Genomic DNA, 72,089 nt, shown 5'->3' with positions numbered 1-72,089 from the left:
TCACAGGAATAACAATTATATCATACCAATTCAACTTGCTGTCTTGTGTTTTCAGTCACATTTTGTTGTTGCAAGTTTTGAATCATATTATTTTGACCACTTTGTAGTTAAAGAAGAAAAAAATAAACAATGTTTTGGCTCAGTTATGTCTGTGTAACTCTAATAATTAAGTTTAATTCCTAAATTAAAAAGAATGCAAGCGGTTTGCCAGGAATGTGAACTGGAATGTTCTGCTTGTTATATTTTTGGAAGGCTGGTAATACCAAGTTAGTAACATTAGAAAAGGCCTCTGCATGGAAAGTAACAACTGTCCATCATATATTTAGCATGCACTGAATGTTATGGCACCTCAGTTATGACAATACACAATTTCCCTTTGATTTAATGAGTTTCTGAATATTCACTTAATGGCTTCATAATATACTGCTGCAAATATGGTTATAGCACTTTGACACTATACTTCTTAATGGCTCCTTCAGAGCCATTAGGGTTGGTATATCAATATCAGGGATCCAATGATTAAGGGTTGCCTAATAGCATGCATTGTCATGATATGGTGTATTGCATTAACTGTCTGCTAGTTAATAGGTCTATAGTATGCATTGACATGATATATTGTAACGGCTGTCCTGTGAAGAAGCTCTTAAAAGGCATCCTGTCAAAGAAAGACATGTTAATGATCCTATAGCATACATTGGCACAGTGCATCAGGAGAGCTTCAAAGCCCTACTTGTTAAGGGCTCCATAATAATTATTGACACAATATATAGTGTTGAATATCCATGTAATGACTCCATTTTATGCACTGGCATGGTACTCTATATACTGTCAAAGATCTAGAGTAGAAGAGCTGAGGTAATCCAAGCCATGATTTATTTCAGCACACTTTGAAAATGTTTCATTTAAACATTTTGACTATTTTGGATTTTTTTATCACACGAAATATGGCGAAATCAACACAAATTCATGAAATGTTTCAATGTTGCCAAATGTGCATTTTTTCCTCTCCAAAAAAAAGTTTCAGATGAAAAATTTTGCTCAGCTGTACTCCCCATAAACTTTCACAAAGCCACCTCTTCGTCCTCCTTCTAATCCTTCCTTTACCACAATGCCTACATCAAAGCTGAGAATGGTTAGGCAGCTGGTGTACTGAGACTACTGCTGATCATGTGGACCAACATTGTCTCATTGTTTCCTTGTTCTTCTCTGTCTGTCTGTCTCCACCTATTGTCTTTGTCTTATACTTGGACTGTAAGCTCTTTGAGTCAGGGATCATCTTTTTATTCTGTGTTTGTACAACACCTAGCACAATGGGGTACTTGTCTATGACTGGGGCTCCAAGGTGCTACCGCAATATAAATAATAATAGTCACAAGCAGAAATTATAGTTCTGCAATGGTTGAGCTTTTAGGGGGAGGGCATTTTTCTGTCAGTAAAAGTCAAGTTTCAAATTAAATGAGGTGATGTTGAAAGCAGTGTCCGGTCTCTGTGCTAGGAGTTTACTATTCCCCGTGTCACTGTAACCCCTGGGGTCTGCACTGCATCCTCTAATCACAAGACCCTTCCAGTCACCACAGGTCCACCACCGGGCAAGTTTTATTAGAATATGTTGTCCCTTATCATGGTCATCAGGTAAGAGTACTATTAGACATGGCCCATGGTGGCTTGTTTCAGTAAGTGCCTAGCTTAGGTAAAGCAGGTATAGGAAGTACTTATGCATTCTGTGACATCATGTCCCTGCCTGCAATTGGAAAGTGAAAAGCATAAAACTCTCTACTCAGCTGCTCACCACTCTCTTGGTTCCTCACTGGTATTTTGGGATGAAAAAATGATATCCAATATATTTTATTTGAAATCAAGATATAATAGTTCCCCTACATTATCAATACAATGGTTGGGTTCAAGAACAGCATATGGACGGGACCCGTCTCCTTCTTCTCTTCTGTGCAATAGCCCTTTCATAGTTACAAAATTCCACAGCACAGATAGAATCCTGTGATTTAAGAGGTCATGCTCAGAATTGGCTTAATGATAGCCAAGATAATTGAGGGATGACAGGGCCTTAGTCCGCCATAGCCATGTGGACATGGTAGGGGATGGGGTAGAACCCAGTTAGTTACTTGCTCGTAAATCCTGTTGTTTGCTGTTCAGATGACAGTCTAATCCAGTAGACTGCAGTCAGGCCAACATCCCATTAGCTTAAATTTGGAGATTGCCTGGCTTTAGACAGTGCTATTTTCTATTTAAGTGTTTCTTTTTCTTGTTTCCTTGTGAGGACCAGATGGACACATATAGGCGCTAGCAGTAGTAGATACCCCGGGGAGTGGCCTGTTGAACAACCGGTTTATGGCCAGTCCCCAGACTGGAAACATGTTTTACTAATACTATGTGGTAGAATCTTATAACCCTACAATGTTGCCACGCATATTTTACCAGGACAATAATGGTCAGCAAATTATGAGTTTTCAGATCGTACCTCACAAGTCATACTTTGTACAAAATTTATCATAATCCTTTAAAAGGGATGAACATGGGTACAGACCATCACAGGAACATATAAAGTTCTGCTTCTCCAAATGCAAGAAACCCAAAGGCAAAAGGTAGTTTCTTAGCTTACAAGCCCAAGGCTTCTTTTCAGCCGGCCCTTGACACAAAACCTCTCTCTATGTTTCTCTCAGGGTCACGTTGTTCTTAAGGCTTCTGCTTGGATTTTTTTCCTCTGCTCTCATCTCTCTCAGTCGTTTGTGTTCTGCACGCATGCGCGCACACACATCCCGTTACCCAAAACAATACTCAGCAAAAGCATCCACCTACATAGTCCATAACTCCTGGGTTCACATAGCCCTTTTGTCTGAGGTTAGGGATTTTGATTAACTTGCCTACAGTTATGGTAAGTGAAGGGTGGGTTCATACACAAACAAGGTTTTAACTCAACCCACAGCAAGGTTTCACCCAGCTCATAACACTGTGTTCCAGTTTCAATCACTGAACACAGCATCTTGGGGTAGCTGCCAGGCCCATATTAAGTAAATGTGATCTCTGCCTGTCTGGGTCTATATTTTCTACATATTTCTCCATATTTTATATGCTATTTACTTAGTAAGAAACTTATTCAGGTATTGTTTATTGTTTTTCTTACTGTGTTGTTTTTCTTATACTTGTTCCTACTGTTATTGTTAACATTTACTGGTAAAATTATCTTCCTCACTCTAGTTTGTGTGCATTCAAGGGCTGCACTTGTACACTGGTTTTACTTTCAGCAGTGCCGAGAGCCGTCTGCTAAATACGAGAACCTCTCGGGCCTCATGCAAGGGAGGAGGAGGTGAGCAAGAGGCTGTGAGCACAAAGCAACTGCTGGTTTACATGGCTGAGTGCTAACCACTGTTAAATATTTTCTCATTGTGGAGGACAGTTTAGAAGTACAAGTGTCTCCAATCAGAATACAAACTCAGACTACATTTGCACTACTTTGTGGTCCATGTCAAAACCTTAGGTCACTTTCATCAGCTGGTGTCACAGCTTTATGTGTGCACATGAAAATTAGAAGCACTCTAATGTTCTCATTATCATTCAGTCCTTAACCATTCCTATTTCTGCCTGCAATGACACTAGGGAATATTCTTACCCCCACATTTTCAAAAGCCAAGTCCATACAGGATACACAAGGCTTGAGCTGCTGAAGTGCAAAGTGGGCAACAAATGGTGCAAAATGACTGCCTATTTGTCTTTGGCTGCAATGCAAGCCAGTTGCGGCAGCATTTGTGTAGTACAAACATACCCATGTGCAAATTATTGTGCAAACGTTTCTCATTTGGCCCTTTGGTCTGGGGGCTCATTTTTCAGGCCATGCTCTCACTACACCTCTTATTATTAATAAGTATTATGTATTACATAATGGCTCCTCCTGGGTGCTGCTTTTGGAAACTTTTACCAAGCACAATTCTCTATATCCCAAGTTTGATCTCCATTGACAGTGATCATTAGGAGCAAACACCACGATTGCCTGTTGCTTCAGATACAAAAACTCTTTTTGAATGTGGCGCATTAAAAATGCAACCCCCTATACCAAACTTACAGAAAAGGGAATTAAAATAAGCAATGGTCTTGTGATTAAGGCTCTGGAATGGTACTCTGGAGATCTGGGTGTAAGTCAAGCTTCTTCAGTGACCTTGGGCAAGTCTCTGTGCCTCAATTCTCCATCTGTAAAATGGAGATAATAGTACTCCCTTTCCCTAATCTTTGTCTGTCTCATTAATTTCTTCCAGGCAGAGACTGTCCTTACTGTGTGTTTGTAAAGAGCCCCATCCAATGGGGCCCAAGGATAAAAGTAAGGGAATGGGTGGAGAAATGCAGTGCCCCCCTTCATTGCTGTTAACAGAGGGAGAGTTACTCTCTTCTCCCTGGCTAGGCAGTGCTCCTAGAACTCCCCTTACTTCTTGGCTGATGCAATGAGAGCTCCCCCTCCTTTTTCAATCCATTTTAACCACTGATAACCCCCAATCACAGATGGGGTCTTTAGGCATTACCATAAAACAATATCAAGCAGCCGGTGATGCAGGGTAAAGAAATATTGAGCTAGGTGCCTGGGGGGAGGGATAGCTCAGTGGTTTGAGCATTGGCTTGCTAAACCCAGGGTTGTGAGTTCAGTCCTTGAGGGAGCCACTTAGGGATCTGAGGCAAAATCAGTACTTGGTCCTGCTAGTGAAGGCAGGGGGCTGGACTTGATGACCTTTCAAGGTCCCTTCCAGTTCTAGGAGATGGGATATCTCCATTTTTTAAAAAAAATTCCATCCTTTAGGGGGTGCCTGCATTCCATCCTTAATTTTTATTCTTGTACCTGTGTACTGAGTGTATTTTGGAAAGGTGCCACCACCTTTCTGAGAATGCTACTTCTTAAAAGTAAATTAACTTGGGATTTTTAGAGTTAATTGACAGAAAAATGCAAACAGAGGGAGGGGGAAAACATGTCCATAGCAATGTTTTTGCAGGCTTGTACAATTTCATCAGCACATGTCAAAGTGAGAGGAAGAAAAGAAAACTGTGTACCATTCATGGAGTGAGTTAATCTGTCAGGAAGCCATATAAGGAAAATGATCATTAGCAAGTTATATGCTTAAGAAATTAATGAAAGTGACTGAAACAATCCCTTTATCCCTATGCAAAATATGTTGGAATATTTAGGAATGATTCATGGTTTAAGGTCTTTGTGAGATAGCAACTCAAAATGCCCTTTGTAAGATTATAATCATAGAGTTTAAGGCCAGAAGGGACCACCAGATCATCTAGTCTGACCTTCTGTATATCACCATTTGTATTCCCCTCGTATTATTTTAACATCCTTTTTATTTTAATGTTCCGCACTTTATTTATGTACTTTATATAACCTGAAGGAGTTTACTGTACTTTACCAATAAACCGCCTGTCCTGACATCTCAGTTTTTCAAACAGATGGTACTGTGATGAATTATCTAATATGTAGAAATGATGGCATGTTTCTGGGAAATTTGCACAGATGCTTATGATGAGATGTTCATGATCACACACTGCTTGCACATTCACAGAATGACGCTACCTTCTGTTACGAAAGGCTCTCATACTGCTTTTATGCTTTTATGCCTACATTATAACAGCCTCTATCATCAGAGGTCTGATAGGCTTTCGACTACATAAGTGTCTGATGTCAGTGGTTCAAAACATGAATGTAATTTTTCCCTATTTGTGGAAACTGGACAAAGAACAAATCAGCTCAGAGTAATCTCGTTTTTACAAAATGAAATCAATTTAATAAAATTTGGTGGAGGGGAAGGGCTGAATCAGTTTTGAATGATAGGAACTAAATAAAAAGAGACTATGGATTGAAGAACAGTTTTTAGTTTTGTCCTAGTGCAGCCAGTGTTCAAAGAACCTGCACTTGATGCTAACAATTTAATTTCATTGCAGCCTCCTATCTCTTGAGCAAGGTTACTGAGGAAATAATGACTAGCTATCATCAACAGCATCTTAGTTCTTCTAAGACCTTTTCTAGTTCAAGCTTCTGACTTGGTTGTACCAATAAGATTCTATCGGTTGATCTGATAATAGACCTCATGACTAGGAACAAACATCTGAACTAATGCTATTAGCAGTTTTCAGCATCATCACAAGGTATTGCTGCCCTGTTCACTGGACCTTACAGGAGTGGACTAAGTTGGATTGAATAGGTGTTACTTATTCCTCCAGAGAGATCCCAGAGGATCATGTATCTATTCTGCAAGCATTTAAAATTCAATTATTTTGATAAATTTACTCTTATCACTCCTCCTACTAAAAGCCTATGTCAAACCTTTGGGGGAGATGGGAAGATGCTATAAAAATGCAATGTCATTTAATTCTGAGGTCATCCAGCTGCACCTCTCTTTCCAACCAGATCTGAAAATTGCTGTTTCTTCACTGTTCCAGTGTCAGAAGAAACTCAGAATGTGGATAAAATATTGGATTAAATTGATTCCAGGTAGATAGAGGTGACTTATTAACATAGTGCTTTATATTTCAAAGTGCTGTACAAAAATTAACTACTTCAATCTTACAACAACCCTATGAAATAGGTCATTAAAAATTGTTATATCTCTTTTAGTGTTAGAGAAACTGAGATATGGAGAGGTTAATTAGCAAATTGGCTAAAACCACACAGAGAGAAGCAGAATTAGGTCTCAGGAGTTCCTGGCTTCAAGCCACATGCCTACTCTACTAGATCCAAACATACTCAGTTGTCTGTATCCCTGTCAGGGTCTTACCATTGACTACAGAGTCTGTTCAAGAGTCTCCGTTTGCTTGTAGTACTTATAAATTGTCAGAATATTGAACTAATTTGGGGCATCAATTATTTTCACAAGTGATCTTTGAACAAACACCTGGATCTTCTTTTGTGCCAAGTCAGAACAGCTTGGATACCTACCCAGTGGAGTGGTTGCTACCTGTTGGACACAAATCTATTTCCCAGATGGACAAAAAACTAACTAGTAGAAGTGTAAAACAGCACAGCTTTAACATCTATGCAAAGACTGAATCTCGTGCAGAATACACTGGAACCTAGACCATAATTTAATTAGCCTCAACACGTTAACATAACATTTCAACTGTGCTGACGCTTAATTTTGCTTGTTTTCTTATAAGCCAAAGATGGAAAATGTAAAAGTGTTTTGCAAACCATTTTGTGTATATATTAATCTTTTTTTAAATTCTGTTTATTGAAACAGGTCCCCATAAAAAGACAGAAAAAGTTAAATTATAGAACGATACCATTGGGAACTAAGTCTAAATAAACATACAAAATGAATAAAAATAATAAATATATCTTACAATTAGCAATATTTTTTTTTCATTTACACTGATTTCCCCAGAATTTTTGTAAAATAGCAGCCTATAATTGTATAACAAGTAGAAAATTATAGCAGCCTATAATTAGAGTAATAGGGAGAAAATTATAGCACCCTATAATTGTACCAATAATGAGAACAAATAAGAACAAATAAAAATGCAATGGTTTTTATAAAGGGCAGTGACTTCCATATACTTATTAGATGGGTGTCCATTTTCAAGATATTCACCATAGGTATCTTTTCTAATATTAGCCAATTTCTCCAAGGATAATGTGGTTCCATGTGACTTTTAAAACCATTTATTAATGGAAATATTATTGGGGAATTTCTATTTAGCACTTCTCACTGATTAATAGCTAATAGTAAATAATGTAGACCGGGCAAGAAGGATCAGTGTTAAGATTGTTATCACATTCCAAAAGTGCGAGACATGTTGTTAGGTTGATTTGAGATTCAAAAATATTTGAATAGTGGAATGGTATTTGTCTCTGGAAAATTTTCATTATGTGGTGGACACAGCCACATGATCAATGTCACCAATACACACCACATCCTCTTCAGTATAAGGCCTCAGTTCTGCATCTGATCTCACACTGAGAGATTTGCCGCATCCTCACCAAGCCTCATTGAAATCCATTTATAGAAATGATTCTATAGAGAACATTTTGAGCTGTAGTTTTTGAATCCTAGATTTACAATTGAGTAAGTTACTATGGTGAGTGTCACCTTGGTGAGTGTGTTGGCTAGTCCATCTATTTTCACACTGCTGACTGCCCTCTTAAATTTCATCATTCTTGGAATTACCACCATCAAAGGAATAGCTTTGGAATTGGACTAGGAGAGCTTTGGAACAGGAAAAAGGATAGCTTTGGAACAGGAATGAGCAAAATAATCACAGTGTTGCATGTTGGTCCAACCACTGGCCACCAATCACCTTTATAACTTTAAACTCTATTCAAGGAAAACTGTATCTACAGTGGCATTGGTTTACATTCATGGCAATGTGGAAGAGTTAAATTAATCATATGAGAGTCCTTACATGCAATACAACATGTTGAGAATTCCAAAAAATGTATGGCAGAAGAGGCAATAGAAGGGCTTCAGACCCGTGGCAACAATTCATACAAATCAGTCATAATTTACTGTGCATTTTTGTTCCTCACTGATGAAGTAAGATGAAGAGAGAGAACATAGGTTTTCTACTTTTTAACTACAGTATACATTTCTCCATAAATAAGGCACTTATTAAAATAACACTTTCTATATGGTTCTTTAAGAGTCCTTTTGAAGGGCCTTATCAAAAGCCTTTTGAAAAAAATTAAGTAAACATTATCCACCCTGTTACCTTTATCATATAATTTTCCAAAGAGCTGCAAAAGGTTGAAGTAGAACAATTTTTGCTTAAAGCTGTGCTGTTTACACCCTATGAGTAAGGACATATCTTGGACATGGAGGCACGTAAGTCAGATAAAATGTGTTTCCTTCTCTCCTCCACCCCCAAACTCTCTCTGTGTGATATTTCCATTGATGATGGTGGTGGCTATGACTGTGACTTGAAAAAATATGACCCCTATTGTTCTGTAGATCAGAGCAAGGCTTTTGTTATTGGGATTATGGATGGAATCCAGCAGTCAAAAAGCATTATCAAGTCAGGGATGGGATGGGATGAAAGGAGGAGGGTGTTTAAGTCCGAGAGTATCCTTAAAGTTCAGAGCAGCACCTGGTGAGTGAAATACTCTTACTGGTCTGATATAGTAAGAGCATCTCAGTCAAATCTTTTGTAAAACAATTAAGTCTATCACTTGTAATAACTTCCACTAGCATATTGGCCACTCTGGGCTATTTCCTGATTCATCCAGGTATTCAAGCATATGTATAATTTAAGGCTACTCACATGCTAAAAATTATACATATGCTTAGGTAATTTGCTGATCTGGGGCTTCAGTTATGAAATAATAATACATAATAATATTTTGCACTCCTGTAGTATCTACCTTTGAGGATCTCCAAGTCTTTGGCATACTTCAAGTAGTTCCTCTGAGTATTTTGGTATTAACATTAGAGACTCTCTAGATACAGAGGTAAGATCACTCAAACAACATTAATTCTGCCCTAATAGTGCCTGAGGTAACTTACCGACAGACAAGACTGGTCTTAAAATAAACTCCTTATTAGGAGGGAAACTGCACAGAAATAAGGTAAAAAACACTTCCTAATGTTCCTAACTTCCTAATGTTCTCTTGCAGCAGCCTGTGCTGTGCCCCTTCATTATTTCTATTACCCAGCAAACAGTGCCTCACCGAAAAAACAAATCACAGCATCTAGAGTCTACAGTAGGAGTGACATCTTTACACTTCCTGGAGGACTTACTCTATAGGACACACAGTGCCTCCTACTAAGAGAGAGTCTGAGACAACTTGATCTGTTAGTCACACAGGTTCACCTCTTTAGTGACCACAAAAACCTTATACCTTGAGTTTAATAAATCTCTGTGTTGGACAGAGTTGATAGTTGTTTTCAGGGTGGTCCCATAGTGGCACATTAAGGGTGTTTGATTGAGCTTAACGTTGTATACTTTATTTGTAAAGTGTAAATGTTACTGTTTTTCTGTGTCAGAGCCAGTGATAGGGCAGATCTAGGGGACAGATGTTTACGGGGTGGTGGTGACCCATCTTGCTGGGCCTCAGATCTATCAGTTACAAAGTAGCTGAAAGTGAAGTAACGCACAAATCCATCTTCTTGTTTCTTCCATCTACTTGTGGGAATCTCCATGGCAGGTGAAACCAGCAGAAAATGCAGCACTGAAGGGTACATTCTGGGGGAAAATATTTTAAGTTGAAGGAATTCAGCTATTTGTCCTAAGCATAAGATGAAGGCAACTCCTCTTTATAAGGGAAATTTAACAATAACTATTAGGCACAAGGATATGCATAATTCCTCAACTGATGTAATTAGAGGGCCAAATGTATGATTTCATGTGGCTTCACTTTCCTGTGTATAAAACTTCTTTGAAGTGTTCATAGATGCTGGGGTAAATCAAAAATGATTTTATTTAGAGAACATATCATTGTATCAGTATATTTGGAAGGAAATTGTTATTTCAGCATGTTCAAATAACAAGAGTCTAGGATCTGCTCTCCGTTACTCCAGTGTAAATCTATTGCAATACTTGGGATTTACCCTTGTGTAACTGAGCTCAGAATCTAGATCAAGAAGTTTTAATCCAAAATGAGTGTGCATGTTTGACACTTTCACACTAAAGTTCCAGGGATGTATAACTGAGATTTGGGTTCAGATTGATGATACATTATCACAAGGGCATGTCCCAAGGGTATGCCTAACAGACATGTGAACCTGAACGATACGTAGTAAATGCTCTTGGAGAGGTTAAGTGACTGTTGTTTCTTTGAGCTTCCTCACTATGAACAATCCCATTTATCATGGTAGCGTCTAGAATTTTCTCTGTCTTCATATTAAAGACTGTAAGTTTTATATTTTAACTTTTTATTTGTGCTTTCTATCTGTTCTGTAATTGCCACTATTGTATTTTTTTCTAATCAAAATAGAACTCTAGTTAGATCATTATATCTAGGGAAATGTATTGCCTTGAGCTCTCAAAGGCAACAAAGTTCTGTCCTGTCCAGGATGAAGCTGGCTGTCTTTGTAGTAGTTGAAGGCATGTAAAAGTCTGAGGTCTTCCTTCAGAGTAGTGCCAGAGAAAGTTGGGTGAGAGAGTAGTGTGGACACAGAGCAAAAGGATGGTGTTGTGGTTAAGGCACTTGAGTGGTACTCAGGAGATCTGGCTTTAATTTTTAGCCCTGCCATAGGTTTACTGTGTGACATTAGGTAAATCCCTTAATCGCTGTGTGCCTCAGTTTCCCATCTGTAACATGGGGTTAATAATGTATACTCCTTCCTTCTCTCCACCCCATGTTTGTCTTATTTATTTAGACTGAGATAGGGACTGTCTCTTATTATGTGTCTGTACAGTGCCTAGCACAAAAGGATCCTGAAACTCCTGATCTCAGTTGATGTTTCTAGGTGCCACCCATAATATAAATAATAATAAATTTAAAAGTGACAAACAAGCAAAAGACAGATGGCCCCACCATAAATAACACCCAGTCCTGTTAATGTCTTATTTCTCCAGTTGAAACAGTGATTCTGTGTAGCATAAGGCCATTCAAGTATACATTTTTTAAAACTAAAATTGGAATGAGAAGATACAGTATTGTACAATGGGCATTTGACAGCACAGCCAATCAAAACTCAGAATTTCCATTTCATAGGAAATTCCAGCATTTCAGAATTTGCTTGTATTCCAAATCAGAATGGAAACAATTTGGTCTACATTCATTTTTGTCAAAATAAACACAATTTTGTAAAATATTTTGGTTTTGATTAAACTACATTTTCTGATTGAAAACTGTTTTGTAGAAAATTTTATGACTAGCTCTATTAGGCAATCAACTTCAGTTAATATAATTGATTGTTGTTGCTTGATGGTATATCTGTATAAAATGTTCTCATTTTCTCTCCTTCCACTATTTGTAGTTGGAAATAGCCAATTGACCTGGGCTGGAAAGATATTTTAAATATTTTGCCAGATTGTTATAGAAATCTTGAACTTTTGCAAAAGAGAAAAATACAAGTAGGAATAGTTCTTCATGAAAGAAAAACAAAAAAGAAGCAAGATTTATACTTCTGCTGTTGTGTTTGTAGTCTGATTTGTTATAAAGTTGTAGCCTTGTATTAAGGATAATTTTATTTTTCCTTTTCCAATAAAATCTAATGCTTGATTTAATCAAAACTGGTATAATTCTGAAGCATTTCTACAACTATACCATTACCCTTTGAACAGACGTCAGATACTAAAGAACGGCTGCCTACAGATCAAGTTGCTGTCGCCAACTCTCGCGAGCTTTCTGACAGAAACAGTTGATTATAATGTCAGTACTGTCCAATTTACAGGCTTAAAGTAGCAGCCGCACACTGCTTTTCACTGAAGTATACAAAGACCTTGACTCTTTTAGAAACTTTGTAGTCTTTGTAATAGAAGCTGGGGTAAGTGGTTCTCTATTTACATGTTTCTATGCCAATATAAATTACAGTTAAACTCAATTTGTATGGGGATTGTGATCTTTTAAAATGTTATGCTCTGACCATTTGTTGCTCTGTTGGAGATACTCACTCTGCTCTGCAAATGGAACTGATGGAACAAGTAAGCAGGCATGTGTATCAGACCTTGGTATTATTCAAGGGATTCTGGGCTAAGTAAATTGAACTGAGCAATAAATCATTTATTAATTCAACCATCTTTTCTATTTAAATAGAGATTACGTAGCCTTGTGTATAGATTTTTTGGTTGGGTAAAGATTTGCAAGGAGAGAAAATAATCATTTAAATAAATTATATTCCCTCACTGAATAAGAATACAAAAGTATATTCTGTTTAATTTTTATTGGATAAAACAAATGCAGAAGCAACTTTTTAAAATATGCAAATATAGTAAATGACATACCTCTACTTGGTTAAGGTTGGCAGGCTAAAGCAATCCTCTGACTTCTTTTATTCTTGTAGTAATAATCAAGTCATATTTATTTAGCTCAGTGTGTTTTATGTTGCTGAATTTATTTTAACGCAGCATTAAAATTATTACAAAATGTAGTATTTCACCACCAAGTGCAGTAGCATACCTTTCAATTGCGTTTTGTCACTATTAGCAGGAAACATAACTTGAAACTACTATGCTTTCATTTAGCAGTGTAGAAGTTTTGTACTTTTTCCAAAGTTTGACGTATTTCATTTGCTCATTAAAAAGATCAGATAGTTCATTGGAGAGCTAATTATAAAATGTACAGTATTGATTTTTTTTTTTTTACTTTAAATATTTCTTTAATATTTGCATTAATAGCTGAAACATTTTAGGATTGTGGATCAAAAGTTCAGGATCTGTTTTATATTTGCGGATTTTTACTTTTGTCTCTCTCTCTCTCTCTCTCTCTCTATGTGTGTGTGTGTATATATATATATAAAATAACATAACTGTATGGAGACTAAAGGTTCTACATGAACCCCATACTCCTGATGTTCACATCCCCCCCTTTATTATTTATTATTATAATTTCACTTCTTATGCCTATAATATTACCATTAATTATTTCAATCTTTTACAGTTCCAGATAGCACTTTAAATGCTACATTAAATGCTTGCTTTCAGTGTCACATATTGGATGGTTTTAAAAATTACCCTCCTTATACAGTTTACTGTATATTGGGTAATTGCTGACTTCCTATGCTGCTAGGTCCTTAGCCCAATATTGATGCAATCTCCTGGTCACTTAATTCATGAATTAACTTAAAAGTAAAACAACCAGGATTTGACTCTTGCATAATCCTTAACCCCTATGGAATATTTTTCATTTATCACTCTTTAAAGAGCTTTACAAAGATAGGAACTCTCACTGTATCTCTTTAATGGGTGGGTAAACTGATGTACAAAGCAATAAGTGATTTCATTTTGCCTAAGGACTGCAGCTTGGTGCACTAAATCCCTGATTCTGCAAACACTTGGAGTAATTCTATTGATTTGAGGTTGCCCACACCAGTAAAGTTTAGCAAGGATGTGTTTGCAGGATTCTAGGTAAGTACATCTTAAGGTTTGGTTATTGTTAGATAAAGCTATTTAGCCCTTTTATCTTTATGAATCATATTGAGAAGCTTTTACATAAAAGATTCTATTGCTTTACATCTTTTTCCACAATAGATCATCTATGTACTATAGATTTTTATTTTCTAATGCTTTTAACAAAAATTTGAAATATTGTCTGTGATAATTTATCTCTCTGAGTTACTTTGATTCTATCTCATATTTAGGAATCACTTTAACCAGAAACTTCCCCATTTTTTCTATTCTCCCTCAGCTTTCCAACAATAAACAAACAAATTAAATGGTCTTAGATCAGGCATACAGCTGTACTTTCCACAGAAATTAGCCTCACTCCTTGTAAGGAGAGAAGTGCTGCTCATTAACAAAGAATGAACTATTTAAAGTGGCAGTGCTGAATACACTATGTACAACAGGAGGAGGAGGGGGTAGAACAGAAGAGAAGCTTCGTTGAATATTTTCACTGAAACAGACTGTAGGATTGGGCCAAATGAGAGTTTTCTTCTTTTTTGACATTTGGCTTTTGAGAGGAAGAGAATGTTTTTATAACAGAGTTAATAAGTCCAACTTTAAAAGACTAAGATCAATGGGACTACTCACATGCATTAACTTAAGCACGTGATTAAGTACTTTACCTAATCAGGGTCTAAATTCCTAGAATTACCAGCACCTAGAGGCCCCAATCAAGGACTGTACCAAGCACTGCAAAAATAAAGAAAAAATATAGTCCCTACCCAAATAAATGTACAATCTAAGCAATAACAATAACGTTAATTGTTATGGCAAACAATGTCTATAAAACATTTATTTGTTCATGATTTTGGCATAACTATGTATGTGATCGCATACAAGAACTGAAGTTATAGAATATTACAGACATACATATCAGTTGAAGTACAGACTTATGAAAAGCACCTCCAATTCCCAGACAGTACTCTTGGGTTTATAACAAAGTTATTTTCATGTTTTGCTATTGCATTTCAACCTACTTCGGTTCTGTATCATAAATACATGGTTCAATATCTACAGTTTCACGTGATAGAGATCTAACACCCCCAAACATGGGGAAAATTCTAATTCAAATGACAGAGGAGCTGCTTTTTCGGGGTTAATAATGTGTCTGTTTATTTGTGAAGAAATTGGTACATGGCCTGAATTTTGTCCCATAGTTCTAGTAGAAGTTTCCTTGATATCCTTAAGATTGTGCACATTGTTACTAGCTCTCTCTATTTACGGGATAGTATGAATTACAAAAGTAACCACTGACAGAATAATTTCTAATCATGCATGATGTTTTGCATGATGTTCTTCTCATGTATTAGCCTCCAAAGGACAATGGTCAGGGCACCAATTAACAAAAGTAAATATTATGAAAAGGCCTGAAGGGCATATTTTTGTGTGCTAAACCAGATGAAATAGTGTTTGTTCAGTGATTGTGTGTGGGAGGAAAACAGATACTCCTTAGCAAAGCCACCTACGTATGGTACTTCTGGTGACTTTTACTGTGATGCCATACAAGGCGCCTGCTGCACTGGGCATATGGCTAATGGTTCACATAGTCACAAACTCACTGGCCATATACTTTCCTCTCTTTGGCCCACCCCTACCTAGCCTTCAACCTCCCACCTCCTTCCATGTTGTAGTGGACAGAACCGTTGTGGAGCACTACTCTGTGATATTTAGGGGCAGCAAAGTCCCTGTGGATCCTATCCATGCCTGTCCCCTCTGTATTTAGGGACATCCATGCCAATGTGAGGAGAGAAAGCATTGCCTGACTCTAGACTATAAAATTTACCCATTGCTAGAAAATAATGTCAGAAGAGGGTAAAGTGGGATCGTTACTGAATATGATTCAGCAACAAGTGTAGCCAAGGACAAGCCATGGCTAAAATCTGCTCTGCTGCTCCATGCAGCAGAACCACCCCAGTTTCAGTGCCTTTGGGGCCTTTCACATTCCTTCTGCATGCGATAAGTTTTGGCCCTTGTACTGAAACATTAAAATGAAGGATCCTAAACTTATTTTTTATTTCAGGAATGATGACGTGCAGCAATGGGACAAGTGTCTGCACAAGATTTCTGATGTGGTTTCTTCTACTGTATATGTTTGTAAGGAAGGTGCTACCTGAAGACGACATTATAGTTACTACTAAGAAAGGAAAAGTAAGAGGGATTCACTTGCCCGTACTTGGGGGAACTGTGACGGCCTTTCTGGGAATTCCTTATGGCGAGCCACCACTTGGTAGACTACGATTCAAAAAACCAGAGCCCCGCAACAAGTGGACAGAGATTTGGGATGCCACAAAACATGCAAACTCTTGTTATCAGAATATAGATAAAACTTTCCCTGGATTCCCTGGGTCAGAGATGTGGAATCCAAACACTAACCTTAGTGAAGACTGCTTATACCTCAATGTATGGGTTCCTTCTCCAAAACCCAAAAATGCAACTGTCATGGTATGGATTTATGGGGGTGGATTTCAATCAGGGACATCTTCTTTACCTATCTATGATGGTAAATTTCTGGCACGTGTTGAAAGAGTCATTGTAGTTTCAGTGAACTACAGAACAGGGGCACTAGGATTCTTGGCTTTACCGGGAAACCAGGAAGCTCCAGGAAATGCAGGTTTATTTGATCAAAGGTTAGCACTTCAGTGGGTCCAGGAGAACATAGCTGTCTTTGGTGGCAATTCTAAAAGTGTGACTTTATTTGGAGAGAGTGCTGGGGCTGCTTCCGTTAGCTACCATATCCTTTCTTCTGAAAGCCATCCTCTTTTCACAAGAGCCATCATGCAAAGTGGCTCTGCTAATGCCCCATGGGCCACACTAACACATTCTGAGGCAAGGAAGAGAACTTTGACTTTAGCTAAACTACTCAGCTGCTCAGGTAGCAATGATACAGACATAATTCTCTGTCTCCAAAACAAGGATCCCCAGGATATCCTCGAGAATGAAGTTTCTGTTTTAACACACAACTCTCTTTTAAAAGTATATTTCTGTCCCATAGTTGATGGTGATTTTCTCACTGAAATGCCACAAACATTGATGCAGCATGGGCTCTTTAAACAAACCCAACTCTTAGTGGGAGTTAACAAAGATGAAGGGACAGCTTTTCTAGTGTATGGGGCACCTGGTTTCAGCAAAGATAATGATAGCCAGGTCAATAAAACAGAATTTCAAGTAGGTTTAAGTGAATCCTTTCCAGAAGCATGTGAACTTGGGGTGGAATCAATCATTTTTCACTACACAGACTGGGAAGATGAGCAGAACCCTGACAATTATCGTGATGCTATGGATGACATTATTGGGGATTACAATATCATATGTCCTGTAATGGAGTTCACAAAATTTTTTGCTCAACTAGGAAATAATGTATTCTTCTACTTCTTTGAACATCGGTCCTCAAAACTTGCTTGGCCCGAATGGATGGGAGTCATGCATGGTTATGAGATTGAGTTTGTATTTGGATTACCTCTAGAGAGAAGAGTTAATTATACCAAAGCTGAAGAAATCTTGAGTCGATCCATATTGAGATACTGGGCAAGTTTTGCGAAAACGGGGTAAGTTTAAGTTTTGCTGGTTGATTTTTAGATCCGATGCACAAACTAGAAATAATGATTCTGTTGATTGTGTTCTGGAGGCTAGTGAGGCCCGTGAGGAAGGATTAATTGTCCAACTAGCTGGGACTTCTCTTTTATTATCGATAAAAATAGCATCTCCGTCAAATAAATGGTTGAAATGCAACTGATGATATCATATGAGTTTAAGAAAATATTGTGTACTCTTAAAAGTTGTTAGTCATCTGCTGCCCACTTATGAAGGCAATCACAACACATTTTTTTTCATGGCAGCAGCTGTTGCAAATGAAGGGAAGCATTTCAAGCTGCAAAAACATAATACATACACCTCATACACACTATGGGTTAAATCCTGACCTTATTGAAGTAAATGGCAAAACTCTGGTCGACTTAAGTGTGACTCACCCTAAGATTGAAATTCACCACAAAACCCAAAGAACAAAATTTTATTTGAGGCACTAAGTGGGACTTGGGGGATGGAATCCAACCCCCTCAACCAGTCTACCCAGCTTCTGGACTGGAATAGTGGCTATAACACCTATTGTCCCCATACGGTGGAGGAAAGTATCTGTATTAGTGGATTTGCGTAAGACTTCTATAGGCATCGTAGAAATATCCTCTAGGTTTGAAAACATTTACACTAAAGATAGCCATTAGTAGATTCATACAGAGTTAGTCTTAATGTTATAACTCTAGTGCAGTGGTTTTCAAACTAGGATATGTATACCCCTAGGGGTCTGTGAGCTCTCATCAGGGGTATGCAAGAAAAATTTTGTAATGGCAGACAATGCATCACGTTATGCCTTCCTGTTTTTTTTATTTTTTTCTGTTTTCATAGGTATATTATGACCCTATCTCAGATGGGTATATATGGTAGACTACATTATTTGAAAGGGGTATGCAGCCTAAAAAGTTTGAAAACCATTGCTTTAGTGGTATGTTGAGAATTAAAGCCATGCCTTCCGGTTACTTTACACATATCTACTGAGGGGGAAAAAATCCATATTGTAAATAGAAAACTGTATCCATGGCAATGCACACTTCAGTATTTAACTTATCCTCACAGTAAAAAGAAATCACTTTATCTATATTTTTTTATCCTTACAGTAACTGGCTTCTGAGATGGCTATTTCCTTAAATTTATTTATGCCCTGATACAAAACACACTAAAGTCAATTAAAAGATTCCCACTGACTTCAACTTTGGATCATACCATAACCATTTTTCATTCATAGATTCATAGCTTACAACCCAGAGTGGACCTTTGTGATAATCTAGTCTAATCTCCTATATAACAGATGCCATAGTACTTGCACAAATTAATTTCACTTTGAACTATAGCATATAATTTAGAAAAATAATCCAATCTTGTTTTAAAATTGTCAGTGATGGAGAATCCATCACAACCCTTGGTAAGTTGTTTCATTGGTAAATTAGTCTCACTTCTAAAAATGTGTGCCTTATTTCTAGTCTGAATTTGTCTAGCTTCAATTTCCAGCCATTGGGTCTTGTTTTAGCTTTGTCTATTAAATTGAAGAGCCTTTTACTATCTATTTTCTGTTCTCCATTTAAATACCTATAGACTGTGATCCCCTTAACCTTCTCTTTGTTAAACTAAACAGGCTGTGCTCCTGGAGTCTTTCACAATATAGCATATTTTCCCAATCCTTTAATCATGCTCATGGCTCTTCTCTGAACTCTCTCCTAGGGCTGGTCCACACTGGGGTGGGGGATCGATCTAGGAAACGCAACTTCAGCTACGAGAATAGCGTAGCTGAAGTCGACGTTTCCTAGATCGAACTAAGTTTACTTACTGCGGGTCCACGCAGCGCAGGCAAGCTCCTCCGTCAACAGCGCTTCCGCCTCTCGGCGAGCAGGAGTTCCGCAGTCGACGGGGGAGCGCTTCTGGGATCGATTTATCGCGTCCAGATGAGACGCGATAAATCGATCTCAGAAGATCGATCTCTACCCGCCGAATCGGGCGGGTAGTGTGGACCTACCCGTACTTAGCAACATCCTTTGTTTATATAGTCAAGAATTACATTAGCTCCTTTGGCCATAGCATCACACTGGGAGCTCATGTTTAGTTGAAAGCAACAGAGGGTCCTATGGCACCTTTAAGACTAACAGAAGTATTGGGAGCATAAGCTTTCGTGGGTAAGAACCTCACTTCTTCAGATGCAAGTAATGGAAATTTCCAGAGGCAGGTATAAATCACCATCACTTATTTGTACTGTGGTGTCTAGGAAGTGGACCTCCCATGTAGATTGGTCCAGGCTGAAGTTGATGGTGGGGTGGAAGCTGTTGAAATCATGGTGGAATTCTTCCAGGGTCTCCTTCCCATGGGTCCAGATGATGAAGATGTCATCTAACTCAGGAACCAACCCATGCAACAAACCTCGATGCTATCCAACTACAGAAGCAGTTTCTCCTCCCTTGGTGTTCACACCTCAACTGCTAGCAGAGCACCTCACCCTCCCTGATTGAAGTAACCTCGTTATCTCCATACTGATTTATACCTGCCTCTGGAAATTTCCATTACTTGCATCTGAAGAAGTGAGGTTCTTACCCACGAAAGCTTATGCTCCCAATACTTCTGTTAGTCTTAAAGGTGCCACAGGACCCTCTGTTGCTTTTTACAGATTCAGACTAACACGGCTACCCCTCTGATACATGTTTAGTTGATTATCCATCATGTCCCTATGTCCTTTTCAGAGTCACTGCTTCCCAGGATTGGTTCCCCCTTCCTGTAAGCATGGCCTACATTCTTTGTTCCAAGATGTATGACTTTACATTGAATTGGGGACTGTCTTCTTCATTATTTACCACTCCCCCAATTGTTGTGTCCTCTGCAAACTGTTAGGCACATATTGCTTAATTAGAAACATATTCATGTTCATAAACTGTTGCCTCACATTTCTCACCCAAATTATTCTTCTAAGTTGATTATGCGTGTATAAGGTATTTAAGAGGGCAGTATTATTTCATGAACAATAAGAATGGCAAAAATTGATTTGGTGAGATGTATTTAATAGGCCTACTTTTGTATTCATTTTACATTACACATTGAGGGGAACTAACAATCTGTTTAAATGAATCATTCCTTTAACAGATTTTCCCTTTAAGAGCTGTAATTGTTTGGCTTGATGGAAAATAATTCATTTAGCCAATCTATTCCTTTAGCAGGCTTCAATGGAGGCTTTCTTGACTGTACTTAATGAGCATTATAAAAGGAATTAAGATACTACATATTTGCCATCTCTCTGAATTCTATCATACACCACAGATAAATAAACCCTTCAAATGAATAGTATTTTAATCTAAGTTTTATATTACTGAAAAATTATTTTAATCCAAGAACTCTTTTCAATAGCATTGATGGCAGAACTATATATGCATTTTAGGCAACAAAATGTACTTGCATTGAGTAATTTTTTAACATTGGGATGCATTTTAGAAAAGGAATGCATTTGATGCTTTACTATCATATATGCATTAATTTTTTGCAATAAATTGCTGCCTCTGGAGCCTATACAATGAGGTCAGCTAAAACTTGGTAACCTTTTCTGCTTAAGGGTTAAGGATGGATCCAATATCCATAGCACTCTGAAACCAGTGGAGATCAGACATTTCAACAGGAATTAAGACTGCATTGAATTAGGGATCTCCACTAGATTCTGCAGCTTTTACAAACCTATCCTGCAGAAAATTGCAGATAATGACAATGCTGTAGCCACCACAACTAAATCTAAAAGTGTAGACGTTTCAATTTAAATCGAAACATTTATTTGTTTTAAAAATGAGCTTCTCTTTTCATAGAGATTTTGCAGAGTAATATTTAGATGTGTGCTTTTGGTATTAGCATAGTTTCAGAGGTATAATACATAGTTTCCTGTTTCTCAATACCTGCTTGGTAAGATGAAGTTACAGAGATAAGGGCACAGTGCAAGCTAAAATTAGGCAACGTAAGGTGTGTGTGTGTGCAAGTTTAAGTTTGTGAAAGACTGTCAGCCAATAGTCATGTCATCTAGTCTGATTATCATTTGGACTATAATTAGATTAGCTGGCAGATAGTATTTCAAGTGGTTTCCACAGCAAACAGAAAATACTCACTATCTGCTTCTACCACAAGTATTGAAAACATGACTATTTATGGTAGATAATACATCTATGCAATTCTAATCCCCAGCAAAACAATCACATTGGTATGTTTTCTACTTAGTTAACCTGTTAGATGCCACTCACTTCATAAACAAAAACATGGATCTAACCAATGTACACTGCCCGTAGTTTAGAATAAGTGGATCAAATTGATTCTAAAAATTATCAGGAGTAGAGTATGCCTCCCCTCTTCCTGACATGACTGATCATGCACTACAGATTCATAAAAATACAAATACTTCTTGCATTTGACATATTATGCATAGTAAATTCTGGTGCAATAAAACGATAAGTATATAGGGGCAAAAGTGCCTTTGCCATTGATGTTTGCAGTACCAGAGGAGAAAACTAGGAAAAAAGATGAAAATCAGAAAGATTATACAGCACAGTTATTACTGAGGGCGTTTGACCTAATATTCTAATGTGCACTAATACCAAAGCATGAGGGAGGAAACAGAAGCCTGCATATGAAAAGAGATATGTAAAGCTCAGCAAAAGCTGAAAGATTTTTATTTTTTTTGTCTCAATGACTTTACACTTGGAGGTAATTTCGAGATGGCTCAACTTACCTCAGAAAGGACAGAGTACTTCATTTAGCCTTCGGTGCTGTGTCTTGTAACTGCATGTTCCTCATGGGTTCTCTTTGAGATTGCACTCTGGCCCTATATTTTTCATCCAGACATGAGTGCTGGGATTAAGGATGTTCATATTGAAACAGGCAGGTTCAATGACCCTAAAAGAACCGTCTTCCATTCTCAAGAAATACCTGATGTCATGTAAAACCAGAAAAAAAAGTTATCATAAAAAAGACAAATGATTCCTTCAAAATGTACCCTAGTGATATATAAATCCTTGATTCTTTTGTTTGCCTAATAAAATAGGGCTGTCAACTGGCCTGAAGTTTTCCAAAACAATGAAGACCAAGAACATTTTATACAAGACAGTTGCTTCAATTTTCCAAGTCTGTAGGCACTTTTATCTGGCAACCTCACTAAAAATAAAGGTGTCAATCAAGACTGGCCACTTTGCCAGGAGAAAGCAACAGAGGGTCCTGTGGCACCTTTAAGACTAACAGAAGTATTGGGAGCATAAGCTTTCGTGGGTAAGAACCTCACTTCTTCAGATGCAAGAAGTGAGGTTCTTACCCATGAAAGCTTATGCTCCCAATACTTCTGTTAGTCTTAAAGGTGCCACAGGACCCTCTGTTGCTTTTTACAGATTCAGACTAACACGGCTACCCCTCTGATACTTTGCCAGGAGACACTCTCGTGGATTAGGATTTTCTGTTTTTTTAATCAGGATGCAAAAAACAGTACTCTAGTCTATGTTAAGACATTAAGAGCCAGAAACAAGCCAGTTAGAACATGTTTGCCAAAATATTCAAAGTTGGATGTCTAAAGTTACACACCAAAATTCCTATTTAGGACTCTAAGGAAATAGCCTGATTTTAGGATGCAAATCATAGGTTGAGGTACTGGTCTTTAGACACCCAGTTTTGCCTTTCATGCTTGTGAGTGGTACAGGATTGCCTGACCATGGACTGAACTACTTTCTCACCCTGAGAGATGGCCTTTCAGATCAGGGTTGAGAGACACTGACGTACAGCGTGAAGTCTGCACTACAGTTCCTCATATTGCATCTGTGGATAAATAGAGGAGTTCAGTCTCCAGGTCAGGCAATCCTGTACCACTCACAAGCATGAAAGGCAAAACTGGGTGCCTAAGAGACTGAACTCCTATGCAATATGAGGAACTGTAGTGCAGACTTCACACTGTATGTCAGTGCGTCTCAACCCTGATCTGAAAGGCCATCTCTCAGGGTGAGAAAGTAGTTCAGTCCATGGTCTCTCTTATGAGTCTGACAAGAAGAGCAACAATTGGTGTCCAATAGGGTGAGATCTTTGTGAACTTTCCACCATTGAAAATTGCATCAAGATCATCAGATGTGCATAATTTTCAATAATGACCCAGGGATCTGTATTTTCCAGTACTCCTTGACTCAAGGGAATAGAAATCTCATGCTATCAGCTGATTTACTTAGATTTCTTCCATTTTGGGACAAAATCTCCAGGGTATCTTGCAAGTCTTGCAAGACTTCCATGCCTGCAAATGCAATCCAAACCTACACTCTGATTTGGCCTTCAGCCTGATACTCAAATCCTAGCCTGAGCCTAATCCAGATCTAATCCAAATGCCTCCTCTTTAGCCCGACTTCACTAAAAATAAGAGTTATTTTGAAAATATTTATTTGCTATCTTGCTAAAAATTCAGAATAAATCCAACTTTGAATAGATTCCATGTAATCTGAGTACATTTTTAAATTATCTCACATGATAATGAAAAAGATTTCTCACAACCTCTGATGTCGCCACTATGGTAGTTCAAACAGTGGGTTGTAGCCCACGAAAGCTTATGCTCTAATAAATTTGTTAGTCTCTAAGGTGCCACAAGTACTCCTGTTATTTTTGCGGATACAGACTAACACGGCTGCTACTCTGAAAGAAGCCACCATTCTTTGCCAAAAAGAGTTAAGGCCAAAGTCTAGCTTACAACGAAGTGGCCTCTTTACTCTTGTGTTGGTAGATTAGCTATCATTTTATATTTTCTTTTTCCTACTACTCAGCCACATCAGTGATGATTGTATGAGATTAACACTTTCAGACGAGAATGATTCTGAATTTTACTGATTAAAAGAATCTTTTGACAGCTGGATTGTTCTTTGATAGAACAATAGCTCTCTGCTAACTAGGTCATTTTGTTGATGCAAATGTTTTGTTGTTGTGACCATTTCCCTAGAAATCTTTCCTAAATGCTTTGCATGAGATTAAGAGCAAAATTCTGATTGCTCTTGTGCAGTATGCTAAGAGTAGGATGAGGGCTTAGAAGGTCTTTTCCTCCAATTGGAGAATCCAGGCAGTATACAAACCTGAGCAATAAGATCACGGAGCAGGCTAGTATGCAGCATAGAGACCCCACCATCCTGGGATGTGGCCAGCTGCATTAGCAATATGGACAAGATACCAACCAATTGCACATCTACTATCATCTGACCTCTGAGGGGAAAGTGCATGATATTTATGGAAAGAAAAAAACAGGGAAAAGGAATGCTATTTTGTACAATCCATTCTCTCAGTACTCCCTGAATTATGCTACCTGCTTCTAGTCTGTTCAAGAACATGACATCAGGGCACCTTTATCTGGCTGCTATGGCTCTCCAACACATTGAGCACTCCAAAACAAGGAGAGACCAGAAACTTACCCTAATAAACATCCTTGGAAAACACTGACTAGGGTATGAATTGGCTGAGGGTGCACAAGGAAATGTTGGTGATGAATAAAGATAACATGGTCTGACATACACTCTGTCTACAGGAGCCACATTCTAATATTCAGCATTTTTGTTTCCTTGGAAAACCTAGAGAGTTATTGGCCTTTATGATGTGACTCGAGTGCTTTTATCTTTCAATATCTATGTGCCTTTTATTGTATCTCTGATGTTCTTTCATCTGAAGTTTATTGACAGGTGAACAGTTGTATTTTCCAGCAACCTTTTTGCTTTCAAATTGAATTCTTTTTATTGAAGCAGAAAGTGCAGATACTTAGGAGTGGCCTCTGTTGAACAATATGTCATCAGCACCAGGCTCACAACTAATGCTCTTTAAAGGGCAGAGAAAGGTAAATATTACTAAACTGTCAATAAGATTACAGTGAGTGGAAGTCAAAGCCTTACCTATTTTCTACTTACATTCACTGTCACCTGCAGCTTTTTGCTATTGCATTAGTCATTTCAGCTTTTAATAGGCTGAACTGGAGATGGAACTTTTTAGCATTGGGTCAGATTCTTCCATGTTTTTCAAATGCTGTAGTTCACTCAGAGTATTTCTAGTTTCATAAGCTTAATTTTAGGGAATATCTTTCTCCACAACTTTGAGCAAGGAGGAGACAACATTGTTTTTGGTTTCCCTAAAAAAAAAATCTCTCCTGGCTAGAGAAGAGAAAGAGGTTTTGTTGTTTCTTTGTAAAGAAATAAAGCATAAGAAAAGAACTGGTAGGGGGAAGATCCAGAACAAAATCATAATTAATTTGTTTGTTTTAAATAGTCTTTCACTTCACCTGACTCATGTTTTTCAGTTGCTATTGTTACCTGGGACCATTTGCAGCTGGACCTAGGTTAGAGCAGCCTTAAGACCAAGGTCTGAACCAGGCCTCAGCCAGCCTGAGACTTGAATGGCTACCCCTTTCAGACCTGCACCTAGCAGAGCTCAGCAGAATGGATTCAGACATGTTTTGCTTGATGAAGACCCAGTCAAGTCACTAGAGGTTGAATATCAGGCTCTGTATATCTATCTTTGTTCAGACATGAAGACCTAGTCAATGTGGATTGAGTTTTTGGTGGGCTTTATCTGGAAGTTTTCCCTGTATGCTTTATTTTAAGTGAGGTCCATGATGACAGACACATTTGTTACTTTCATTTTTCTTCGTCACTTTTGCTGCTCTTCAAAAAGCTTTTGGAAGTAAATGAGTGACACTAACTAGTACTATCAATCATAGTCAGCAGAATGCTCTGCTACCTTCTAGTAAGATGAGGCTTTATTTATCATGGGAAAAATGTATGGTATCGCAAATCAGTTGTGGCTAGGTTATGCCTTTTGCATTCCTTTATTCATTATGTTTATTCAGTGTATTTTTCTAGACACGAGTGAAGGAAAATTGACAAGGAGACAGACAAATCAGATAAGACAAAAGCTCAAGTAAGAAAGTAGTAGAACATATAAATATAATATTTTTAAGGCTTTGTGAAAAATGTCTCCTATAAAAAGAAACTTGCAAAATTTGCCTCACTGTTTTCACAATTGGTTAAACAAATCTTTTGCAGCCTTTTAAAAACAAACAAAAAAACAACAACAAAAACTAGCCTTTGAAATATTCACCCCTATATTTTAGGGGAACCTGTGTGACTTTGATTGTTAAAGCTCTGAAGGATCTTACCTGGTTATTATAGTCTTCCCCTGATGTTCCTGTGGTGGGCATATGACAAACATCAGTGCTTTTCTTGCCAATTTATCACACTATACTTACAGGGAGTAGTTTCAGAACAGTGAGTACAAAAACAGAAGCCTCATCTTGAGTCTAGATAGCAGACTGAATTAAAGATCCAAGTTGTGTAGAAAGGAACATATATGGTAGAAAACAGAAAATTTAGAAACTCATTTTTTATCTTCCCAACACATTGGACACAGAGTAGGAAACTAGCTTCTGGAAATAAACTAAACATGGGCTATAGATACTACTGCAATGAGGGCTACATACATTCATAGAAAGAGAGATGTATGAATGGGCCCAAGCCTCAAAACTCTGATTCAGATATGGATTTCCACAAAATTCAGGGGTGCATGGGCCCAGGATTCAAAGCATATTTCAACATAGCCCAGAGATTGTTGGATCGGAGCTTATGGTTTCAGCCTTTCTCAAAGAAGAAACGCACACCTTGTCATGAATCCTTCACCTTCTGATCTAGAGCCAAATGGCATGGTCCACATTGGCTCATCAAGCCCTCATGTAGCCCTTTTCCTGCCATACAGATGACAGAAAAATGTAGGTGAGATCAAGGAGTTTGAACCAGATGCAAAATATGGTAGGAAGACAATGGAGTAATTCACATGTGTTTAGGGATATATGGGAAGCCATATTGTTGGAGCCATGGAAGAGAAAGATGCCTTTAGCAGGAGAATAGGGAAGCTTCTTCTGGCATATGGCTTCTGTTGGCACAAACAATTAATTAGATATCGGGTAAGTGATGCAGCCATTCCATCACAGCAGCAGCACCCAGAGACATAAATCACATCCATCCACCATCAAGATGATAAAGAGAGCAGTCCATAACCAAATGGCATACTATTTGTTCTTGAGCTCCACAGAGGCAGAACAGGGAGATGAAGAAGCTGCAATGGGAAAGATATAAGTTAAACCACCTGTGACCAGAATGTTTCAATGAAGAAGGATCTTTTGGTTCATATAGTTGCTCATTTCAATCTTATCAAAAAAGCTTAATTTCAATGTGTTTTAAAAGGAAATTTCATTAAAATTGACACATTTCCTTGGAAATTTTCAGTTTCAACAAAAAGCATTTTCTATCAGAAAAACATTCCATTAGGAAAAAATTTCACCCACTCTGGTAATGGGAAGAGAGACAAAAAGATAGACTGTGACAAGATTATACAAGAAGAAATATTAGATCTATATCTATATATAAATTGTGGGAGCAAAAGGAGAGTGAAGATTAAAAGATGAGACTCTATAAGCCAGGGAGATGACTAGCTGTCCATTTGGGTTGAGAAAAGAGGAAATGAAGAAGAGTTAGAAGGAAAGACAAGGGCATACAGAAGGAGCTATCTGACAGACTGCAGATGTGAGATTGGACAGAAAAGGAGAGCAATATTTCAACCATCTTCATAATATGGTTGAAACTCTTGGAGTCAATGAGACAATCTAAAGAGAGATTGTTCAGCAAGGAGGAGACAGAAGAAATAACCCTGTGTGATACCAAGAGACAGCGGCAGAAGAGAGGATGAGAAGACACATTAAGTCATCAAGGAAGGACAAGAACTAGGAAAGCACAATATCATCAATGTGTAGAGGGAAAAGGACCTGGAAGAGGAGAGTGACCAGTGGTGTTGCAAGCAGCAGACAGATTAAAGATAATAAGGACACAGAATCACCCTTATCATTTAGCTAGTGCAAGACACTAGACACCTTAGTCAGGTGGCTTTGGTCAAGTCAAGAGGGCAGAAGCCAGATTGGTTGGAGGGGAACATGATTTAGGGGAGAGGAATCCCTGGCAATGTGAGGCATACTGGAGCCATTTTATAATTCCAGAAAGAGAATGGGAGGAGAAAGCCCTTATAAATTTGTTTATTAGGTACTGAAGCACAAAGAGTAAAATCTAATTTACTCCTCCCCTCTCCTCCCCACATCCTTGCTGTGGAACATCCGCAATACTGTCTCTTTTTCCATGCGACTCATTTTAGAGCCACAAACAAATCTGTGGAAATCATGCTTTCTTCACAGATAGTTCATAAACAAAAATATGGACTATGCCTAACAAATACATTGTTTATTATAAACACTTGTTTCCACTTTATTCAGGAGTCTTTAAAACGACTCGGCATCATTCAACATCAGTACTGATGTCCACGCATATTGTTATATTAAAAAGCAGTAATGGGAACCACTGTTTAGCTATTTGGTACATTTGGATATGGTACATCGTGCATGAAGCCAATAACTGGAGACACGCGTTTGGCAGTCATCTGAGGTTCTGGCTTGCAAACTGACAAGCTGTCATAGAATTTCAAAATTGAAAACAGGAATATTTGGTTTAGCCATTTTATTTCAAATGGGGCAGGGTTACAAAATATTTAGACTGGCTTAATATCATTGCCAACATACATAAAAGGTGAACATTTTTTCCCCATATGTACAGAAAATCAGACTCAGAACATAGAAGTTTTGTTCTTGACAAGAGGTGGGTCAAATCATTCCTGAAAAAGTTCTTGCACTTCCAAATGGCAAATCAGAGCTTCATTTAAAAACTGTGTAAACATCATAGTGAACAATCAAATGAAATAACAGACTAGCAACTGAAAATACAATATAAAGATTTGTCTTGAATTGTGCCACTTAATGCTGTATATATGAGGTCCCATCTAACAAAATGTAAAACCCATTGCAGTAAGTAAAGAGTCTCTCCCTAATGAAGACAGGCCAAAGATGGTCTTGTGATTAAAGCATTGGACTAAGACTCAGGATACGTAGGTTCCATTCTTGATTATGCTGTGGGCTCTTTGTGTGACCTTGTGCAAATCACTTCGTCTCTCTGTGCCTCTGTTCCCCATCTCTAGATAATAAAAAAAAATTGTTTGTCAGGTGTTCAGATACCAAAATGAGGGGAGCTATATAAAACTTACAGGTAGATAGTAGATAGTAAATATGCTGAACCACTTTGGACGACATCAGGATTCATCAAAACTAATCTTGCCTATGTGGAAAAAGTATAGACCCATGAAAAGTCAAAGGGGGAACCAAGTTGGTGGGGGGTGACTCCCCCACTTGCCCCAAAGTAAAGGATGTCCCAGAGGCAGAGGGACACACTTTTCCACTGAAAAGCTATTATTTTTTCTAGATAATCCTAGCATTTTTAACTGAAATCCTGATGAGAAATATGAGGAACAAAAACCTGCACATTTCAATTCACTCACAAACACAAGAGAATGGTTTCCATGGAAAGTGATCTGTGTCAGAGAAGTGGCAATGAGGAATGATAGAGAGATAGCTATGAATCTAGGGCCAAATTGTCACAGAGGCCTCAATCTGGTGTCTAATTCCATTGACTTCTCTTTGCATTTGTGAAGGATGGGAATTGCATAAATTATGTGCATGTGCAAATTGTGACCACATTAAGAGCTGTGCATGTCTAAGATGGTGCACACTTAAGTTTTTCACATACACTTTTGGAGATGTAGCAGGGAGCAGAAAGCATGGGTCCAACATTAGTACTTAGTTTCACTAGACCATAACTTTTTACAACAGCATTTTTAGAGAAGATCCAAATTCTGTTGCTATTTAGTGTTAACTTCTACCTATAATCAGTGTTAATCAAGGGTAAAATCCTCATTTTATAGACACTGGTCTTTTGCCATAGATACAGCTCAAGTTCAAAAATGTTCTGCTTTCCATTTTTTTCTGACTGGACAATGCCATGTGAGTTTAGTTCATAAGAGACTGAAACTGCAGAGCAAAATTTTTGCAAGCTATTATTTTTTCTAGATAATCCTAGCATTTTTAACTGAAATCCTGATGAGAAATATGAGGAACAAAAACCTGCACATTTCAATTCACTCACAAACACAAGAGAATGGTTTCCATGGAAAGTGATCTGTGTCAGAGAAGTGGCAATGAGGAATGATAGAGAGATAGCTATGAATCTAGGGCCAAATTGTCACAGAGGCCTCAATCTGGTGTCTAATTCTGTGCCTGTGGTTTTGTTCCCATTAGCTACAGGTGCAGTCAATTAAGGGTGAAAATGGTAGCAGTTAACAATCTAGCTACATGATTTGTGGGAGCAGTTGTTTTTTGGCCCACAAATCTGGAAGTTTGATGTCTAAATTCAATCATTTCATGCTCACAGTTGATTGCACACAGAAAACTGTATTTTAGTGTAGGAATAAAATTAGAAGCTTTTACAGTCTCTTTTCCCAGATGCTTCAGCCCTCATGTTTGTTCAGCTTTGCCCCTCGGACACAGCCTGAACCATTTGAAGACTGTCTATGGTTACACTACAGCAGTTTAAAATACCAAGGTCTGCTGTCTATAGCTTAAAACAAAGAGATCCTTTTGGGGCTGAGACTGCTATTCAAATATTCTGACCATTGTCTTGATTACCAAAGCCTAACAAATCTACCCGTGATGGATGTGATTTGGTAAATTGGCAGCCTAAGGATGAACTTCCTGGAATCCCAGTACCTCAAAGGTTATTGTGGATACAACATGATATTGTCTACAAGGCCAGAACATAATAGAAAACATTAGAACATTACAAGGATTATACAGAAATTAATAGACTCATAGCATATCATTTCTGCTGTCCTTACCAAAGAAAGCTAAAGATGTATACAGATGACAACAACCCATTCTTCTCTAAGGGTATGTCTACACTACAAGAGTAGTTCGATTTTACTTAAATCGAATATGTGGAATCGATATTACAAAGTCGAACGTGTGTGTCCACACTAAGGACAGTAATTCGACTTTGTGAGTCCACACTAACGGGGCAAGCGTCGACATTGGAAGCGTTGCACTGTGGGCAGCTATCCCACAGTTGCCGCAGTCCCCGCTGCCCATTGGAATTCTGGGTCGAGCCCCCAATGCCTTCTGGGGAAAAAAATGTGTCGAGGGTGGTTTTGGGTACCTGTCGTCATCCAACCGTCACTCCCGCCCTCCCTCCCTGAAAACGCCGGCGGGCAATCAGTTCGCGCACTTTTCTGGTCAGTGACAGCGCGGACGCCACAGCACTGCGAGCATGGAGCCCGCTGCGACCATCGCTGCAGTTATGGCCGTTATCAACACCTCGCACCTTATCATCCACCTTTCCCAGAGGCAGATGCTGAGAAATCGGGCGAGGAGGCTACGGCAGCGCAGTGAGGACCTGAAGTCTGAGAGTGGCACAGACCTGTCACAAAGCACAGGACCCCGCGCCGAAGACATCATGGTGGCAATGGGTCATGTTGATGCTGTGGAACGGCAATTCTGGGCCCGGGAAACAAGCACGGACTGGTGGGACCGCATAGTGCTGCAGGTCTGGGATGAATCACAGTGGCTGCGAAACTTTCGCATGCGGAAGGGGACTTTGCTGGAACTTTGTGAGTTGCTGTCCCCTGCCCTGAAGCACAAGGACACCCGGATGTGAGCAGCCCTGAGTGTCCAGAAGCGAGTGGCCATAGCCCTCTGGAAGCTTGCAATGCCAGACAGCTACTGGTCAGTCGCGAACCACTTTGGCGTGGGCAAATCTACCGTGGGGGTTGTTGTGATGCAAGTAGCCAACGCAATCATTGAGCTACTGCTCTCAAAGGTGACCCTGGGAAACGTGGAGGTCATCATAGATGGCTTCGCCGCGATGGGATTACCAAACTGCGGTGGGGCTATAGATGGAACTCACATCCCTATCCTGGGACCGGACCACCAGGCCAGCCAGTACATTAACCGAAAGGGCTACTTTTCAATGGTGCTGCAAGCACTGGTGGACCATAGGGGACGTTTTACAAACATCAACATCGGATGGCCGGGCAAGGTTCATGACGCTCGTGTTTTCAGGAACTCTGGTCTGTTTAGACAGCTGCAGGAAGGTATTTACTTCCCGGACCACAAAATAACTCTTGGGGATGTGGAGATGCCTATAGTCATCCTCGGGGACCCAGCCTACCCGCTAATGCCCTGGCTCATGAAGCCCTATATAGGCGCCCTGGACACTGAAAAAGAACTCTTCAACTACCGGCTGAGCAAGTGCAGAATGGTGGTGGAGTGTGCTTTTGGACGTCTCAAGGGGAGATGGAGAACCTTACTGACTCGCTCTGATCTCAGCGAAACCAATATCCCCATTGTTATTGCAGCTTGCTGTGTGCTCCACAATCTGTGTGAGAGCAAGGGGGAGACCTTTATGGCGGGGTGGGAGGTTGAGGCAAATAGCCTGGCTGCTGATTACGCCCAGCCAGACAGCCGGGCGATTAGAAGAGCCCAGCGGGACGCGCTGTGCATCCGGGAGGCTTTGAAAGCTAGGTTCCTGAGTGAGCAGGGTAACCTGTGACTATTAAGTTTGTTTACAGAGAAGTTGAACCTGCCCCCGTTTCTTTACCCAGTAAATGTTCACTATTCTCTCCAGTTACATACCCCGTTCACCCCGTTCCCCCCCTTCCAACACACGTTTGAAAATAAAATCACTTGAAATTTGTTAATGAACACCGTTTTCTTTATTACTGTTTTCGCGGGAAAGTGTTGAACCTGGGACACAGACTGTGGTGGGGAGCGGGTGTAGTGTAGTGATGCAAAGGACGCTTCTAAACTCCAGGAATGACAGGCTCCGCACTGGTGGACTGGTTGTTTCAACGGAGCCTGCCACCCCTCCTGTTCGGGATTCTGTGTGTGGGGGCTATGTGACTTTGTGGTAGGGGGAGGACGGTTACAGATCCCCTGCTGCGTGGCTCTGTGATCCAGGATAAGGACCGCTGCATAAGATCTCTAACCGCCCTCCACCGCCACAAAGTCACATAGCCCCCCACACACACAGAACATGAAAACCACCTCCCAGACTGACCAGGGTAACTAGTGAATGCAATGTGTGTGTGCCCTGCTGCTAAACCTGCCCCCGCGTCTGTACCCTGGTAAAGGTGACTGTCCTGTCCAATTACCAACCCCCTTCCCCCCCTTCAAACAGACTCTTCTCTAAAAGAACATGATGGAAACAGTAATTAACAGAAACGTATTTTTTATTAGCAACTACACATGAAACTGGGGGATGAAACTGGGACGGGGGCTTGGGTGAGGCGGGAAGGAAAGGACTTATCAAATTTTGGGGAATGAGAGCCTTCTGGTACTTGAGCAGTCTGCAGGGGTGGAGTGAGAGTTTTCACGGACTCTGCCACCCCTCCTCCTTGGGACTTTGGGTGAGGGGGGTATGGGACTTTGGCGGGGGAGGGCGGTTAGAGATAGACTGCAGCGGGGCTCTGTCCTCCTGCCTCCGGTCCTGCAGAACATCCACAAGGCGCCGGAGCGTGTCCGTTTGCTCCCTCATTAGTCCAAGCAGCGTTTGAATCGCCTGCTGGTCTTCCTGCCGCCACCTCTCCTCCCGTTCCATGTGTGATCGGTGGATTTGAGACAAGTTCTCCCTCCACTGGGTCTGCTGGGCTGCCTGGGCTCGGGAGCAGCCCATAAGTTCCGAGAACATGTCCTCCCGTGTCCTCTTCTTCCTACGCCTAATCTGCGCTAGCCTGTGGGAGTGTGATGCCAGGGTAGTTCGGGAGACAGTCGCAGCTGTGGGATGGGAAAAAGGGAGTGAATTCCTCAGAAAGATAAATTTTTGGGTGAACAAAGAACATAGTCTTTCTCTGTGAACAAGACCATGCACAGCACCTATCACATGCGCACTCAGGACAAGGTCGAATTTTCAGCCTTCGCATTCAGTGCCTGGGGTCTTGCAGTGCAGATCAGACAAGCGGGACAGGACAGCGGAATTTGGGTAACAGGCTGACATGGTAAGCCGTAAGACATGTGGCTGCTTAAAACTTTAATAATAGCACTGGCCTCCTTTCACGTTCAAAGCAATGCCAGTCCCTGCTGCCAGCAATCCGGCAAGCATGAACTCTGCCCCTGTCCCACCCCCTCGCGGCTGTCCTAGGGAAAGATCCCTGTATGCTGCTCCTCTCCCGCCTCCACCGCGTGGCTCTAAACCGCCGGTTACAGTTCTGTAAAGGAACAGGCAAGCAGTCCCAATACTAACATTCCCCTACCTAATTCAAAGCAGGTCACCATGAGCGACATCACTCTGATGAGGATTTCAGAGACGGAGAAAGAACGGATGCTTCGGGAAAGCCTGCGAAGACCAGGGCCGTATGCTGCCATGCTCTGCAAGGCAATGATACCCGAGTACTTGATTGTCTCCTGGCGCGGAAACGTTTCCTACCATGGAGGACCCAATAAGGCCGCTCTCCCCAGGAACCTGATGCAAAGGCTTTCCAATTACCTCCAGGAGAACTTCGTGGAGATGTCCCAGGAGGATTTCTGCTCAATCCCCGGACATATAGACCGGATTTTACTGTAGATGCACTGGCAGGGACTAAACAGTAGAGCGCCTAGGGCAAAACAATCATGCTAAACCGGACATTGTTAGATTTTTTTTCAGTAGTTGCACTGCCAAGGACTGAAACGTTAAGCGCCTAGGGCAAAGTAATCATGAAAAACCCATTGTTAATATTGTTAATATTCCTGTTCTGTTAAAAATAAAAGTTTACATGTTTAAAACACTTACTGACTGATCCTTCCCCTGATTCTGTGTCCGGGTTAACGCCTGGGGACGGTTGGTAGGGGATCTCTGTAAGGGTGATGAAGAGATCCTGGCTGTCGGGGAAATCAGCGTTGTAAGCGCTGTCGACTGCCTCGTCCTCCTCATCTCCTTCCTCATCTTCCCCGTCCGCTAACATGTCCGAGGAACCAGCCGTCGACAATATCCCATCCTCAGAGTCCACGGTCAGTGGTGGGGTAGTGGTGGCGGCCGCACCTAGGATGGAATGCAGTGCCTCTTAGAAACGGGATATCTGGGGCTGGAATCCGGAGTGTCCATTTGCCTCTTTGGTCTTCTGGTAGCCTTGTCTCAGCTCCTTGATTTTCACGCGGCACTGCGTTGCATCCCGGCTGTATCCTCTCTCTGCCATGGCTTTAGAGATCTTCTCATAGATCTTTGCATTCCGTCTTTTCTATCGCAGCTCGGAAAGCACGGACTCATCGCCCCACACAGCGATCAGATCCAAGACTTCCCGATCAGTCCATGCTGGGGCCCTCTTTCTATTCTGAGATTGCATGGCCATCTCTGCTGGAGAGCTCTGCATCGTTGCCAGTGCTGCTGAGCTCGCCACGATGTCCAAACAAAAATGAGATTCAAACTGCCCAGACAGGAAAAGGAATTCAAATTTTCCCGGGGCTTTTCCTGTGTGGCTGGTCAGAGCATCCGAGCTCGGACTGCTGTCCAGAGCGTCAACAGAGTGGTGCACTGTGGGATAGCTCCCGGAGCTATTACCGTCGATTTCCATCCACACCTAGCCTAATTCAACATGGCCATGTCGAATTTAGCGCTACTCCCCTCGTTGGGGAGGAGTACAGAAGTCGAATTTAAGAGACCTCTATGTCAAACTAAATAGCTTCGTGGTGTGGACGGGTGCAGAGTTAATCCGAAGTAACGGTGCTAAATTCGACATAAACTCCTAGTGTAGACCAGGCCTAAGCTCTCATAGCATCTGGACTGTGAGAAAAGGAGACTGCCACTTCATGTCACTTTCCCTCTGTTAGCCCTCACAAACATGCCCCTCCCCCTTGCTTTCTCTGGTAAGATTTCCCATCAACTTTTCAAATCTAATATATTTTATGGTGCCAAGATGTAATTTAAATTCCTGAGGGAGTAAAGGTAGAAGCTCTAGGGTAAACCTGCCACTGGTCATCCTGCATATCTAACCCTGCTCAGAGTAGGTCTAGATCAGTGCTTCTCAAAGTCCGGCCGCTGCTTGTTCAGGGAAAGCCCCTGGCGGTCCGGGCAGGTTTGTTTACCTGCCGCGTCCGCAGGTTCGGCCGATCGCGGCTCCCACTGGCCGCGGTTCGCTGCTCCAGGCCAATGGGGGCTGCGGGAAGGGTGGCCAGCACACCCCTCGGCCCGCGCCGCTTCCCGCAGCCCCCATTGGCCTGGAGCGGCGAACCGGCCTTGAGAAGCACTGATCTAGATTACACAGCATTTAGACCAGGGGTCTCAAACTCCCAGCCTGCGGGCATCTGTGGCCCATGAGCATCCCCAATGTGTCCCGTGGGGCTCCAGCAGTTTTGGGGCGGGGTCTCTCCCTTGGCCCTACCTGCCACCCCTGGGTGCTCCCCCCTCAGGGGCCCCAGCAGCACAGCGGAGCTGAGCGGCGTCTGCCTGCTCGCTCCAGTGGCTGCCAGCCCCTCCCTGAGGCCAATGGGACGCTGCGGGGGCGGTGCCTGGGGGCAGAAGTGCGCGGAGGCCCCCCGACCTGCCCCGCCTTGTAGCCCCAGGTAAGCACCGCACTCCCAACCCTCTCCCAGAGCCTGCACCCCACCCCCTTCCCACATACCCCCTCCTACCCCCAAACTCCCAGAGCCTGCACCTCCTTCCTTTCCCACACACCCCCTCCCATCCCCAAACTCCCTCCCAGATCCCGCACCCCCTCCCACTCCCAAACTCCCTCCCAGAGCCTGCACCCCAACCCCACACCCCCTAGCTCCCAAACTCCCTCCCAGAGCCTGCACCTCCTCTCCACACATACCCCAGACTCCAAACTCCATCCCAGAGCCTGCACCCCAGACCCCCTCCCCCACCCAAACTCCCTTCCAGAGCCCAACTTCTCACCTTTTCTGCACCCAAACTCCCTCCCAGAGCCTGCACCCCCAATCTCCTACCCCAGAACTCCTCCCCCACCCAAACTCCGTTCCCGAGCCTTAGGCAGGTGGGGGGTGGAGTTTTTGGGGGGCGGGTTCTGGGTGGCATGAGTGACATTGGCCTGCTGGGAGGATTTGAGGACTGACACTGGCCCTAAGGTAAATAGAGTTTGAGACCCCTGATTTAGTCCCTGGTGGGCCATGCTAGCGCTCCCACTATTCCTACCACTGGTGGAACTTCAAAAGTGGTAACTGTCAAGAAAAATGCTAGTATAGACAAGGCCACAGGGGACCAACCAATGTCAACCATTTTACTCAGTTGTGAACGGAGTATCCAGTCAATTTTTTTTCCAGACCATGACAGGGAGAGGGGAGGTCACCATGATATCTCAGCCAGATTAGGAAAGAATGAGTAAAAGATTGTATCCCCCATACCTCTTTCACTTCTTTCCTGTGGAGATGATTTCCCCTTATGAAACTGCTTCAGAGCCCCACTGGGGATACCCATATAGACCTCTTTGACCTCTACAAAGTAATCCTGATTTATAGTTTAATCTGATTTCTAATGGCAACCAAGAGTGTAAAGAGTACGTTTGAAAGGTAATCCTTGAAAGCTTCCATTGGCACCACATGAAAGGGCTTTCAGGTCTACAAAACACAAAGGCTCATTGATGGCTGCACATTTCATAAACATGACTAGAGTTTATGCACACTGCAAGTGGAGACTAGACCCACAAAGAAGTTGTTATGCCAGTACTGTAAATTCTATCTACAAGTGAAGAAGAGAGTTTTCTATACAGCTATATACATTTCTGCATTAAGGGCCTGATCAAAACTCACTGAAGTCAAGGGCAGTCTGATTGGGATCAGCCCCTAAGATACTCCTTGACTTCTGGGGGAATTGGATCAGGCCTCAAATGCCATCTCAAACAACAGTACAGTACAGACCCGTTTACGCACGGATGTCGGGAGTCAAGCCATCACGACCACATGTTAATGGACCGCAGGTTAAGCGGGCCATGCTGAAATATCTTAAGATATCTATATATACATGTATAATTATATAGGATTACATACATATTCAAAGCGTCCCAAATACTGCAGGCCTATCTGTTAACGGCGCTTTGCAAGACTATAAATTCAAATGTGTAATCTAATAAAAAGATTATTATTACTACACAGGGGTGAAAGTAACTCAGGACACTTACCGCTACAGGGCGGGGGCGGCTCTGGCCCCCCAGAAGGGGCCGGGCTTGGGGTGGAAGGAGCGGGGCTAAGGGTCAGCATACCCCAGCCAGCCCTTCCAGGCCACCTGGTCCATGCCGCCCAGGGTTCCCGTGGCAATTTAAAGGGCCCGGGGCTCCGGATACCGCTGCTACGGTAGCGGCATCCAGAACCCCGGGCCCTTTTAAATAGCCATCCCCGGGCAGCTGCTCCCTTTGCCCTCCCCCTCATCGGCGGTCGGGGGGGGGGCAAAAGGGGCAGGGACCTTAAAGCGCTGCAGGGTCCTTTGCCGCGGCAGCGCTTTAACACTGCTGCACCCTCCCGCCCCGTCGGTGGCCCAGCGCTGCCACAGCAAAGGATCGTCCTTAAAGCACTGCCGCAGCAGCGCTTTAATGTCCCTGCCCTTTTTGCCTCCCCCGTCGGCGGCCCTGTTGGTAGGGTCCCTACTGGCAGGGACGCCGACGGGGGGGGGGGGTAAAGGGGCAGCAATGTTAAAGTTAAATGTTAATGTTAAATGTTAAATGTTAAAGTCCTGCCGCAGCAAAGGTCCGTTGCTGCCCCTTCCCCCCCGTCGGCGGTAAAGACGTACAACATGTTTCCGCTCTGCACTTCCTGGCAATTTCTATGTCAGTGAGTTAGTGAGCAAATCTGTAGCGCTATATAGCAAGTTCCTGTACCGCGTGTTAACGAGTCTCGCATGTTAAATAGGTAGCACTGGGAGGCATGGCGCTACCGCGCGTTAAGCAGATTCACGCGGAAACGGGTCTGTACTGTATCAGCTCCATTTAGGTTAAGAGGAAGATGATACGGGATGAAAAATCGTCTGCTTTTTTACTTGCAGATACAAGTACAGTCTGAGATACACATGTGATTATTCTTGTATGTGTTAGACAGCCTATGTTAACTGTCCTTCACATTCAGAGGGGTAGCCGTGTTAGTCTGGATCTGTAAAAAGCAACAGAAAGTCCTGTGGCACCTTTAAGACTAACAGATGTATTGGAGCATAAGCTTTCGTGGGTGAATGCCCACGAAAGCTTATGCTCCAATACATCTGTTAGTCTTAAAGGTGCCACAGGACTCTCTGTCCTTCACATTGAAGCCACTCAGCATAATTGTGAACTATGGATTAGTAACAGTGTCTGTAAAAAGTTAATAACAGTGTCTGTTAAAATAGCGGTGAGCAAACCTCAAAATGTTTGGAAATTCAATTTGCATAAATACCCAAAAGTTCAGATGTTTATTTGAAGCTGACCTAAACTGAAGTTGTCTCTCCCCACACCCTCAAATGTCCCATCTATTTTTGTAATTATTATTATTATTTCATTCATTCATGTCAATCTTGGTTTTCCTTACTCCTCCATAGTTCTAGGCCTTTCCTATCCAAGACACTCCAAAGTGACCCTGAGTTAGGGGCCTGTGGTAAGGGGTTGCACAGAGGGATTGGAAGGTATGAAAATGTGTTAGGAGATCATGAAGAGAAAGGTTCTGCCAGCTGGGAAATAGGAGGGCCTGGAGCATATTGGGAGGAAAGACTCTTTTTCTAAACCAATACAAACCTAAAAAAAGAGCAGAGTTTGGTTTAATTCAAAATAACTCCTGAGATTCAAGCTGTTTAAATGATTAGTTGTCCATTAAGGGGGTTTTGCACTTGGTAGCACACATTGACTTCCCTAGACCCTATACATTATTTATTTGTTTTAGTCCCAAAATTTTGAAGACCAGTTTTGAGGACATTTAATGTGTGAGAAAACTTGACGAATGAGGCCCAAGCAATTCATCCACAAGAACCATCTCAGCTTTTGTGGCTTGTTGCACTTTTTAAGTCTTTTGTAGAGTAGAACAGAATCAGACCAAAACAGAAGCACAGAATGTTACTTCTGTGGAATACTGCATACCACAATAATTTATGGCTTCAGACATTTATACACATCACTGTTGTCATCAAGTAAGAATCTGGAAGGAATATCCTGAGCCTTATTTAGCATGTATAAGTGATAGAAACCCTAGCTGTCAGGTCCTTCTCCAGTTTCTGGGAGTTAAAAATGAGAGCCAGTTGGATCACACAGATTTCTCCAGGGATCAGCAGAAGAAATAATGTTTGCTTTTGATATTCCTCTCTCAGTTATACTGCAGTTTTCTTATGATAGGCAATGGAGCCCCTTCCTGGTCATTAGATTACAAACTCTATTTTGTGTGTAGGGGGAGAGGGAGAAGACTGAGTACAACAATAAAAAACAAACTTTCCATAGAAAGTAACTGAGGGTCTCATTCTGCAACCTTTACTCAAGTTACAATGTACTCACATGGTTTTTCTACTCAGTTCAATGTGAATATTCACCTAAGTCAGACTCAATGTAAAGGTTGCAGAATCAAGACCTAAGAGAGTTGGGTTTTTTGTGTCATCTTCCATTTAAGGAACAATGCAAAATTTCAGAAATCCCTTCTTACAGAGATCAAATTAAATTAGATGACACAAGTACATTAATATGTTTAAAAACTACCTGCATTATACATGTACCTAGTGCTATAGGAACCTGGGGTCAGACTGTGGCTTGTAGTTTGAAAGGTGCCCGAGGTGGGAAAGAGTGCAAGGGAACTGGATTTTTAAGAATAATATTACTGCATTTTTTCCCATCCACACTAAATATTCCACATGGTGATAATGCCACCAATGGAGTTACCACTTTTCAAACTGGTACTTACTATAGTCTCACTATTCCAAATGGCACCATGCATAATCTTTGGATAAGAGACAAAATAGTGAAATACTTCTGTTAGCTTGTCTTTTATTTTAGCCTTGTGAGAATCAAAACCCCAAAGAGACCATTTTTGAATAAAATATTAGGCATGATGCATTTTCACAGGGAGCCCATCAGATCATTTGATTAGCTGATGTGGGGGAATATTCTGAAGAAGTGTGTTAATTTTAAAAATCTGGAGAATATACTCATTATGCCAACTCACATACTGGTAGCCCCAGTTGGTAATGATATTGACATCAAAGGTAGTCTATGTATTTGTGAAGTGATAGTGTGTCACATTACCATTTTATTATTCAGGAGTGGTGCTTCCCACAGTCTTGTTATTCTAAATGGCACATTCACAAACTTTGGATAATAGACCGGGTAGCAAAATGCTTCTGTCATCTTGTCTTTTCTCTCAGAGTTACTGAAATAACAGAGAGACAGAAGAAGGCATTTTAGTATAAAATATTTTGGCACAGTAGAAAGAATTTACCCAGTGAGCCCATCAGATCATTTTATTAGAAGGTAAATGATTAGTTGACTTGGGAAAATGTGCTGAATAGCTGTCTGAATTTAAAAAATCTGGAGAGTCAACTCATTATACTGAATCACACATAGGTGGCCCCAATTGGTAGTGATATTGGCATCAAATGTAATCTATTTATTCATGCAGTGAAAGCCTTTCACATTCCTGCAGACCCCTCTTCTTGAATGAAAAGTTTACACAATAATTAGAGCTTCTGGGGATATTTTTGTGTTTATTTTCCCAAGCTTTTGAAGTATTCTTCAGCATCTGTCTATGCTGCCATGAAGCAGAGTTTCCAGAACTATTTTTTTGTTCTGACACTGAGTAGTATTGCTCCTCAAGCTGAGGGGGTTTGAGCTATCAAATTTGTGGCACTCCCCAGTGCCTACTTGACAAGGAATAGTGTGAAACTGATAGCTGGGTTTGAGGAAAACAGGAGATAGGACAAATTGTTTCAGCAGGGTTTGGGGAGATTGAACCAAGATTTAACACCAAATCTGCAACTCCTTTCAGTAAGATTGGGCAGGTAAATATCAGTTTAACTCCCAGCGCCATCCTCCAGTCTAAGAAAAACCCTTGGAAGTGTTATACTATTTACATGAGGCAAATGTGTGCTGTCACAGGTTTGTAGTCCCTCTGGGAATCAAACCACAGCCCAGAATTGTTATTAGCCTAGCAGTTGTTGTGTTGTGACTAGAAAGTGAAAATAGGTATAAATATCATGCATCATGGCCTTTAGAAATTATGTGAGACATCTGGATACATTTGCCTGACTAATGCAACAAACACTTCCTGCCACTCTCTGAAATGATCTAGTGCCTCACACAGCTAGTTACATTTTGAAGGGCTGGAACAGCATAAACATGCCTGGTGCTCCTCTTCAGCTCTCCAGCTAATTAAGAGTGCCCTTCTGTCCAAATGAAGAGAGAGAGAACAGCAAAACCATCTCTTCCAGACCATAAAATGTACTGTTCATCCATCTTGCCCAAAAGCCTAGTCAAGATATTAAAGATATTTTATTTGTCTAGTTTGCTCGACTCTCAGCATGGTTAATTCTCAGCAATATGACTTAATCATTAGCCTACAATTGAGTGTTAAGAAATATTGCTGGGGGTCCCAATCCCATGGTCCTTAATTCCTTCCTCAAACTGCAGGACTCTGCCACCCTTACTCTCATTAAGTAGTCTCTGACTACACTGAAATTAATGGAACTACTCCCCCAGAGTGACCAGGTGTTAAAGTCTGGCTCTTTGTGCCTGTTTATTCCCAAAGAGCTGGAGTCTGCTGTCCTTACTCTCACTGAGTAGTTCACTACTCCATTAATATTCCCACTGAAATCAATAGGCTAGATTGTGCCCTTGTTCATGGCTGAGCAGGGGTGAAAGATCCCTCATCCTCTTGCTCAACCTACCTGGATCTTGTCTAAAGGGCAGTCCCTTGTTGTGAAAAAGTGGGATGGAAGAGAGTGGGATCTTACTTGAGATGGGAAATAAGCTATATTAATTCGAGAGCCATACAATAATTTTTCTTCCCACAACTTGCCCCTGCGGCGCAGCATTTGTTTATCAACCCTTACTGAATGCTGAACCTAAACAGAGCAAACATTGCTACAGATCATAGCCACTTTCATAGTTCTTACAGCCTTTGTAAAATCAACTATAGGGAATGTAAGAGAGACAGAAGTCATTCTTGCTTCCCATTGTCATGGTACCACACAGCAGAATAGGACCCACTGAACAACAGCCTGGTGTTGAGGAAATCATGAAAACTAGCAATAAAAAAGAAATTCACACTCACCTCCTCCCTTAAAGAAACTGTTTAAAGATCAGGGTCAAATTGGAACCATGGTCACTGTTGTTGTTATTATTATTATTATAGCACCATAGAAGCCTTGAACAATTACCCACCCAGTTTCATAGAATGGTAAGAAATGTGATAGTGACTGATTCAGGGCACAGATGAAGAGATAAGGAATTGGGCAGTGTTTCAGCATATGAGCCTATTAAAGAGGAATACTTGTATATTCTGCCAAGGTTCAACATATGAATGGAGAAGTTTCTCCTTACTATTTTATTACATACACACGTAAACACATGCACAAATCCAAACAGCTGTGTGTATAAGCTATGGAAATCTATTTTACTACGTGCTACTACCAGTGCTGCTTCCATATGAGGAGAGATTAATAAGACTGGGACTTCCCAGCTTGGAAAAGAGACGACTAAGGGGAGGATATGATAGAGGTCTATAAAATCATGACTGGTGTGGAGAAAAGTAAATAATGAAGTGTTATTTACTCCTTCTCATAACACAAGAACTAGGAGGCACCAAATGAAATTAATAGGCATCAAGTTTAAAACAAACAAAAGGAAGTATTTATTCATGCAATACACAGTTAACCTGTGGACCCTTTGCAAGAGGATGTTGTGAAGGCCAAGACTGTAACAGGGTTCAAAAAAGAACTAGATAAGTTCATGGAGGAGAGGTCCATCAATGGCTATTAGCCAGGATGGGCAGGGATGCAAAACCATGCTCTAAAGAGTCCCTAGCCTCTGTTTGCCAGAAGCTGGCAATGGGCCACAGGGGTAGATAACTTGATTACCTGTTCTGTTCATTCCCTGTGGGGCACCTAGCATTGGCCACTGTCAAAAGACAGGATACTGGGCTAGATGGACCATTGGTCTGACCCAGAATGGCTGTTCTTATGTTCTTAAGCTAAAGGATAACTAAACACTTCTAAGTCATTTTCAGCTGTATCTTCCCCGGAGAAATTTGTAAAATTGAGCATAAAAAACTTTCTTCTGGAGCATTTCAGCATCCAACAGGATATTTGTGTTGGGGAATGGTAAAAGGACAAAGCAGAAAGCCAACTGAAGCTCTTTCACTGATATTAAGTGCACTAATTTACAGGTCTTGGAGAATTCATTACTTGAATGCTAGTAAAAAAAATGAAATGAGTTGTTGCAAAATGATGACCATACTGTGTTCATCACATTTTAGATTAAGCTGTATCTAATTCGATGTGAGATTGATAAATCATCCATAAAAGTAATGCTGAGGAGATACTAATAAAAATGTAATGAATGCTTATTTATATTGTGTTCTCAAATAGTATCAATCATATTATTGAGAAAAATAAGGTAATGGAAATATATTTATTATGATTAATAAAGCTCTGTGTGCAAGGATGTCACAATTTCCATATTAACTAAGTTAATTTTGTTCTACTAAAGAAGTTGCTAATATTAAAACCAGTTGGGAACTTTTGCCAAAACTTTGTTTTTTTAATGCTGATTCATCAAAACTGAAACTTTTTGCAGAAACATGGCTGTTTTGATGAAACTTTCATTGGGAAGGTTTCTCAAGTCCAGGGTGGAATTTTTGGTCAAAATCACAGAGAGAGTGTGGTTAGAGCTTTTCCTTTGGATGTGGGAGATTTTGGTTCAAGTCCCTGCCCTGAATCAGGAAGAGCAGGGACTTAAACCTTGACCTCCCACATCCCATGCAATGGCCTAACCATGGGGTATTGGCTATTCTGGGGCATAGTTCTTCCTCTCCAAAAATTCTGAAAGATGTCCTGTTTGGTTCCAAGTAGAATGAAAACCAATTCTGAAACCTCAGAATTTGTTGCAAAAAGGAATTCTTATTTTTTGGCTAGGCCTACTACATATGAGCATGGAATATACAGAAATTATCAATGAACAACCCCTGTTAAAATTGTATAGCTTTCTAAAAGTTCCCTCTGTAAGCCAAATCTGCCATGTTTTATGATGCATGAACCCTGAGGGGCAAATTTTGCTACCAATTAACGGATATATAATGTCCAAAGGGTCAGATTCTGATCTCAGTTACACTGATGTAATTCTAGTCTAGCTCCTGTGACTTCAATATAGCTATTCTGCTATTAGTCCAGTGAGACTGAGATTAAAATCAAGCCCACAGACTTCAGTGGGATCACGTATATGTTCAAAGGCAGAATAGGGCCTGTATGTGTACTCTATATATGAAATATGGGAATGTGACTTTAATACAATCTAGCTTTGCCCTGTTGTTTGCACACATTGTGTGAAGTGGACACAACATGTTGATGAGATTTTGGCTCTATTTTTGTCTGAAACTGATCCTACTAAGTTGGCTGAGACACCTGAATTACTTGGCTCCAGTCATGCAACTCAAGATGGAGATCAAATCTAAGGAACAGTTTCCCTTTCATCAATGTAATGTTGAGGAGACCAGGAAATAAGTTTGGCTGCCTCATGTTTAAGGACTTATCATCATGAAACATATAAGTGTCCATGAATGACAGGATGCTGTGCCACAGTCAGAACCCGGAGAAGCTCTGCATGGTTTCAGGACATTTTCTTAGACAAAAAGATGTAATGGAAAATAGAATAATAGAAATGTAGGGCTGGAAGGGACCTCAAGAAGACATCTAGTCAGCCCTCTGGGCTAAGGCAGGACCATGTACACCTAGACCATCCCTGACAGGTGTTTGTCTAACCTGTTCTTAAAAATCTCTAGTGATGGGGATTCCACAACCTCCTTTGGCCACCTATTGCATGCTTAAATGTCCTTATTGTTAGAAAGTTTTTCCTAATATCTAACCTAAATCTCTTGCTGCAGATTAAGGCCATTACTTCTTGTCCATTTAAAGTGGGCATGGAGAACGATTGATCATCTTCCTCTTTATAACACATATTTGAAGACTGTTACTAAGTCTCCCCTCAATCTTCTTCTCAAGACTGAATATGCTCAGTTTTTTTAACCTTTCCTCATAGGTCAGGTTTTCAAACCTTTCCTCATTTTTCATGCTGTCCTCTGGACTCTCTCCAGTTAGTCCACATCTTTCTTAAAGTGTTGTGCCCAGAACTGGATACAGTACCGCAGCTTATGCCTCACCAGTGTTGAATAGAATGGGACAATTACCTACCATACCTTACATACAATACTGCAATTAATACACCCCAGAATGATTTAGCCTTTTTTGCCAATGCATCACATTGTTGACTCATATTCAACCTCTGATTCACTACACCCCCCATATATTTTTCTGACTAGTCAGTTATTCCCCATTTTGTAGTTGTGCATTTGATTTTTAATTCCTAAGCATAGTACTTTGCACTTGTCTTTACTGAATGTCATTTTGTTGAATTCAAACCAATTCTCCAATTTCTCAAGGTTGTTTTGAATTCTAATCCTGTACTCCAAAGTGCTGGCAACCCCCTCCCAGCTTGGTGTCATCCACACATTTTATAAGAATATTCTCCAATCCATTATCCAAGCCATTAATTAAAATATTTTATAGTACCAGACCCAGGACTGACCCCTGCAGGCGCTCACTAGATATGCCCCCCTAGACTGACAACAAACCATTGATAACTATTGTTTGAGTATGGTCTTTAAACCTAGGTCACATTTCTCTAGTTTTCTTATGAGAATGTCATGTCAAAAGCCTTAGTTTCCTGGGGAAGACACATCTGGAATTTCTCAGGAATTGGGGTTGACTAGGGAGTGGGAGTTTTGGGGAGATGGTGAAGAGGAGACTTTGGAGATAGGCAGCCATTGAAACTGGAGTCAGGTTTCCATGGATCACGATGAGTCCTACACAGAAAATTTTCAGCAGGACCAGGCTCTCACCAGTTACATGGATCTCTGCTTCCACAAGGGGGCAGAGTTCACGCTGTGCATACAACCTCATTTTTGTCATTGCTTGGCACTTAAGTTCTTGCCATGCAATTATAACAATATCTTAATACAGTTAATTTGTATTTGTATTAACTCCATAAACCATGGAATTTCCCAGATTATATTGGGAGTTACAATGCTCATGGCAACATTATTAACAAGAAGGAATGAAACATAGGTGTGATGTGTGCAGATAGATTACAAACCTAAACAATTGTTGCAAATTAAAAAATTATTATAATCCTGTGGTCTCTTTGTATTGTTGTATCTGGGAACTGTTTTTTAATTTCTGGAAGTTTTCAGTAAGAAGGGAGCTACAGTACATTTCTAGTTAAGATGGTAAGTGCTCTAGCAATGTAGAGAGAATGTTATAATCATTATGTTCTGGTATGGCAATATACTGTATTAATCTGATCATGTTTTCAATTATTTTTAGTAAAGTATATCTGCATTCATAGGCATAAACCTCCTTATTATCTGTAAATTACAATTTGGAATGTCATGATTTATTTTATAGCATAAAGGCTATTAAATGAATACTGACAGCACTATTAGTGCTCTGATTTTGAACTGAAGTACAAGTCAACTCTGTTTAAATCATTGTTTTCAGAAGCCACAAATAAATGTGCAGTTAAAAGGGTTCCATAAGTTAATAAGAGCAGAATTAGTAAAGAAGTGAGCAAGTTAGGAACATAGAAATTGCCATGCCAGATCAGATTAATGGATCTTTTAGTCTAATATCCTGTCTCCACCAGTGGCTAGTACCCAATGCTTTAAAATAAAGCAAAACATTAGAGATGGGCCAATAACTAGGTTCATTCAGAATATAGAGAATAAGCCTGATGTTCTAGCAATATTTAGATAATTGAATATGATTATTACTTATCCTCCAACCACCCCATCCCCATCACTGGTAAGTAGATCCCATCTGAATCCCATACCCTTTGGGATTCTCTTCTTATTTTTGTCCTCTGAAAGAGGTCACTTATGGCCTGAACCATGTACTCCTCTTATTTACTTTTCCATGTTGAATGCCACTCCTCCTCCTCAACAGCTATTCAGGAAGCTGCATGTAGTTGGAATTGCCCTCATACCATGAAAAAGACTTCTGATGTGGAGGCAGGAGACTGTCCTGTGTACATAATGCATCAGCAGGACGGGAAAGGCTACTGTCCAGTGTTTCACCATTGTACTAACTACCTGAGGTGAAGACACTTCAGACTCCTAGGCAGCAGTCTCCAGCAAGGAAAGCAAAAGTGTTTTCCTTCTTTAAGCACTGAAGTAGGATGTTTAATTACCCTTTTTTCCACCCTGTCTAAGCTTCCATAGCCTTGCCATTTAATAGTCACAAATCATCCAGTCTTTATATAAATCATACTCTATCTCAAAGGCCTCCTGCACCAATAAATGATTTTAAGACTTCCTCTCTTCTACAACTTAAACCAACTTCTTTTTCATCAAGTCCTATCTGTTCCCACACAATAAAACTCACCCCTCTCTGGAAAAAAATGGATAAAAATCTTTATGGCCCTAAAACCATATCCCCGTCTTAAATTCAGTTTATCTCTTGGGCCTATTATAATATTTACCACCACTACAACTAATAATAATCATGGTCCTGTTCCTGTTGGAAGCTAATCACATCCTACTAGATGCTCAGCACCCTTTAATTCTCATTGCTTTCATAATGAGTTGTGATTCAGTGTGCTCAGTAACACAGTGCGGGTATTTAGCACATTGTAGTTAAGGGCCTTTTCTTCTAATACAAAAGACATTATCTTCTTCTCTTGGACCTTGCTTTAACCACGGTGGACTCCAGTCACTTTATTTACACAGATGTAAACCTTTACTTGTAGACCCTTCATAGCTACCTGAACAATGCAATCCAATGGACTCATATTAGAATTAGACGTTAGCATTTAAATTAAAATATATGTAATGCAAGCTCCTAACTTTACTGTTTTGGGGTCATCTGTAACAGATTGTATCTTCTATCAGACCTTCTGGGTTCAACATATGCAATTTATGTAGGTTGGTTTTATTAACTTCATTTTTCCTTTAGGATAAGAAAAAAACAAAAACTAATCTGAATATATTTAGTTTGACTTTTGTTAATTAACCTTAGTGATATGAAAAAATTAAAGTTTTACTGTTTTGGGTGGTGGTTTTATTTCTATCATGTACAAAAGGTGCTCCAATAATTCCAAACTAACATACTGATGTCTGAAATAAAATAACTTGTCAATAGTATAATTTTATTCTATTGATGTGCACAGGTAATTTCCCATGAGAAATGAAATATTTCTCTTTAATCATTTAGAACTCCAAATGGGACTCAGATTAATGGAACCAGATGGCCAATCTTCACTACCACTGAACAAAAATACTTAACATTAAACACTGAAGCTTCAAAGATATATACAAAATTACGTGCCCAGCAGTGTCGATTCTGGAATGTATTTTTTCCCAAAGTCCTGGAAATGACAGGTAAACATTTGGTAAATATGAGAGTATACTGCTCAATACAAGCACACTTTCCTGATAGTAGCACTGTGTTTCAATTTGAATCTCAAAGCTTATATTTGAAAAGGTTATTTCAATGGAATCAAATCCTGATGTCTTTTCTCAGGCAAACTCTCATTCACTTCAGCAGGAGTTTGCCTTGTTACTCTTCAGTGTGTTATGCAACCCCAAATGGGTCTGATACACAGAGAGCAGATATGTCTGCTTCCAGCTGAGGGGCTTTTGTTGAAACTGTAGTGCAGCAGGCTGTTAATGCTGGAGGTACCAAGTTCAGTCCCCAATGATGACCATGATGGCCAAAAATGGGAGCTTGTCTGGGATTAGAACTGCCAAGGGCTGCAGCTGTTTAGGATGAGTTTTCTTTACCCTTTGTACCTAATCCACTGAGGCTGTGAGTTTGCTGCTGCTGCCAGCTGGGGGATTTGGTTCTTTAGGACCAAGCTGTAGATGCTTGTGATTTATTTCTGGAGTTCCAGGGCTCAATCTCTGGTGACAACCATGCAGTTGTTATATAAAGACTGTGTAAAAAGAATATAGAGACCTCAGGGTTTGGCCAGTGCAAAATACCACTGGATTTTAATTAAGATTGTCTGCATAGTGCTTTTGCAGTGTTTGTCTAAATCACTTTTAATAACTTTTTATTAGTGATGGATAATTGTCACAAGGTTTGGAGTTATGGTTTCAGTGAGGCTTGGAGTTTGGGTTTAATCATGAAGACTGAAAACTTTGGAAACTTTGCTATGCTATCCAAATCCATTCAGACTTCAATAACTGGCTAGATATCTCTTGAAAACTGATTTTCCTGTCAGGGTTCTGGTATCTTGCATTTTAGTGAGCCAATGGTACCGATCAGGGTTGTGTGCCTCTGGATATTTTTCAGGAACAGTCTTTATAAAAATGTTTTTGGAGTTCCAACCCTCATCTAAGCCTAGAAGGAAAGAAGTGTGTGAAAATAAAATTAGGTTTTGGAAAGGTTAAGTGATAATTTCACATCCTTCCATAAAGTTCAGTTTAAGGTTGATTCTAGAAGTTGGCTCTAGAAGTGGGTAAGTGTTCATGGTGGCAAAAGTTTGTTTTTGTTCTGTTTTTCTGAAATGGTTAATTCATTCCCATTTTGTGCCCTTTGGTCTATTACAGTTCTGATTGAGCTCCTCCTGAAATCATTATTACTTTTCCCATTTACTTCAAAGGGAGCATGATCAGACCAATATTTTTATTCTTGATTGAGATCATATCACTGCAGTTTACTGGATTTCAAATCACAGAATCTAAAGGGATAGGACTGGATCATGGGAATGGTCTCAGATTGTCTGTTGAAACCATTTGCTTTAATCTATTCTGATCTATTTAGGTTCTTAGACTATGCCACATTATCTGAGTGCAATATTCCCATTCACTTCAATAGAAATTGGTTGGGCTCATCAGTATGTTGTAGGTGATGCTCAGTAGCTCTCAGCATCACACCTCATTTTATTAAATAAAAAAAGGGAAAGGAAGCAGCATTTGTAACCAATTCAATGCATTATTTGCTGTTTGGGTGACGCTTTGCTGTGTCTCTTTCATGACACCCTGCCATTTGGTGACTACGTGGGAGATTTTACAAAATAGCAAGTATATTTTTTGTGTGCGAATTTGGGTCATTTTCAGGCAAGAAGTGGGTATTTCAGATCTACACAGAGTTGGTTTAATCTGCGTTTTGATCATCAGGCATTACTCATAAAAATGATAATTGTATACTCCATCTGTTTGGATGATGTTATTGATATATGAATGTACTGTGTATACCAAATGTTCTGTGACACGATTTATATCAACACACATGCTTCAGCATCTCTTGGCAGGCCAGCAGAGTTGCCTTCCATGGCCTTGGGCAGGGAAGGATTACAAACCACCTTTCGCAATCTGCCTAGAGAAATGAAAGTATGTTTCTTGATATACCATAAATCATTTCTTTTCATCCCTAATGAAGGGTTAAAATCCATGTGCATTTTATATAACAAGCTGGTATATGAATTGTGCCAGCTCTTTTCCAGACCCAAAGTCCAGAGTTTGGTTAAGAGACCAGAGGCCTAGCTAATAGTGATCAGCTAAGAGAAAGCAGAATAAACAAGACAACATTGCTTTTGCTAAGATATGCTTGGTCAGTAAAAATGCCAGATGTTGAGGCAATAACTGAATAATTATGTTTCATCCAATGTTTCAAATTGAACAAAGGATCCCTGTTCCTATTGTGTTTCTCCTAAAGGGAAAACAGTCTTCCCACAGATCCAACCTTGAGTTTATGAAAATTGGCACGTCACTATAATGATATGGCATCCTTCCAACTCCCTTCCAAGGGACCAGTGCCCTGTCTTAAGACATAAAGGAGACAATCTCTATTTCCATATGCTTTCACTGTTTCTTTGCTTTAACCCCTAGGAATGTATCTGTTGGACAATCAAAGGAGTTGCTCCGTTCCTATGGACCCCAAATCAGAATTCAACATATATATTTTATACTAATAACATTTTAACAAAGTATTAATTAAATGTTAACTTGCTAACTTGAGACCATGGGCGGAGACATTGTGTAACCTTTTAACTATTGCTATTGTGCTATCTTGTCTTGCTGCAAAACCTATCCCGGGCTGTGGAACTGCTTACCCCGTCACCTTCCCCCGCCCATGGAAAATCTATATATTCTATTGTAATCAATTGATTGACAGTGTCTCTGAGCCTAATAAGCCAGGTGACACTTTGCCAGCACTGTGTGTAATAAACCCCTATGCTTTGACCTCTACACGGTGTGAATTTATGTCCTTCACCTAATTTAATATGCATGTTTAAAATATTTTTGAAAGATTTCATAACATACTCTTAACAAAAGTAAAAGGAGACTGAATGTTGTTAGTGGGTGGTGTTATTTTGGCACTGCCTGTCTTTAGAACAGAAACATTAGACCTTTGTATATTTATGTTTCCTACACAACCTCTTCCAGCTGTGAGGGGGAAAAAATCATTTTAGTTTCCACTGATAAACTTTCTCGGATGCACTTTCATTGCAAAGGTTCCTTTCAATGAAACACTAAGTTCCAAAATATTATTTTGTATCTCTTTAGTTCCCAAAGGACTCAAAGCACTTTACATACCATAGACAGAGATACATCCGCAGATCACTTTACCCAACACTGAAACACAGCCACCTCTTAGGTGGAAAGTCGCAACTGCTTTAATGTACAGCAACACTGTACAACATTTAGGACAGAAGTGAAGAAAAATATGATATCCAGTTGAAAGTGCAGCTGGAATGTAGGTAGACAGGAGTGTAATGATTCCAACTGGAATCCGAAGAGGACACCCAAACTGACATGTCTACTCTTGCTAAAAGTGCAGTTGAATATTTTAATTACCTCAAGTGGTCAGAGCCTCAGTTTTATGTCTTATCTGAAAAATGGCACCTCCAGCCATACAGTGTCCTCTGTCACCATGCTAGGGAATCAGTTTGGTACTGAGCCACCTACTAACTCATCTTCCTCTGCTATCCTGTTTATTACTTTGAGGTCTCCTATCTACATAATGGCCAGCATCAATGGTGCTCAACAGCAAAGCTGGCTCTACCACACACTCAGCAAGACAGACAGTTGGCTAAAGTAGTAAAATATAAGAGACAGCAAAATGTTTAGTGACTCCAGGCTGCAAGGGTGGATCTTTTCCAGTTTCCTAGGGAAGCAAAATGCCCAGAGCTGGCAAAGCTTATAGTATGACTGCAGATTTAGAAAATTAATAAGAGAAAAACAAATCTCACACATCCAGATAGCAGAAAGAGACACAAATGGAAATGCCAGTCTCTGAATATTTCTAGAGTATTTAGTGTTGGGGATTTCTTAGTGTCTTTACCTTGGGGTGGATTACCACACTATCATTGAGGACCTTAGTTGCAATATATATATTTTTGTTCTGACAATACAAGTACCCTAGTAAATTGGGCCCTGGACTTGTCGAGTGTGTGCTCTTGATTCTGAAGAAGACAGAACTCTTACTGCCTCAGGTTGCATTTCTGCAGGGAGCTGATAGGCTCCCGCAGGGGACTGAGCACTCTCAACTCTCTCTGGCCTTAAGAAAAACTCAGGGCACTCAATACCATGGAAGGACCAGACTTAAATATTCATCATGCACAAGGAAAAAAGATTAGTCTGAGGGTACTAGCATTGGCACAATTCACAGTAGTCCTAGAGCCAGAAGACACTAGTCCTTACCTGTAAGGAATAAAATAATGGATGAATTTACTCAAAAGACGTTAGTTAACTCTTGAACACCCTCCAGTTCTAACAGATATTAATGATCAAAATATTATGTATCCAAATGAATGTTCCTTCCAACACTCCAAGAACCTGTAATGCATCCAGAGCCTAACTACCGCAGTGTCTGTTTCCCCTTGAGCTGGCTATAGGCAATTTCCACTCCATTACTTCCTCTGGTCTTTTTAAAAATATAATTTATTTTTTTAATTTATAGCAAGATTGTGTCATTATATATTACCTATGAAGAAACAAAACAAAGATAAAATGTCAGAATAGTCCTATCAGTGGATTTTGTGAATGTGCTAAGAAAAATATCCTAAGAAAACTAAGAATTAAGCTTGAACATTTTACATGTATGAAAATAGTATCCAAAAGCATTATACATTAGACAAATAATCAGCTGTATGTAGATCATTAAAATGCCTTCTCATAATACAAGAACTAGGGGTCACAAAATGAAATTAATAGTCAACAAGTTTAAAACAAACAAAAGGAAGTATCACAATGCACAGTCAGTCTGTGGAACTCTTTGCTAGAGGATGTTGTAAAGGCTCAGTGGTTTGTGTATTGGCCTGCTAAACCCAGGGTTGTGAAGACTATAAAAGGGTTCAACAAAGAACTAGATAAATTCATGGAGTATAGGTCCATCAATGACTATTAGCCAGGATGGGCCGGGATGGTGTCCCTAGCCTCTGTTTCCCAGAAGCTGGGAATGAGCGACAGGGGATGGATCACTTGATGATTACCTGTTCTGATCATTCCCTCTGGGGCACCTGGCATTGGCCACTGTCGGAAGACAGGATACTGGGCTAGATGGACCTTTGGTCTGACCCCATATGGCCGTTCTTATGTTCTTATGCCACAAGTCAGAAAGTTCAATATCAGAAACAGTTTCCATATTACTTTGGGTTAGATTCAGCAACCATTACTCATGTTGAGTAGCCCCATTGATGCCAGTGGGACTAGTCTCAGAGTAAGGCAATACTTAATATAAGGGTGGCAGGATATGGCCCCTAAAGTCCTCTGTCCATTCATTTAATTTGTCTAGTCCCACTCTCCTGCAACCTAGTTAGTAAGGGAGGTAAAACTTATTACAATATTGTACCATCCGAACATTTCTACTGACTGTTAGAAGAAGAAGAAAATAAAAATCTGATTTATTTAAAAACAAACAAGCAAACAAAAAACCTGCTTTGTGGGTTAAAGCTGCACAGCTCTCCTGAAATTGTATGGATGACTAAAGAACATCCAGGAGAGATTTCAAAATACACCTAATCCTGCAGGCCCCTGTACCTGGACAGTTCTTAATATTTATCAGAGCTAAGAGTCAGAATATATTTGCAGGGACCTGTTACCCCCCACCCCCTGTCCCGATTTTTTACACTTGCTATCTGGTCACCCTAAGTATCTAATAGCAGCTGGGTAGGAAGGAAACATTACTCCTGACTTATGTTTCCTGGTAAATTATACTATATCATAACTGTTATGTGACCTCTGTCCAGCTCCTAGTGTCCATAACACAAAAATACATTCACAACTGGTGCCCTTTTGGCAGATTTAACAGAGGGGCAAATAAGGGCAGAGAGCCAAATTTATCTTTGATGTAACTCCACTGAAATTAGGGTACTGTGACATCACCAAAGCAATGTGGGAAGGGATGTGCTGTCAACTGTTTGATCTGTGGGTATATGGAACACTTTGTTTTCTTGCTTTGTCAAACTGAGCATTAGAGGCCTGATCCAAAAAAGACTCTCTATCACGTTAATTATTATGTATCTATTGTTCATTATTATTATTTATTGTTATTTTTTTACAATTTATTATTGTTATTTATAATCATGGCCTGCAAAACTTTTTGGATAATCAACTACAAAACCTTTCGAGATTTGAAAATATAAGGAGATTTGGCCATATAAAACTGCATTTAAGCTGTTGCATCTGTTAAAATGTATTAATTATTTCATTGGTTGGCTTTTGTTATATGGTAGTGAATTCGAGTAACCTCATGCTCTGAATTGTAATTATTGGTCAAGATGAATTCTCTAATCTCTTTTTGCCTTCTTTCTGTCAGCCCATCTAAGTCACAGGTGGTTGCTTCAAAGAGATTGATGATGTTGGTGATAATGGGATGCATTGACTTGTGACTTCAATTTTGATCTTATCACTGAAAAAGAGCAAACAAATGGGAACCCAAGTTCTTATTTCAGGGCTTTAGTGTCTCTCTTTTTTAGATTCATAATGGTGGCTAGTCTGAATTTCTCATTGTCCATTTTCTATAGCTCACTCACTTCTTTTAATGTCCGTTAGGTAGCACTGAAGCATCTCATAATTTATGATCCAGATCAATTATTTCTGATTAGAGATGTATGGACAGGAGATGTATTCAAGTTTATAAAACATTTGGGCATGAATACTTTCCTGTCATTAAGACTTCAGAAATATCTGAGCCTCTGTACCTGAAATATTCAGGAAGAAATGTAACAGTTGCCTGAATCGATAATTGGGCAACATTGCATGGATAAATTAGACTGGATAATCATAATCAAGCCTAAGCAAAGCAATAAGATCCAGGTGTTTTTCTCAAAATAGTACTAGTAATGGTCCAAATGCTAAATTACCCATCCATTTGACATAGTTGCAAATAATCTGGCTTTATCTAAGAGTCTGATTTCTTATTTAAAGTAAAAAAAAAAAATATGCAGAGAACAGCACTTACGGTCAGAAAAGTGACTGTAAAAGTAGAAAATTTAGAATTGTGCATATCTGCTCCTTACAGGTCTTATGAATCATATTTACATAGTTTATTGACCAAAAAAAGTTTTTAATGTTATCAACATTTGGAAAAGCACAAGCTTTGGGGTTTTTTGTTAATGAGAAAACTGGCCAGGAGAAAATAAGAAATTACCTGAATTTTTCCCAAAACTCAAATCCAGTGAAGCCCTAACTATTTTGGAGCTTTGAAAACAAAAAGTTTGGTTCATCTATTTTTTTATTTTTTGTACATCTGCATTCTTCTTGCCTTCACTCTGCCTCAGAAGCAAAGGTACTGAATTACTCTTGATATAACTGAAACTAGGAAGGCATTAAAATCTTATTGAAAAGTCTCTTATCATTAAATTACCAACCTGGTTTCCAGACCAAACAGGTTTGGAAAAATTCAACTGACCTGCAAATAAACTTTATCTCTTTTGACATAAGAATGACCATACTGGGCTAGACCATTAGTCCATTTAGTCCCGTAACCTGTCTTCTGACAATAACCAGTGCCAGATGCTTCAAAGAGAATGAACACAGCAGGGCAATTATCAAATGATCCCTTCACTGTCATCCAGTCCCAGCTGCTAGCAGTCAAAAGTTTAGGGACACATGGAGCATGAGGTTGTATTCCTGACCATCTTGGCTAATAGCCATTGATGGACCTATCCTCGATGAACTTATCTAATTCTTTTTTCAACCCAGTTATACTTTTGGCCTTCATAACATCCCTTTGCAAAGTATTCCACAGGTTGACTGTGAAGTACTTCCTTATGTTTGTTTTAAACCTGCTAATTATTAATTTCATTGAGTAACTTTTGGTTCTTCTGTTAAGGAGTAAATAACTCTTCCCTATTCACTTTCTCCACACCATTCATGATTTTATAAACCTCTATCATATCCCCACTTAGTCATCTCATTTCTAAGACGAACTGTCCCAGTCTTTTTAATCTGCCTTTTATAGAAGCTGTTTTGTTGCCCTTCTTTGTACCTCTCGCATTCTAATATATCTTTTTCTTTTTAGATGGAGAAGCCAGAACTGAACTCAGTATTCAAGCTATGGGCATACCATGTAGTAGCATTATGATATTTTCAGTCTTATTATATATCCCTGTCTTAATAGTTGCTAACATTCTGTACATTAATGAAAACATTAAGCAGATGTTTTCAGAGAACTATCCACAATGACTCCAAGATCTTTCTTGAGTGGTAGCAGCTAATTTAGACCCTATCATTTGATATGTATAGTTGAGATTATGTTTTCCAATGTATATCACTTTGCACTTCTCAACATTAAATTTCATCTGCCATTTTTTTGCCCAGTCACCCAGTTTTGTGAGATCCCGCTGTAACTCTTTGCAGTCAGCTTTGGATTTATCTTAAGTAATTTATTACTGTCTGAATACTTTACTACCTCACCGTTTAACCCTTTTCCAGGTAATTTATGAATATGTTGAACAGCACCGATCCCAGGACAGGTCTTTGGGGGACCCCACTATTTACCCCTCTCCACTGTGAAAACTGACCAATTACACTGGTCTACAATTTTTGAAAAGTCGTCTGTTTCAGAGATAAAATGTGCTATTTATTATGTATTTTGATGTGCTGAATTCAAATATGACAATTAAAACAACTGATTGGCTACTGTTTCTAAGATATTTAAGTTTTTACATTTTATGTCTATGTATATTGTGTAGATAGGAGAGTTTTAATCATAAATTGTAAACCTAGGTCTTTTCATGTGTTTATGGTTGCTTTACATGATAATATTTCACCTGTCCTGTTTAGGTAACACTTTAAAAATCAGCAAAAGGGTTATATAAATAAAATTTATTATGAAACAAAAGGCAAAAAACTATTATGTACATAGTTTAGTCCTATTCAGTGTCTACTCGGTGCTTCTTGGCTTGTCGCTTGTATTCATTAAATGGAGCATCTCTTGTCACTGTCCAGCAATAGGCTGCAAGCATTGATGGGCTCCATTTGCCCTGATAGCGTTTCTCCATTGTTGCAATGTCCTAGTGAAATCGCTCGCCGTGCTCGTCGCTCACTGCTCCGCAGTTCGGTGGAAAAAAATCTAGATGAGAGTGCAAAAAATGTATCTTTAGTGACATGTTGCAACCAAGGCTTTTGTATGCCTTGAGGAGGTTTTCCACCAACAACCTGTAGTTATCTGCCTTGTTGTTTCCCAGAAAATTTATTGCCACTAACTGGAAGGCTTTCCAGGCCGTCTTTTCCTTGCCACGCAGTGCATGGTCAAATCCATCATCTCGAAGAAGTTCACGAATCTGAGGACCAACAAAGACACCTTCCTTTATCTTAGCTTCACTTAACCTTGGAAATTTTCCACGGAGGTACTTGAAAGCTGCTTGTGTTTTGTCAATGGCCTTGACAAAGTTCTTCATCAGACCCAGCTTGATGTGTAAGGGTGGTAACAAAATCTTCCTTGATTCAACAAGTGGTGGATGCTGAACACTTTTCCTCCCGGGCTCCAATGACTGTCGGAGTGGCCAATCTTTCTTGATGTAGTGGGAATCTCTTGCACGACTATCCCATTCGCAGAGAAAACAGCAGTACTTTGTGTATCCAGTCTGCAGACCAAGCAAGAGAGCAACAACCTTCAAATCGCCACAAAGCTGCCACGGATGTTGATCATAGTTTATGCACCTCAAAAAGTTGTTTCATGTTGTCATAGGTTTCCTTCATATGGACTGCATGACCAACTGGAATTGATGGCAAAACATTGCCATTATGCAGTAAAACAGCTTTAAGACTCGTCTTCGATGAATCAATGAACAGTCTCCACTCATCTGGATCGTGAACGATGTTGAGGGCTGCCATCACACCATCGATGTTGTTGCAGGCTACAAGATCACCTTCCATGAAGAAGAATGGGACAAGATCCTTTTGACGGTCACGGAACATGGAAACCCTAACATCACCTGCCAGGAGATTCCACTGCTGTAGTCTGGAGCCCAACAGCTCTGCCTTACTCTTGGGTAGTTCCAAATCCCTGACAAGGTCATTCAGTTCACCTTGTGTTATGAGGTGTGGTTCAGAGGAGGAGGATGGGAGAAAATGTGGGTCCTGTGACATTGATGGTTCAGGACCAGAAGTTTCATCATCTTCCTCTTCCTTGTCTGACTCAAGTGAGAATGATTCTGGTGCATCAGGAACCGGCAGTCCTTCTCCGTGGGGTACTGGGCGTATAGCTGATGGAATGTTTGAATAATGCACAGTCCACTTTTTCTTCTTTGACACACCTTTCCCAACTGGAGGCACCATGCAGAAGTAACCATTGCTGGTATGATCTGTTGGCTCTCTCCAAATCATTGGCACTGCAAAAGGCATAGATTTCCTTTTCCTGTTCAACCACTGGCGAAGATTTGTTGCACAAGTGTTGCAGCATATGTGTGGGGCCCACCTCTTGTCCTGATCTCCAATTTTGCAGCCAAAATAAAGGTGATAGGCTTTCTTAACCAGAGTGGTTATACTGCGCTTTTGTGATGCAAAAGTCACTTCACCACAAACATAGCAGAAGTTATCTGCACTGTTCACACAAGTACGCAGCATCTCTGCTCACTTTGGCTAAACAGAAATGTGTCCCTTTGCAAAATCAAACACTGACAAATAAGAGAGCACGACACGGTATGATTTCTAGAGCTGATATAGGGCAATTTGTTCAGCAGAGTGATGTAAGCTTCGTTATGAGTGCATCATCCATGACTTCTAGGAATAACATGATGCAATTCATATCATGTATGATGCAATACCAGCTTCAGATTGCATCATTCATTGTTTTGCCTAAAAAGCAAGTACTGTCCAAACCCAGTCATAGATTTATTCATAGATCCAGTCAAAGATGTATTTTAGTTATTTCTGGTTTAAATTGAGATCCCTTCCCTTTATAACTCACTTATCCTCCGCCATTCCCAAGTCAAGGGTCGTATATACTGGCCCAATAGCATATCTTGAAAACTAGAGCCAATCAACAATTTTAAGCATCATTTTCGTTCTCAGTGACCCAGAATTAGTAAAGTTTGACTACATTTATTTCAGAAGCATTTTGGCTGTAGAGCAGTGTTATTCCTATCCTTTGTTTCCTATGTTTTAACTAGTTACAGATCACTGAGAGAACCTTTCCTCATATCCCAGGACTGGTTACTTTTATTAAGAGCCTTCAGTATGGGACCATGTCAAAGGCTTTCTGAAAGTTCAAATACACCATATCAACTTGCAAGGATCATTCTTGTCCGCATGCCTGTTGACTCCTTCAAATAATTCTAATAGATTGGTGAGGCATGATTTCCCTTTACAAAAGCCATATTGACTCTTACCTATCATGATCATGTATGGGTCTGTTAATTCTGTTCTCTACTATAGCTTCAACCAATTTGCCTGGTACTGAAGTTAGGCTTACCAACCTGTAATTGCCAACATCACCTTTGGAGCCTTTTTTTAAAAATTGGCATTACATTAACTATCTTCCAATCATCTGGTACAGAGTCTGATCTAAGTGATAGGTAATATACCACAATTAGTAGTTCTTCAATTTAATATTTGAGCTCATTCAGAACCTTTGGATGAATACCATCCAGTCCTGGAGAATTGATACTGTTTAATTTATCAATTTGTTCCAAAACTTCCTCTACTGACACCTCAATCTGGGACAATTCCTTTGATATGTTACCTACAAAGAATGGCTCAGGTGCAAAGATTTCATTTAGCTTCTCTGCAACAGCCTTAACTTGAATGGAGCCGTGATTCCACCACATATCTATGTTTTTGTACAGCACTGTCATAAATCTGTCAGTGGTAGAGTGCCTCATGTAGGAGCTATGTGAGGAGTGCAGATGTGAGTTCAATTGCCCTCACCCCAACAGGTGCTGCAAGGTGTATCTTTTTAGCAGGCCAGAGCTCATCTCTTCGGCCAAGGCCTCTTGGTTGTTTCATCCCCTCTCAGGGTCTCAGGTGATTCAACAAAACAGCCTGCAGACAGCAAATGAGCTTAAACAAAAGAAAGGAAAAGAAAAACCTGTCAGCAGTTCCCTCCAGGACATGGGCTGTTGTTACTTCAGAGGGCTTTGGGAGAATTACTGTCCATTTCAGAGTTCACTGGACTCCAGTGCAAGTCTCAGTCCCCACCTCTCCCTTTTAGCTCAGGTGATCTGCACCCTTTTTCTGCAGGCTGTCACCTCTCCTGGGGCTGGAGAAATTCAACAGTCTGTTTCCTTCCCAGGGTTAACCCATCTGAGTGGAGTTCCCTCCCTTTAACAACTCCTCCAGTCCTGAAATGATTTGCAAGTGAGGAGGGCAGTGCCACTCCAGCCCAAAGCAGTCCTTAACCCCTTCCATACCACTGTAGGGATTATATACTCTATCACAAGCACCTAGCACAGTGGAAATATGATCCTTATTGGGGTTTCTGGGCTGTACTGTAAACTATGTATTAAATCATTCTATTTTGATAAAAATAAACAGAGGTTGCTTTTAAAAGCTGAGATAAACAATTCATGTTTATTTGATAAACATATATACAATGTAAAGAGAGCAAATTCATCTTCATAAATATATAATACCTAAGAATGTGGCAGAATGATAGTTCTTCATTTTAACTCGCTACTTTCTGATGCAGTGCTAAAATGTTAGCCACTGAATTTCCAATAGTTGGGGATGAAAGAGAGGGAGGAGAAACTGTTGTGCCATCTAGAGAAAATGGCACTGGTAATCAACATTATTTTTCAATTAATGTAAAAAGAGATTCAAATTTAGATTAATACAACCCATTCTGTGTTTTACAGGAAATATTGATGAAGCAGAACGAGAATGGAAAGCAGGATTCCATCGCTGGAACAATTACATGATGGACTGGAAAAATCAATTTAATGATTACACTAGCAAGAAGGAAAGCTGTGCAGGTCTCTAATTAATAGGTTTACCCTTTCAAGAATGTCCATATTACCATTGATCAAGGCAAACATACCAGTAACTATCTAACATGTTTAGCAATAAAGCATATTATGTAAATTAAACAAAATGTCTTGAATATAATATTGATTCCCCAGATCTTTTAGTTTATATTCTACCTTGTATCTCAATAAACAATATAAGGCACTCATACCCTTTGAAGCTTCAGAGTATGTCAAATAGGACTATAGAGATTAAAGTATGAAGATTAATGATGTACATGTTATCATAAACACTAGCAGCTTAAAGTCTCACTTCAAGGAAACACTGTAATCTATTACAGAAAGTGTAATTTTTTAAAATAGAAATATCAGTATTTTATAATATTGTCTGGAAAGCACAACTGATATAGATCTTTAGCGGCAATGTCACAGCATTATGAACCTTGCTTCAGTTGTAATTTAGTTGACATAAACAGATGATAACTTTTCTGGACACAACAAATGTTAACCACTTGTTAAATCAAAGGGGTTTTTAAGAGAGTTATTAAACCTTGAATAATTGCTTCTTTAAGGCCCAGTCCCTGGGAATCACCACACTGCCCATGTATTCATATATTAATATTCCCTACTAGAAGCCAGGGATAAAAAGAATCCTTCCCCTATGTTATAGAACCACTGTGGAGCCAGTCTGTGTAGCACCTCTCCTGTCCGTGATCCCACTCATCAGGGAGCAAAGGCTCAAAGTAACGGATCCATAGCCAGGGTCATCCTTTCCCAGCTCATCTGTCTCTCTCTCTTTGCCCTGTGCAAGACTTCCCTGTGGAGCTGGGCTCTGGATAGGGGCTGCAAATGCCCACTGAGCACCCCGACCCTTGAATAATTCTGTCCCTCTTCACCCAATGGAACTAGCCCAGATTCATTGTAGCGAGGAGCTCCCTGCACATTGAAGGATGGATTCAGATTTACTCCTAAGTGACTAGATTCAACATAGTGTCAGTTGTATCAGTTTACCAAAGACCAGAAATATAACCTCAGTTTTCCTGATTAGGTAGAAAAATTACAATCTGTAAAACATGGGCCCTATCCTGTAGTGCGTAGTCATTATTCTGGCAAGTCCCTCAGTGAAATCATTGGGAGCTGAAGGAGCTCAGTATTTTGCAGAAGTGGGCCCTTAGGTTTGTAGGACTGAGCTCCAGGTTTGGTTCATATAAAATCCACCCTAATGTTTTCCACAAACACTAACTGAATCCTTTTTGTGACTTCAAAACAAAAATTTGGATAATTATTTCCCCATTAATCTGTACTTCTTGGTTCTGGCTTGAATGGGAAGCAAAATGCCACAAAATACAGTAAGATGCTCTCCTTGGTCCATCTGGAAGGAAGTATTATCAGAATTCTCCTGAGACAGCAGGCTTTGGTGAAATTCATAGTCCATTTTGGCAGACTGAAGAGATATGGATAACACTGAGATGATGGAGAAGCAGATGAAAATAAAGATGTAAACTCCAAGAAAAAAGACTGACAGCTTCCTTTGCAACAAGCACTTTAGTGATAAAATATGTTCACCCTTTTGATTAGGGGATATACATTTCTTGTACAAATTTTTGGAAGTCAGTACCAGGACTTTTATCACAATTTATTGGAAGACCAGTTTCGTGGATTACAACCTGCACAATCAAAAGGCCATCAGTTTTTTGGACAGGCAATTACCATACGTAGAGTAAATAATGCAAATAGTTAACTATGACCTGGTCTACACTAAAAAGTTAGGTCAACCCAGCTATTGCACTCAAGGTTTTAAAATATCCACTCGAGCAGTGTAATTAACCCGACCTAATCATGATGTAGACAGTGCTATGTCTACTGAAGAATTCTTCTGTCAACCTAACTATCACATCTTAGGAAGGTGGATTACCTACACCAAAGGATGAACTCTTCCCAATAGAATAAAACATAAGAATGGTGAGACCAATGATCCATCTAGCCCAGTATCCTGTCTTCCAACAGTGGCTGGTGCCAGATTCTTCAGAAGGAGTGAGCAGAAGAAAGCAATTATCGAGTGAGCCATCGCCTGTCTTCCAGTCCCAGCTTCTAGCAGAGAGAAGTTGGGGTTGCTTCCCTTACCATTTTAACTAATAGAGTAGGTAATGAGTACATTGAAGAGCTACAGAGGTGCAGCTGTAGACAAGCCCTAGATTTTGCAAAAACTCTGTGTATCATGTTTATAGTATATATACATTTATGGCACTATATAAATTACTATTGTTATTGAGGATAATATTATAACATGCAGGATTGTGGTGATCTACAGAGTATTGAATGTTTAGCACCTGCTATCTGCCTATCCCCTGCTATTCAGACCATTGGAAAAATTTACCGAAAGATTATGAGTCTCTGTGCATCACCCAGCTGGTTCTTTTGGTTCAGATGGCAGTCCTTTTTTATTGACTTAATGGGTATGATTTTTCAAAAGGGCTCATTGTGGGCTTAACGCTGTCAAAAGTGTCAATAGGGAATCTCAAAGGAAGCAAAGTTAGGTCAACCCTGAGTATTTCTGAAAATCACACCCAAATTCTTGGTGTCATCCTTTCAAGCCATTTCGGTTTGTTTCTGAAAATGAGACAAACAACAACACTTTTTTAAAAAAAATTCAGGCCTAACAAACATACAATTCTTTTTAAAAAATTAATCATTTAAAAGATATGTAGTATTTTTTTCTGTTTGTACAGTGTGGGGCTGGATGAGTGTATCTGAAGAATAAAACTCTTTTTACAATTTGTAGCTGGACATTGTAACATGAAATCCTAAGAGAGGTTGGAGGAAGGGAGTGGGAAGAAAAACTGAATAAAATGGAACTTAAACCCATTCATTTGTTGGCTTGCTGACTTTGTTGGTGTGAATATATTTTATACTTTCATTTTTCTTGCCCTGGGAAAGGATTTTGTAAAATACCATTACTACATCATTCCTATGCTGTGCTGATTTCATTTAGTCATATGTCTCTATCCTACACTTATGCAAATACAATAAAACCTGTCATAAGTGACTAATGAAGGGAACAGCAAAAAATCAGTCACCCACTGTAGGTGGTTCATAACTAAATGTCGAACAAAATTGTACTAGAAATTGCATGAGGATACTTTAAAGTAGTTGCTTAAGACAGTCATTGCCTATTGGACAGATACCTTAAAATAGATCTATAATCTATATTATATAGTATAATATACATACTGTGTATGTATTGTGGTTAATGATATCGCTATTGGCTCAAAAGGGGCTTGCAACCAGGGGTTGATGGGGAAGATGTGCTGTTACGCTACTCACACACCCTCTCAGGATCCAAAGACTACCACACCTGAGTGGTTTTTAGTTTCTGAAAACATGGTTAGCAGTGCAATTAAAAATGATGACATTTAAATTAATGCCATTAGGCTTAAGAGTTAACATAACACTGATTTGAGTGGTGTCAGTTGACACCTAGCTTAGAGAAATTGGGTTAACTTCATCATGGTGTTGCCACAGGCCTAGGTACCAAAGTGATTGTTGCTCTGTAAACACATAAACGGATAGAATTTGGATCATTGTTTCTATCTATCAACAGGCTTAGTAAAACAACTTGGCTACCCCTCTGATACTTAAAACAACACTGTGTCAATTCATATTTGGAAAATGAAATTTAAATGTAAACTATGGCGAAATTGATGGAGCAACCAGAAATTGCCTTTACATTGTACAATGTACAGACTCAATATGAATCCTATACGTTTAGGCCTCTGTACCATTCCTATTATACAGGATGCAGTAGACATACTATCTTTTAAACTACATTATAATGTTGTAATTTTTAATTTATCCAACATTCTGGGGTCTGAACTCCTCTGTGTACCTTAATATCAAAGCAACCTAACCCATTGCTATAGACAGACAGCATGCAGCTTAGTCTGAAAAATAATATTAAAAGTGGAAATATTTATATCAGAAAGTTGCCTTCATCTCAGCCATTGTTATGGGTCACACTTCCACTGGCTCCACACTGGTTCTGTGACATCAGCAATAGCTGATTCAGATGGACATAATAATCATCCTAGTACTGCTATTACTCCTGCAATATGTCCAACTATTAAAGAACAGCATATGTCATCAGTACCAGCTGGCACACTGAAAACCTCACAGCCCCCTTGCTCTTCCTGCTCCTCCAGGGAATTAACTGTTAAAAAACCAAGATGCATTCCAGGGTTAGCAAGAATTAGAGGACGTAGAGGAGCTTGCTAATGTGGTTACACTAAGCATTATGGTATCTCTGCTCTGCTAATTTCAGCTATAACTTTGTCCCACTGAGTTGAAGAAATAGGTTAGGAATCTGACAGTGATTCAGAATATGGGCGAGGAATGAGAGCAGCAGCTCTGGCCCAGGCGTGCAGCCTATTGGGGAGATGTGTTAGTGCCAGCTGACTACTTTCTCGCTTGTCTTTCTCTCTCACTCTCTGTGCAGCTATGGGGATTTGCCAACAAATCTGTCTGCTCTTGGCTAGCTAGCAATTACAAAACCAAGCACCTGTGTAACAGATATGTGCAGCTGTATATGTTTACCACTGCTGATCCATCTGTAGTACATGCCACATGCCAGTTGATTCACTCTGGGTGGATTGGGAGCTAGAATCCATTAGAGAAAATCCTTAGCATAATTAACAAAAATAACTCATTTTTATCTCTCCTCAGTAACTTACGTTTCTAGGTGGTTTTCTGGTCCTATGTAGCAAGGCATGGGGGGAAGAATTTATCATAGCCTTTGATGCTAATAACATAGGTCTTTCAACCTGATGCGCTAAGACAGCCACTGCACTAACTCAGCCTGTAGAGATAACAGATGTTAACTTTAGTGGTTCTGAATCCATCCAATAGACCTATACCCTCTTTTTTGTCTTAAAGTTTCTTTTGCGGCCTTCATTCTTCCCCTAGCAAATGATAGAAGCTTTCACATGCTTTTCTAGTCTAGTTCTAGGAGCATCACTCCCCTTACTTGTTTCTTATGCCGTTTGAATGATCTGAATTTTTCAAATTACCCCAATTTCTGCTCTGTACCTATTTCAGTTGCTCTGTGCCAACTTCTTTTAGTTGCTTTTAAATTCAACTATGTTTATTCCCTAGAGCTTTCCATTTTATATATAAAACAATGGAAAGCTCTAGAGAATATATATATTCTCTCTCTCTCTTCATTATATATATATATATATATATATATAACTCACTTTATCTCTCAATCTCTTTCTATTTTAGTACAGTGCATTTTACTTTTCCATTTAATCATTTCTTCTATTTCTTTTTTTAAGGCTGATGCAGTTTAAAAAAATATAATTCACAAACCAATCCAGTTTACTCTTTTTCTCTTAGACACTGTAGAGAGTGTTCCTTTATAGGAGCTCATAACAGCCAATAGGATAGCTGGATTTTTTGAGAGAGCAGGTAATTTTCTGAGCAACAAAACATTTTGCAGTTGTTCATGATAAGGTAGGAGTAATCAAAACCCAAGCTGATTACTGCAAGAATTGAAAGGAATTTCTCAGTATATTCAACACTGCAAAAATGGCCGGGTATGTGTAGCAGTATGGACACCCACTCCTGCCTGGGAGGGCTTGAAAGCAGCCCTGCACCTCTAAAAGCTGGGCTGATTGGGGAAGCGGCTGCAGCTGGGCCACACCCCAATCAGGTCACAGCTGGCCTGTATAAGAAGCCTCGGAGCCAAGAGCTCAGATAGTCTCTCTCTGCATTCAGAGAGAGAAGGTCCTGGCTGCAGGGAGCTAGAGACAGGGTACCTGAGTGGAGCAGGGTTGGGGAAAAGCAGAGGAGCTGGGGAGCTCCAGCCTGGAAAGCCCCAGGCTGCGGCCTAGCATAAGGCCAATAGATACTGGGGGTTGCAGAGGGCAGCCCAGGGGTAGGCAAAGGCAGCAGGTCCAAACCCAACCTTGCCAGTGATGAGTAGGCTGATACTGCAGTCTGCCTCAGGGGGTGGGGGCTAGATGAGGCCTGTCAGTAGCCTTATACTGAGGTGAGGTGGGGATAGTGGGTGGGGGTTTCCTGGGGAGGGTAGACCCTGAGAGAAAGGGGTTACTGCCAGGGGGCAGCACCCCATCTAAAAGGGCACCGGAGTCCAGGGAGAGACATGGGGGCCAAGCAGTAGTGGATCACCTGCCTGCAGAGGGTGCTCTGGAGCTGGGATGAGCTAATTCCCATGGATGACCAGCAGGAGGTGCTGCAGGGGTGAGTCCACACTGCTACAGTATGTTACAGGGTTTTTCTTTTTCCTCAGGGCCACTGCCACAGACAAAATACTGGACTTAATCAGCCAATGGCTTAGTTCCTAAATTGCTGTGTGTTTTTCATATGCACAATCTTTATGAATAAGCTCCTTAGTACATTGTATCCCACAGATATATTTTAACCTTTGTAAGAAATATTGATTTGTCTGATGAAAACTTACTTTTAAAAATTTGATGTATAAAACACATATATATACCATCATACCTCTAAATCCTATTGGTTTAAATATGGTCACAGAACTTTCTGATATAATGCACAAAGCGGGCAAATTACTCATTCAACCAGTTAAAAGTCCAAAAGCATTTACACAGACTTCAGTTGATTTAGGACCAAATCTTATGCCCTAAAGTAATTAACTAATTTAGTAATGCTCATAAGGAGAGATAATTCCTTCCTGATCCCTGCAGAAATCTTGATGCATGAATATTGATTACCCTGTCTTTGTGTTCAAGCCTACAAAATGTTTTTGATAGACTAGATTAGATGTACAATAATCAGAAAAACTTTGATGCATAGACTTAATGACTACAGTGCAGTGATGTGATGCTAAAGTCAATGCAGGTGTGCACTTTAACAGGGTTTTAATTGGGTTGCAGGTGATTATAAATAAGGTTCACAAACATTATGAAAGGAAAAAGGTGGGTGATGGTAGATTAGGGCAGGAGAAGAGGGAACTTCGCATCACAGCTCTTCGCTTCACTTCACTTTGTCTCTTCTGGAGCCCAAAATAAAGTCTAGTTGTGGTACAGTAGTTGCTATGCCAATGTCAATAAAGGGAGAAAGGTTGTTTGATATTGTTCTGCTCCCTAGCAGCATCACAAAATATATGACTAACCCAGTGGCTTCATTGTAGCAATACATACTTTTGGAGGTCGATCATACTTTTCCAATCAAATCCATGTGCAGAGCATATTACCTTTTCCTTAACAATACTGAAAGACAGGATAGAGTCCTGGGCCTTAACTGATGTTATGTTCATTTCAGATCTGAATAGCAACTAATCTCTTGTATGATGCCTCCCAATTAACATACATACAAGTAAGAGAACACATTCTCCTGTCTCCAAGTTCTGCTTCCATTTTAATTTATTCCAGAGCTTCAACAGCTAATGCTTTAGCCACTATTAATAGAATAATGTACAAATGGTGTAGGTGGTTCTTGCAGTTTGGAGTGCTGCGGTTAATGTCATTAATTTATAAAGTATTTATAAGTCTTAGTTATACTGAGCAGTGGTAAAAATGTGTAGGCAGAAAGCAGTTATCTCCATACCTCTCAATCTTCCAAATTAAATTCACTCTTGCTGCATGTCTAATCACTTCAGGGCACCTCATCATCTTCTCTCTATTACAGGCTACATAGCACCATTTCTTGCAAAATAGATATGTATATTTCAATGAAGGTCTTTAGACTGATCTTATTTTATTATCTCATCTGTGAGGAGAGAATTAAGGGGGTTAACTCAGAACCAGCCCCAAGAGATTTGACTCATCATTCATCAAGAATTGTTTAGAAAGTAATTCATGTCGATTTTATTTAGGACTGTGGGAGCTAGTATGAATTACACATCCAAAACAATATTTCTGAAATATGAAAACTTTCTCCCACTCACTAATTACAGAGATGCACATTTTATAAGTATAGCTAGTTGGAGTTACCCCAGAGCCACTAAATAATATTGATGTGCATGACTGTTAAGATATTTGTTTGAAATCAGGAGAAATGAGGCATAGTGGAAAGATTGTATTTATTTGTTTGTTTTGTAAGTACATTTATATTTGCAGGATTTATTCATCTGGAAAGATTACTTTTTTTCTGTTTCAACAGGTTAGATTGCTAGCTAGGAGTTCATTCCATTTGGTATTTCTTTTGCAGTGCTATAAATGTAAGTGAAAATATACTTCAGGAAACTATCCTGACCTGGAGGGGGAAGAAGTTGATGGATTAATAGTTTTATTTTTCCCCATCTCTTCTTTCTAAGATTATATCATAATAAAGAGCTTCTCCTTCTGATTCAGATAAAACTCCCACTGAAGTCACAAATTTGGAGTCAGCAAGAGTGCTTAGAAACTAAAACAACAGGCTCAAATTCAAGTTTATCATAGAAATGGTCAGCCTGATTTGGCATACCACACTTCATGCCTGCCTTAGGGAATGACCTCGTGATGCCTATTCTCTTAATCAAAAAATTCTGGGGCCCAGATCTTCTGCTATAGAACTAATGAAACTTTTGGCATTGCAGGAAGAGATCCTTGACTGATATTTACAAATCTTTTTACTCCACCCTCCTCTCCCAATTCTTCAGGTGAGAGACATTTAATATCATATTTAGAAAAAAAGATCCCCACCAACCCCTGTTGCACACACTTATCCTCCTAGGAAAACATACTTTCTTTTAGTGACAAGGTCAACGGGAGAGCAAAGCTGGGGACAAACTGCCTTTGCGGGGGGAAATTTCTTGGCAGTTAAAAATTGAATTCATCTGCTTTACATTTTCTGAATTCCTGTCCAATTCTTCCCATGAAGAGAGAAGGATTTGAAAAGGGACAAGATGTGGAGAGAAACATAAGAGAAGGAAGCAGAAATATGGAGAACTAGTCCCTCAGAATCCTTGGCGAATTCTGTAAAGTATCTTCAGTTCTACCTAGCCACACTCTCCTCCCAGT

At 40.0% G+C, this 72,089-nt stretch overlaps 1 protein-coding gene across 1 annotated transcript; it reads left to right on the top strand.

Annotated features, from left to right (window-relative positions):
- The first annotated feature begins 16,059 nt into the window (after positions 1 to 16,059).
- BCHE (butyrylcholinesterase) lies at positions 16,060 to 63,125 on the top strand. Its single transcript, XM_065411035.1, has 3 exons — positions 16,060 to 17,582; positions 49,965 to 50,131; positions 63,001 to 63,125. The coding sequence occupies exons 1-3, from the start codon at positions 16,060 to 16,062 to the stop codon at positions 63,123 to 63,125; spliced, it is 1,815 nt and encodes a 604-aa protein (XP_065267107.1).
- The last annotated feature ends 8,964 nt before the right edge of the window (positions 63,126 to 72,089 follow it).

The sequence above is a fragment of the Emys orbicularis genome, chromosome 9 (genome assembly GCF_028017835.1).
Source record: "Emys orbicularis isolate rEmyOrb1 chromosome 9, rEmyOrb1.hap1, whole genome shotgun sequence".
Lineage (NCBI taxonomy): Eukaryota > Metazoa > Chordata > Testudines > Emydidae > Emys > Emys orbicularis.
This window is presented reverse-complemented; position numbering and strand designations above follow the sequence as displayed.

Excerpts from the sequence above, each read along its gene's own strand:
- BCHE (XM_065411035.1), top strand. The coding sequence starts at position 16,060 with ATGATGACGTGCAGCAATGGGACAAGTGTCTGCACAAGATTTCTGATG. Across the intron at positions 17,583-49,964 it reads GCAAGTTTTGCGAAAACGGG|AACTCCAAATGGGACTCAGA; the intron begins GTAAGTTTAAGT and ends TTAATCATTTAG. Across the intron at positions 50,132-63,000 it reads CAAAGTCCTGGAAATGACAG|GAAATATTGATGAAGCAGAA; the intron begins GTAAACATTTGG and ends TGTGTTTTACAG.